Here is a 72,089-nt window from a genome sequence, read left to right on the forward strand (position 1 = left end):
CACTGGTGCAAGAACAAAAGTCAAATTGTACATGAAAGTGCCTCCAAAATCGAAAACTTCAAGAGGGGATCTGAGCGGCTGGTTAGGCGCTCTGATTTATTAAGATTTTGTGTTTACCTTGTGAAATCAACCAATCATAGTACACAAGACTGATCACGTGATCTATCCAACGAAATGTAATTGGTTCCTACCGCTTGCATGATGATGATATTCATGAAACGTGAAAACTGCATGCACAAACTTCTCGGCGAACAAAACAAAACGGAACACGTAAATAACTTTGATTTGACCCACCGTCGTGTTTCAAAATATGTAAAATGTGGTCTCTTTCTTTGGAAGATATGTTGAGGATCTTGCCGATGTGTCGAGCATATCGATCGTTTAAACTCATGTTAGATGTCACTGAAAAAACGATCAAAATTCCTCTATGATTACCCAGCTCATGACCCATGTTATGCAACAGTCTTAATGCAAGGCGGTCGTGGCCCGGCCGGGAGACCTAGACTTTCGCTACGATTTGGAACATGACATGAACATTTATTACTGCTGATTTCGTGTAATTTAATTTACCCTCAAACCAGGACAATGCATGAATTTATTACAGTATCGTATGTAAAGATGGGTGAAAGAAATAACAATGGATCTTACATTGTGCATGTATGCAAGACGAGTCCAAAAAGATTTCAGTGACAAGTCACGATGATTTGGATTTAGCGCACGGTCAACACAGTACAATTTACATGTACTGTGTGATTACATGTGATTTCCATGGTCGTGCAGAGCCGGTCGGCCGTGGGGAAAGCGCTCTGACCCGGTCTGTGTGCACGTGTGACACGGGTGCGGTGTGTTTATTCCCCGGTCGGAGGGGCAACTTTGGAGTCGATTAAAACATGGAAAAATGGCATTTATCGACAATGTTAAACCGTATTTAGTGACTTAATATTTCCATTTTTGATATGACGTGTGCGCGATCGGGGATTATTTGAAATTTCTGCATGATCTACGAACAAACATTTTTGGTAGGCTATAAAATTCCCCCCTGCATATTCCATCAAAAAGATGACGTCTTCCTCTGTAAGATGGTACCTGATTGGTTGATTTTGGACGGAGTTTTCCATGTCAAAATGGAATTTCGATGTCGCTTGTGCGAAAACCGATGGGGACAACATTCAGGCTGGCAACCCGTTGTGTGTTGCGGTACCATATTCAACCCGCCGTAACAAAGTTATTTGAAGTCCTTACGAAATGAAACTTACACACATGACAAAAGGTATATAAATGTTTTATTTGTACAAGTTTCAGCCATGTATGACACCAAATACGAAAATTACAGTACTTTGAAAACAGCCCATGACCCCGCAAATCAGTGTTGTCTAGGCCGTATGTGGGCTACGTTCGGCGGGCCTATTAATACTTTAGTTAAGAGATTATCCAGATTTATTAGAGTTTGACTGGCCCTAATCTTAGATTCGGTGTTGCTGTCTCCGAATTAAAATCGAGCGTTAGAATAATTGTTGATATAGTACTTCGAGAGTTTTAACTTGCAAAAATCATTACACTTCTGTTAGAATCGATCTATACTTGAAGCTCCTTCAAGTTTTGTATATTTTTGCCTGTTGGGGACTATTTGATTTAAACTCGTTCTGCTTTTTTACTATTTAGCATTTTTCTATTGTTGTCTGTTTCATTTTATCAACTATTGATCAAAGGTACCGACTCAAATGCTATATACTTGGCACACCGTATCACAATTCTCCTTTGTCTGTGCGTTGCGTGTTTGGCTCGGTGGTCGCCGTGCTGGCTTGGTCGGCTTATTTGTTTTGTCCACGGGGAGCACGCCACCATCCAATCAGCAATGCCGTAGTGTAGGTAGTGATTGGTTATACATGTTAGATGTGTCAGCTAATGAGGATGTAATTATTACAATTTTGAGGGAGTTTCGCTTGCTTAGAGTCACTTTGTTCCTTTTGTAAATTGCTAATGAAAAAATGCTAAATCGTTAATAGAAAAAAAAAATGTTTATTTACACGAAACAGGTCAGCCTCATTCTTTCCGTTTGTCATCTACTTTCCACTTAGATAAAGGGGATAGTTGAGCAAGCATTTTGCGGTCATTTTCGTAGTGATACGAGCAGACGGACGGCGGGCTCTATCGATGATTTCATCAGGCGGGACTAGACTGTCATTGTCGACTGATGGAGAGGAGATATAGGTGCCGTCTTTTATTTAGTGGATCTTCATCGTGTTTGCCAAAACAAAATTCAGTTGAATACAAATGTGACATCCGTCAAACCGTTACCTTTTGTTTTCGCTGTCACGTAATTCTCATATCTATTACTTGCACTTGTTGGTTTCTCTGTACATTTCTGTTTTTTTTATATAGAAATTGTGATACTTGAAGTGTGGGCCTTTGACAATACTGTTTACCGAAATGGTCCAATGGCTTTAAGTCCTAATAGAATAGACCTGCAGAATGGTAAAAAAGCTACCATACTTAAAGAGCTACATGCATATAGAAAACTTCCGGACATTTGCTCACGGAAGCCACTGCACGCGTGGTTTAACACGTGAAACACATGGCCAAAAACGGCCCTTCACGTGAACTTCCCCCTGCTAGCAAAAAGTGTTATGTATCAAACCAGATCGCTCAGTATTTGAAAGTATATAACATCTTCTTTCGGTACGATATATTTTCTTAATTCATGCAACTCGAGAACATAGGGCCTTTTTTGATTAAAAACTTGCTAAAAATGCTCAAAAGCGTCGATCCCTATGGAGGTCAACTCAGTTTTCACGGAGTTCGCTCACTAAATTGAACGGCAAAGCTGTTCCATTCATCTTACATAACTGGATCGCATGTCTTAATAAACTAGAGAAAATTCTCTTTCTGGTGATATAAGAATAACTTTGATTGGTCTAGAGGAATATAGGGCCTTTTTCGATCCAATTGTTGAGCTCCTTTCATATCTGAAGACGTGACCCCGCAATGAATATGCAGTAGTTCGTTTAGTCAGGCTCCATTGGTTTCCCGTACACAGGCAACGAACGCACTTGTTGTACTGGGAACTAGCCCAATAGAATCATGCTTCCGTCCACGTGAAAGACAAAGCGAGTGGCTCTGTTTTTTCGTCGGTGAAATCGCGAAATGTACTGCTTGAATCTCAGATTTGCTTACAAGTAAAGAGATTTTATCGAAGTATTTATGTTCCGGTTCCTCTTTTGATCACTGCCATAAGTTAAATCTGTCTAAATATCCAGTAATAAGTGTAAGAATTGACGTCTTTGCGTTGGATCACCTCATTATGTTTTAGAGGGGTAACAGTTTGTGATGGTGTATGATGCATTATCGACTGTATGAGCCCGATCCAGAGATGGATGGTTTAGACATGGTTTAGATAAGATGATCGAAGGAAGAACGGTGGTTTTCTTTGTTCCTTAATTGTGCCGTTTTAATAGATTTGAGTGACAAAATAAATGAAGATTAATCAGAAGCAACACTTACACAAGATTGACATGCACTTTTCATGGAGAACTGTCATGTGATGTTACATGCACGTATTAAACTATATTATTCGGTATCACAACAAGCATGACAATTACTAAAGTAACATTTATTTATTTTTCAGTTTGGGAATAATTATCAGGCTACTTGCTCTGTACATGCATGGCTGTATGCGAGAAAATTCTCCGCTCCCCCTTTGTCTGGAATGGTTTGATCGTGTGTAGTGCTGCTGCTGCGACCGCACTGCATATTCATGAATGTGTGTGGGTGCACACACGCGGTGTATGAGAGAGCAGGGGCTTATTTTCTGTCCGAAATGTGGTCAAAGTTTTTCATATGATACTTCTTTAACCGGTGTTTAAATTTAAAAAAAAAATTAACATCTACTGTACGTAAATGAAAATGTGCATTTTCCCACCCCTGTCATTTTGTAGACCCTACAACCCTACACCATAAGACACACTGTTAAAGAAACCCTACACACACTCCTACTCGCCGAGAAAACCCTACACGCATCTAATGTACGTGAATGAAAAAGGCTTTTTCCTACCCCCTGCTCATTTTGTAGACCCTACAACCCTACTCCATAAGACACAGTGTTAAAGAAACCCTACACACACTCCTACTCGCCGAGAAAACCCTACACGCATCTACTGTACGTAAATGAAAATGTGCATTTTCCCACCCCTGTCATCTTGTAGACCCTACAACCCTACTCCATAAGACAGAGTGTTAAAGAAACCCTACACACACTCCTACTCGCCGAGAAAACCCTACACGATTCCCACGTGTGCGTGTACAACAAAACGCAAAAAAAAATCACAAAAGTTAGATGACGATTTGCTAATTAAAACCAAATGTCCCAGACTTGCCTTTCACATATCCACTTGAAAAGGTCATTAGATGACAGACTTGCTTGAAGATAGCAACAACAAATGCTCAGGCTTTTTTTAAATGATACAAATCTCACATCGTTTTTCACATCGGAGCAAGCCACATTTCGCGTCGCCTGGCCGCACACATTGGACTTTTCGAAGTAGTCTCTACGTCAAGAAGTTCAGCGAACAAGCCCACTGAGATTGAAAAAAGACTGTAGCACACGAAACTCAGACAATCCCAAACAAAAATAAACGACTTGACAGTCATAGCCAATGAACGAACAGAATTTGCAGTACGTCACAACATCGACAACTGGCGAGTTTTAGCTTTCGTCCTTTAAATAAACAATGACGTCACGCGTTTTGACAAGCAAATCGCGCTAAGCAATAATAACCGCAAGAGGGCGCACTTTTTTTTGCGTGAAACAGCCGTGACGCGTAAGGAAGTGTGCGAAGATGCAATGAAACTAACAGGGATATAAATTAGCGTGCGATACAGTGCAACGCGCAAGGTTTACACAATGTATGCTGATTCAGTGGCCACTTTTTCGCTATTTTCCAAAGCCAGTCTTTATAACACCGTTAACACTCCCACACGTGACCGGGTTTTGACCAATCAGAGACTTGAAACTGTCCAAGGTATTTATTAATAATAATTATAGTGCCCTCTTTTATAGCGCACATATCCGTCACCCAGTGACGCTCAAGGCACTTTAACAGTCGGTATTTTCCTGAATTGTATAGATGTGGAGCTACTTTTTGAGACCTATTCCTTTACATAGCACCATGAAAACTATAGTACATTTTGTTAATATCTTAGTGTTGTGTTTTATATAAAAAAAAACCAGTATGGACATCTCTGTCTGGATGATAAGGTTTTGCAGCCAACTGTTTTTGTCAAACAATAATTTTGCTAACAGAGGAGTATTTAAATCAGAAGAAGGAATATCAGATTCAGATTCAGTAAAGTTTGTTTAGCTCTGATCAGCAATCTCAAATGATGTTCTTGTTGCTTGCTTGTAATACTCCTTTGCATGGTAATTTTTTAATTTTCATGTACAGGTTCTCAGCATTCCACAATTGAAGATGTAGCCAATCAATCAGATGACGAGAATCCAGATGATGAGAAACCAGATGAAGAGAATCTAAATGAATAGAATCCAGAAAGCTTCATCATTGAAGAGTCAGTAGGTAACGACAATGCCGAATTACTTGATCAGTTAGATAATCCTCCCGAACAGAAAGCACACAGGTCAAAAAATAGGATGGTCAAACTAAAGCGTAACAAAAGTCTATCATATTATTCTGAAAAGTCTCACAAATTCATCGAGGGTAGGAAAACAGTGCGCAATCAAATGTGTACAGGGAAAGGTGTAAATATAAGCTAAGTTGCACTAAATTTGAGTGATCAGGTAGTAAAGTCTTTAAGAAAAGACTTCTATGAAGCAGGAAACTTGGCTCTTTAGAGGGAGTACATAGCGCGACATATCAGTTACACTGTTGTCAGTAAAAGTCACAAAAACAGACTTAAATACACTCTTCCACATCCATTCGTCCCAGGGGGAAGTGTTACAAGTTTTCAGGACAACATTTTTGTGTTCACTTGCAATATCGGACCGCCAGGTTCGTACTGTTCTGCACAAGAAAAGTAGACTAACTGGGGTACTAGAGAGAGAAAAAAGGGATGGCAAACAAAACCAACAGCCTCACAAGAGGCGTAGGATTCTCCAACACCTCAATCGCTTTCCCCGTGTAGAATCTCACTACTGTAGAGCATCCACTAAGTGGAATTACCTCTTTGCAGAACTAACAAGGAAGAAGATGTAAAGGATGTTCAAAAAGGATCGTCCTGATTGTGGATCGTTTTCTCTTTATAAGAAAGTAATAAGAGAACAAAATCTGAAAATTCACCGGCCAAAAAAGGATAAATGTGGACGATGCAAAACATTTCGTCAATGTAGTGAAGTAGAACGTCCCAAAATACCAAACCGACTACGACAGACACAGGGAAGAGATTTCTGAAGTAAGAAAAGTCAAAGATCTTAGTAAAGAACGTGCCATTGAAGACGTCTCCCACAGTTCTGCTCTTTGATTTACAGCAGAACATATACCTCCCAAAATCGAACAGGGGCAAAATATTCTACAAACGCCGCCTTGCATGTTACAATTTCACTATTTATGACTTGGCTTCTTGCGAAGGGTTCAGCTACCTCTCCAATGAAACAATCACAAAGCGAGGGGCGTGTGAGGTATCCTCTCACGTCATGGACTACCTCCAAAAACTTGACATAGAGGGTAAAGAGTCAGTCGACTTCTTCTGCGATGGTTGTGCGGGTCAAAACAAGAATTCGATCCTCCCAGCAATGTTTACAGATTTCTTGTCTAAATCGTTAAACATAAAAGTAATAACCATATATTATACTTTGAAAGCAACCATGGCCAAAGTGATGGGGATAGCATGCACTCGGTGATTGAGCAAAACCTGGCCCGTACAGAAGTTTTCCATCCATGTCAACTATCTAACATAATGGGGAGTAATGGATCAGCGTTCTTGCCGCACCCCCCGTGAGTACCCAGGTTCGCCTGGGGAAACTGATGATCCAACCAGCTTGCCAAATCCTGCACCGGATCCTGGCCATGATCTCGAACACCAAGAAGCAGGCAATGTCTTTCTAGATATTGGCCCTGCTGTCCGAATCCTTCAGCTCAACATCGAAGGCATCTCCGCTGCAAAGCGTGAAATTCTAGCTACCACCTGCTCCACAGAAAAAGTTGACGTTATCTGTCTCCAAGAAGTACACGTTGGCGCTAATGACCCAAGAAGCAGACTCAAGATCGCAAACTACGACTTTGTGGCCTTCACAGGTCATAAGCAGTATGGAAGAGCTACATATGTCCGATCTGACATAGCCGACACTGAACTTCTTGAATCAGCTGAACTCTGCGATACCATCCGTGTGGGCAGCTACAAAATCATCAACGTCTACAAACCACCTTCCATCGACTTGACTGACACTGCTTTGCCTGCTCATCAACACCCAGCTAATATATGTGGGAGACTTCAACAGCCACCACGCAGTCTGGGGTTATGAAAACGCGAATAGCAATGGAGAATGGTTGATGGAGTGGTCATCTCAACTGAACTTGAGCCTGGTCATCAACCTGAAACAAAAACGCTCATTCCACTCTGCACGCTGGAATCGTGACTATTCACCTAACCTGTGCTGGGTCACCTCACAGAATGACCAACCACTACAAACAGCTGTACAGGTACTGGATGACTTTCCAAGGAGTCAACATATGCCCATTGTGACCCACGTTGGGATACGAATCCCACTAACCAGATCTCTACAAAAACCACGCTGGAACTTCCGTAAGGCAAACTGGACAAAATTCTCCGAGCAGCTTGAAAAGAGCATTGTCTGCATCCCCATCAAAGGGACCTCAGTGACTGAAGCATACACTAGATTCACCAAAGCAATCTTCAAAGCAGCCAAGGCTAACATCCCGCGAGGCTTCCGGCCTACCTACATTCCTTGCCTAGACTCTGAATGCCAACAACTTCTCAAAGAGTTCACTAGCTCAGGCGATCCAGACACTGCCAACCACCTCATTGAGTGCCTTGACAATGCCCGCCAAATAAGATGGGAGCAAACCACCAGCAACTTGAACTTCACACACTCAAGCCGGAAGAGCTGGAACCTCATCCGCCAACTCGGCTCTAACCAACAACCGTCCAACTCAAACAGACCATCAGTCAAACCAAATGCAGTAGCTAGCCACCTCATCAAAGTGGGGAAAGCTCCGATTGACAAACAGACTAAACATGAGACCACACTAGAATGGCGCTCCTTCAAAAAGTCAAGACCAGAAGCTGAAACCGCAACTGCAACTCCAATCACCTTAGAAGAAGTAAATACAGCTTTGAAAGACCTGAAGTGTGGTAAAGCCCCAGGGTATGACAACATCCACCCCGAATTCCTGAAACATCTGGGACCTGCAGCAAAAAAATGGCTAGCCGCCTTCCTTTCACGAGTCGTCTCGGTGAATAGTCTTCCTAAAACTTGGAGAACTGCTAAAACCATCGCCATCCCAAAACCTGGGAAAGACCCCAAACTGGCTTCCAGCTATCGCCCGATCTCCCTCCTCTCAATGTGCTACAAACTGTTAGAGTGGATCATCCTCCATCGCATCAAGCCAATCACAGAGGAAGTACTTCAAATCGAACAAGCAGGTTTCCGCTCTGGCAGAAGTACTCAAGATCAAGTTCTCGCACTCACCACCTACATCGAAAACGGATACCAGCAAGGCCTAAAGACTGGCGCCGTCTTCCTGGATCTGACTGCTGCATATGACACTGTGTGGCACAAAGGTCTGCTAGTCAAAATCTCCAAAGTACTACCATGCTGGGCCGTTGACATAGTTAACTGCTGTTGCAACAACGACGGTTTCGTGTCCATATGGGAGACACTTGTAGCTCATGGAGAATGCAGAAGAACGGCTTGCCACAAGGATCAGTACTGGCACCCACCCTGTTCAACCTGTACACAAGTGACCTCCCAGCCACTATGTGCCGAAAGTTCATCTATGCTGATGATATCTGCCTCGCCCACCAAGCAAGAACGTTTGAAGACCTCGGCACCACTATCAATGATGACATAGCAAAGATCAGTGAATACTGTAAACGCTGGCGACTTCAGCCCAGTGTGGCTAAAACAGTATCCAGTGTTTTTCACCTGCACAATGCAAAAAGCCAACAAGAGCTACACATCTTTCTCAACGGAAAACGTTTGAGCCACGCCCCCAAACCGACTTACCTTGGCGTCACCCTGGACCGTACACTCACCTTCAAACCTCACCTCCAGAAAGTAGCTGCCAAAATCCAGACCAGAAACAACTTGATCCACATGCTCGGGGGTACAACCTTGGGAGCTAAGACAAGGACACTCCGCTCATCTGCTCTAGCCCTCTGCTACTCGGTGGCTGAGTACTGTGCTCCAGTCTGGAGGAATTCTGTCCACACCGGCCTTGTCGACGTCCAACTCAACAACACCATGAGAACCATCACTGGCGCCGTTCGCAGTACAAAGACAGACTGGCTCCCAGTCCTGAGCAACATTGCCCCTCCAGACATCCGAAGAGAGGTAGCCACATCTAGGCTGGTCTGTAAGATCCGATCCAACTCTGAGCTCCCTCTCCTCAGAGACCTTGACTTCCACCCTAGGCCTAGACTTAAGTCGAGAAACCTAATCTGGTCCAATGTCCCGGACAGTGCAGCAACAGCAGAAGATCTATGGCGAACACGGTGGCGAGACCACACCAACGTCCCCCACAAGTTCCTGGTCGCTGACCCCACCATCCAACTTCCGGGAATGGACCTCCCGCGCGGCCATTGGTGCGTCTTAAACCGGTTTCGTACAGACGCAGGGCCGTGCCGCAGCAGCCTACACAAGTGGGGCTAACTTGCATCTCCGCTTTGTGATTGTGGAGAACCACAGACGATGCGCCACATGATAGATGACTGCCCACTCGCTCACCTTGATGGTGGCATCAAAGCCCTTCACCTGGCTGAGGACCCAGCCGTAAAGTGGATTATGGACTTCAAAACGAGATCTACATAGCATACGACATCATCATCTAACATAATAGAGGATGCTAGACACAACCCTTGCCCCTATGTAGTAAGACATGTACAAACCTCTGACATAATAGACTGTAAGTCATATGGACAAGCCATGGGCATTCTCAAATGCAGGGAAGTGGGTGATGGTAGTTCCATCGACTGGACAAAAGTAAAACAACTCAAAATTCACAAAGATCTAGCCAATGTGATTAGCTTCAAGACTTCACACACACAAAAAGAGTTTAAAACTCTTACACTGGGAAATTTGCGCAACCTCCGTTCTGCTAATAACCATACTCCCTGTCCTAAACCAGAACTGCCAAAATCCTTGTACTCCAATAGACCTAAATTGTCAGCAGGGAAGTACAGAGATTTAATAAGTCTTTGCACAGGGTCCTGCCCAGTAGTTGCCCAACAAGATCTTGTCGACTTCTACAAAAACTTACCCCATGAGGAATGATCAAAATGGTAGTCCAATGTATCTCTGACTGATGTGTCATTCAACCTATCTCTTGTGGTAACCCAAACGATTTTTCTCAGACAGGTCATCACGAAGACTAGCAGTCTGTTTCCATCACTTTTCCTGACTGTCCAAGTCTTTGATCCATAAGTGGCTTTTGATAGGATGAGTACCTTGTCTATTTCCAGTTTGGTTAATGTTTCTATTTGATGAGAGTTCCAAACCGTATTCACTTTTTGTGTCGCTCCCATAGCCAGTCCAACCGAATTTGGATGTCATTTTCATTGCTACCAGAAACTGATGAGATGACTCCCCTAGCAAATTGTTGACCTGAAAAAGTTGCTTTCCCTTTTAGGATACAGAAACTTTTGATTTACCTTGCACTTCACATCTTTTATTACGGCGTACCACATTCGTCTTATTTAGAGATATCATTTGTTTCTATAGTTCTCCACAGAGTTCATTTGCTTACCTCAATTGTCTTTTATATTTTGAACACGCTCTTTTGTGGGTTTTTTCTTAGTGCAAGGAGTTTTTGTTATCGTAAATAAACTTCGATTTTTATGGCGTGGTTCTCCGCTTCAAACTTTCGAAGCTGGCGGGAAACTTCTAAGAAGGAGTTTTGACACTGATGTAAAAGGTCATGTGTCCATATTTGGAAGTTTCAATCACAAATAAGGAGCGGAAGGCCTGTCCAAGACCATTTGCAAATGGGGGTATTTACGCTTCATTTCTGAGGGGCTCACCAGGCAAAAAAAGAGCCCGCGCGTCTGCAGTGCCTGAAACTGATGTCGTTTATAAGTAAGATTATTTGTCGCCATGCTTTATTTATTCTGTACTTTGAAAAGACACACAGATACAAGAAATTACACACTATTCGTGCTGATATGTCCGACTACGTCACCCGGAAAACTTAACACGGCGGAAGACTGAAACCGCCACACCGGGTATAACGATGATGATGCTAAAGGAAGGGGAGGAGTGGGGTGAGTACTAAGCATAAATAATGTAGCAACCTTGCTGGGCCCGAACTGAAACCGTCACTTTATTTTAATATTAGTTTAACAATCTGATTTGGTTGCATGGACGAACCTTGTCAACAAGTTAATGGGACAAAAATAAAGACCCATGTCTACCATAACTATACATTTCTTTTTGCCCTTCACCGATGTGTGATGTTAAGCACTGTAAACACAGTGAATGTTTTTTCTTCTGCAGGACCAAAAATGCAAAGAGATAGTGCTTATCACATAGCGGTGAAGGGAAACAACACAAATTATATTCATTTCCCCTGATGTGTAGTTTTACATCTTTTAATACCCTTCTATTGTATTGCTAATGGTATGAAAAATAAACCTGAACCTGAAACCTGAAGTCAATGTACGTTCTATTTTTCAGCTCCCTGTAGTCGTGAGCCAAGTATCATCAGTGACACAACTGGAATTATCAGCCCCATTGATGACGGTTCATCAAAAAGTAGCCCCCATATCAACCAAAGAGAGCGAGGTTAATATCACCAACTCGAATGGCACAAACTATGTTGGTGAAGAAGCTGAAGCGAAGGAGGTAAGGAGGTACACATTCAACCATGATTTAACAAAGAAAGTGTGGTTTGAAATTTAGCAGCTGGCTGTGTTGAGCTTCTGATGGGTAGACTACCTAGTGTTGATCTTCTGTCTGAAGTGTATGATGTTACATAAGATAGGTTAAACTTTGTGGAAGTAGGTACAAATCATCCGAAGTTTTGTTCTATCATGTTAATGAAGTGGTTACCCGCTCGATAGTCCGAAGGTTCGATGGTCCGAAGGTTCAATAGTTCGAAGGTCCGACAGTCCGAAGGTTCGATAGTCCGAAAATAGGATAAGGTTAAATATTCTGAAGGTTCGGTAGTCCGAATTGACAATAAGGTTCGATAGTCCGAATTGACAGTAAGGTCCGATAGTCCAAATTGACAATATGGTCCGATAGTCCGAATTGACAATAAGGTCCGATAGTCCGAATCGACAATAAGGTTCAATAGTTCGAATCAAAAACAATAAGGTTTGACAGTCCTCGTAGCAGGCACACCTTGGTGTTCTCCGAGAAACTGAGTATAGTGACTATCACACCCCAAAGGCCCATTTCCCGACAACTTTTTCCTAGGAATTGTAGACATTGTTGACCCCAACATTAAGTACTTAGGAAATACTATTGATAGGAAAAGCTGTTTTGTTTTCTTGTGTTTTCTTTTTGTACACTTTTAAACTAGTATATCGACTGTGTAACTGTCACACGAATTCTTATTACCTGTAAAAAGTACTATGATATTGACACTAATATAAACTTAATTTACAATTGTATTGATGTCGACTGTACAATGCTCAAAGACACCCTGGTGTCAGTTCAGCTACATAATTATAGAAATATTTCCTCAAAACTACATTTGACCAGGTTCTTATAGACGATGTGACCTCTGACGTCACTCACAAACCATAACATGATGCGCGCGCATACCGCCGGGCCAAAATATCTGTGTGTGTGTACTTTTTTGCCAGTTCACACTACAATGTACAGTGCTAGTTCAGTACATGTGAGTGTCATTCCGAATTCCATTTGTGATTTATTCCTGTTTAAGTTTGGCATAATGATACCTAAACCTAACATAGTTCTGTCTATAACTGACGAGAATCGGAAACTGTATCTGAACCGTTTGGTTCTAAATTCGGGAGAACAATTACCAGATCCGTACAGCGTTGATCAGCTTGGATGGTGTGACAGCACCGAACAAATGGCCACCGCTACAATTTGCAGACATCTACCATTATGTGATTCACACTCCAAGTGAGTTCACATATGAATCTCTGAAAGCATTTCGTTCACGAGAGGCTTACAACTACTTCGTGTCTGGTCATGTTCAGAAGTGTTTTTATCATAAGGTAGAAGGATCCAAGTACTGTTACATACGAAGTTTAGTCTTGCCAGGTCAACGCCAAAATCCACGCACTGACGGAGATCTGTATGATGCCTGGATATGTTTGCATGACTTAGGAACGATTAATAATGGATCGTGTACATGTATGGCAGGGTTAGTACAAATCAAATTGTTGTTATAAAAATTTGCAAAGACAAACCCTGTAACCATTGTGAAAAACATATACATCCTTGAAGTACACGCAATTTTAACAGGAGTACGCGTCTTCTTGCCCTGCGGAAGTTACAGTCACGTGACTTGGACAGTGTTTTATCAACAGAGGGCGCTTTGCATGTAAACACTGTTTTATCAACAGAGGGCGCTTTGCATGTAAACAGAGGTCACATCGTCTATATATAGAAGAATAACTTCAGAACATACCTCGGAAACAATTTTTGGGTATGTCTGGCCACTGGATTACAAATGTGGCGATTTCTTGTCAAGGTTGGGGGACGGGGAACTAATAACTGTGAAGCGCTATCACTGGGCTGCTGTGTTAATTTCAGCCGCATATTAGAAACCTAAACCCGATGACATAAAAGGTTATATACCGGGAGGGGGGGGGGGGGTCAGGCGAGAGATTATTATTATTGTTATAAACTGCGCCAATAAAGTATCTAAACACTTACAAATGGTCAGATATATCGGAACCTGAAATAGTATGCCAAAAAATAATTATTCATTTCGAGTCACCGTTAATTTCTGCACATTTTGACACATCTTGTGTTGCGCTACGATGTTGTTTGGTGGATTTACGGGCACTTGAGTGGCTTAGAGTCGAATTTCAAAAGTTGCAAAAGCCCCTATTCGAGCTAAATCGTTGTATTGTGACGAGTAAGATCAGCGTTTCTTTTGCCCGCCTTTTATAAATGATTTTTTTTGGTCGCGTGTTGGATAAATCGTTTGCGATGAACATCAGCAATAGTTGTCAGTAAACCAAGAAAAGGGGTCAAAGATGGGAGACATACAACAATGGTAAGCAAGGAAAGGTGTTTCAAGATAAGATGGCTCAAATGACCAAACAGGAAAGAGGACGGATCGTTGGTTTGATAGAAGCCGGTACGTCGATGCAAGCTGCAGCTCATCAGGTAACAACGTCACCAGAGACGGTCAGTAATAGACCGTGGGATGATCATCAAAAAGGGCTCTAGTTTTCGAGTTTTGTGGTCTACCCTCTGCAACTACCTGAATTTTTCCCCAGATGCTCTTATGGTAGTCCTGAATAACATGTGAAAGTCGTCAAGGACAAAACTTGCACAGTAATGAGTTATTTTAATTAGAAAATAATTATAGGAAAATAGCGCCCTTATAGGAAAATAGCGATACAATAAAGTATCTAAACACTTACAAATGGTCAGATATATCGGAACCTGAAATAGTATGCCAAAAAATAATTATTCATTTCGAGTCACCGTTAATTTCTGCACATTTTGACACATCTTGTGTTGCGCTACGATGTTGTTTGGTGGATTTACGGGCACTTGAGTGGCTTAGAGTCGAATTTCAAAAGTTGCAAAAGCCCCTATTCGAGCTAAATCGTTGTATTGTGACGAGTAAGATCAGCGTTTCTTTTGCCCGCCTTTTATAAATGATTTTTTTTGGTCGCGTGTTGGATAAATCGTTTGCGATGAACATCAGCAATAGTTGTCAGTAAACCAAGAAAAGGGGTCAAAGATGGGAGACATACAACAATGGTAAGCAAGGAAAGGTGTTTCAAGATAAGATGGCTCAAATGACCAAACAGGAAAGAGGACGGATCGTTGGTTTGATAGAAGCCGGTACGTCGATGCAAGCTGCAGCTCATCAGGTAACAACGTCACCAGAGACGGTCAGTAATAGACCGTGGGATGATCATCAAAAAGGGCTCTAGTTTTCGAGTTTTGTGGTCTACCCTCTGCAACTACCTGAATTTTTCCCCAGATGCTCTTATGGTAGTCCTGAATAACATGTGAAAGTCGTCAAGGACAAAACTTGCACAGTAATGAGTTATTTTAATTAGAAAATAATTATAGGAAAATAGCGCCCTCTATTGGTCAAAACTGGAGAACTATGCACAAACTCTATGGGCAAATCACCAAGTGCACAAACGAAATTGGAAAATATACTGGCCTATTTATTTTGCTTTCATTTACAGGTTTCAGCTCTTTTCTCCCAGATCTCAAATAATTAACTATTTAACATCCCTGGACATCAATCATTTCCCCAATTGAGTTGTTTCAATTGTTTCAAATTAATGTCACTAACAAACTTTCTGGGCCTCATTTTGGTCATTTACTAAGTCTTCAGAGCTTAGACAGGCCTTAATTAAATTTTAATCGAATGAATGAATGAATGAATGAACTTGACAAAAAAAGAATATTGTTGACAAGAGACACACATTTAGATTTTTTTATTTCTTCTCTTCATATCATAATGACACATTTCTGGTACAATACTCATTGTTATTATAAACATTGAAAGTTAATATTACCCTCATGATGAATTATGTTACTTTCTTGAAAAGGCCCTTTTTAAATTCCCCCAAACAATTCAATTTAAAACAATTCAAATTCAAATTTAACAGCTGAACACTCATCGTTTGTTCTCCCAATTGTGTCCACTAGTCATCATTGGTTTGGAACACAAAAAGCTAACCAAGAAATTATGCCCATTGGATCTTCTTTGCAATTTACAAATTGATGATCATGTATTTAGTCTCTCAAAACACAGAGAGTTTTTTTTATTTAAGGGCTTGCCACACCATGGCGTATCACCTGCTTTTATGTTAACGTTTGCGAACGTTTGTGAAATATCAACATTATGTTGGTGTACACTGGTATAGGTTAGGGGTAATATGTCGCTAATGTTATTAGAGCACGCTGTGATACGCTATTAAAATTTGGAGCATGTAGAGCCCGTAACAAAATATTGAGCATGTTCAAAATTTCTCGTTGCCCGTGGTACGTTAGACATACGTCAGCGGTACGTTACTTGTTGGCTGGTATAGGGCTCTGTGATGTACTTTGGCTGACGAAATAAATACGTTTATGTGCCGTATAACCTATGCCTGGCGTATCCCCAAAAAGTCTTGACGTATTCTGACGTATCCACCTGTAACATACATAACTTCATTTTAAGTTACTGATACGCTATCAATTCATTAGTCATACGCTTTGTATTTGTTCAGTACGCTATGGATGCGATTCTGGGAAGTTGGGCACTCTTGGACTTTTAAAATGCTCGAACTAGTTTCTGTAGGCCTATAGGCCGGCATACGTTAAGGCGATACGCCATGGTGTGACAGGGCCTTTAACAATTTCAAAGATATAAAGATTTTACAAAATTGAATGAAAATAATATAAATCTAGTTCCCAAACTGTCTTGCTGGTACCACAGTAACTGATGGGTTAATTCAATTCTCAAATAAATTGTTGCACATTTATTTTAAGGTTTATGTTTTGGTAAGCCAAAAGCTTACTTTTTACACATTGTACTTGTGCAGAATTCTCTTCTTGTTTTTCTACTTTTCTATTGAAAATGATAATTCAGACAACATTTTGTTTAAATATCATCAGAATAAACATCCCCGTCCGAGTCCTTTGAAGCCACTCCACAACTGGCACAAAAGCATAAGTCTGTGCAGGGGAAATTGATTTGTTGACAGGAACATCTTCTGTGTGATATTTTCCTTTACATACTTTCTTCTTCAATCTGCAAGATACACTATACGGGGAGCACGTTCAGCTGAGGCGTTTCAGAATCACCAGTGTCAGAGCGTAGCAACTTTTTGATCGTGGTTCACCTTCAGTTGTCTCGTTGCTAATGGCATCACTATTCTCGCGTTCTGCAAGCGAATTAGAAAAGCATACTCGATGACTGAACAGACAGTACACAAAATAAAAACAATTTGTAGGAAAAGCAAACATGTACAGTTTTGGTGAAGGTACAATATTACAATAACAACATAGAAAAGCAATCAGAACAACTCATTGTTCCTTAACTGCAGTACACATCCAATCCAAAATGTATTTAGGCAGTATGAACTTCTCATATCCAAGTGGCATGACCTCATACCCTAGTCAACTTGTGCCCAATTATTAAAGGTCAATCTATACAAAACGTATGATAAAGAGCACTGGAAAGCTTTTGATAAAAAGAGGACATTTTTTACCCAATACTTTGAACTTTTCATTATCTTGTAGCAAATTCTTGCAAAAATTTGCACAGATTTTTTATTTAATGGAAATACTGGTCCTGTTCACAAATACAAACTGAATCAGCCAAAGACGAAAATGCTGTGCTTCTGTGATTGGTTTCTTTAATATCTCTTCTTCTTCTCATTAGGCATTGTGATTAGCACAGATTAACTACAATGAAAATAGAAACGAAAATATATATCACAAGAAATACTCAGTGATTGTACCAATTAATTGGACCTAACCAGAATTACCCCAATAATTATGTAAATAAAGGACTGAATAAAGCAATGTTTACATTGACCCATGTGCCTGAAGTGAATCTATTATACAAACTTTGACCTATAAACCCTGGGCTATAATTACCACTTAACCACAATTAGCAACTGACTGAATCATAGAATATTATGCGTTAACCTGTGTTAAATCAACCAACGACAATATGCGTGTATGAATAACAATCCCCAATTACATGTGCGACCAAATTAAACGCAATTAAACATTTTAGGCTTAAAATCAGTACATTAATATAACACAATCAATCAATCAGCTTTATAATTTTAGTGGCAAGAAAAACAATGCACAAACCGTTTAATAAACCTCGGCGGAATTCCAAAAAACTTTGGGCGAAGAACAATGGGCTGTTTTCGTTGGGAAAATCGTGAAACTAAGACTCTGACTTTCAGCCCTCGTAGCAACTGCTCGATGTGAACAGCGCCCTCAATCGATAGAAAACAAGTACCCTGAGTTTGGGTGTTACACCAACAGTTTACCATATATTCATTTGATTTTTTTTTCTCTCGTTTTCCTTAAAACAAAAGAAAAGAAGGTTAGAAGGTTACGCACAGCATTTCTTCTGGTGGACGAGAGTAATGAACAAGTTATTTTTTTTTACTTTCAATTTTTGTTCTTCTCTAGCTTTCTCAGATTAGTTTCTGCCTTTCTTTGTTTCTCCTACTACCTGCACGCTTCATTGTCAGCGAAAAGTGTTGAAAGCACTAACCCAGAGCGGACATGTCTTATTGAAAAGAAAAGAAATACAAATAAATGAGGCCCTAGTTTACTCATCTTATTTGAAAACAAAGTTAGGCTTGTTCCCCTTAGTTTAAATACAAAATTTTAATTTTAATACCACATCTCAAAGAAAGCTGGTTGTTTGCCTCTAGAATTTTAAGAATAAAGATGGGGATGTTATTTATTATTATTCAAGCATACTTCATCACGTGATTAGTATGGGGGTCTTCGGGTATGTACCCTTGCCCTTCCTCCACTTCAGTGTTTTAGTTTAGTAAGTAAGGGACAATTTAATTTTTCCTGAATCGTGTAAAATTTTAAATAGTGCATTAAATTTTTAATGCTTATTGATTTTTCATACTGTAGTCTGTAAATGTATTACTAATTGTAACAGTGCATGTATGTTTTTTGTTTTTAAGTATTAAGTAAATAACTAAAACCGATGTGTGTCATCATCATGATTCATCAACAAAATGTGTATCCTCATCATGTGATCATGACTCTGATTTCGTTTCATTTAATTGAGAGACCGGAGCATTTCATTTTGTTTAACTTGACAAAATAAAAATAAAATAATGATTAACTGCTTTACTTCGAATTGAAGCACAACTTATTCTGGAAAGAAATGTTGCCTAAATCATACCTTCAACTTCCACTAGTACATCCACGATACTCCAACCAGCAGCTGCCGCTGTGCTTTCTGGTGAAATTGGATCGGAAGGTCTTGTCTTTTGTAGGTAGCTGTCATGTCATCATCCATGGCGTCCAAGCATGATTGATATTGATAGTAATGATACACATTTCACAATCACATGTCATGATGATGTCGTCCGTCAGTGTCCGTCAGCACATCACCGATGATGATAGTTTTTCCTAACCAGTGCTGGGCCAACGAACTCCTGCCAGCGATAACTATTTTCCCTAACTAGCTTGGATTTAATTTATGTTGTGTTCATGTAACATAAAACGAGCCGATCTTCGCAACTTTCTTCCCTTCACACAGGATGAAGTTTCCTGAGAAGCGTAGACGACATCTTTCTGAAACCCTTTTCGAAACCACGGCTTCAGCTCCGGATGCTAGCTTGGCCCCCCGGTTGTTTTGGCAATTGTGCGTGTTTTGCGTACGCGCTCAGTCAGGGCTTCAGACGAGATAAGGGAGCCTGAAGCTGAATGCAACGCAGTCGCCGTCGTTTCGAAAAGGGCCACAAAACCACAGGACTTCGAAACAAGTTCTTTCATTGGTCCACACATCCACATGCATGTCATATGCGCTATGATTGGTCGAGCCTATAAGTTATCTATTTTTTTCTTGCACGTTCAGCCATTTATTCTCGCTGTATTATTGTGCTTCATTTCGCGAATAAATCCATACTGCGTAAGTTTTGTGCTTGACGACTTTTTTGGGGTGGTAAGTTGAATTTTCTTTAAATTTTGAGACCAAATGTAAGTAGTTGCGTAGGGTAGACCACTGAAAAGCAGAATTTGGAGCATCATCCCACGGTCTATAAATGGTGTAGTCGCTACCAAGCTCAGGGAAATGTGGACGACCTGCCAGGGAGTGGCCGTCCGAGGATGACTTCTGCAGCAGAAGAAAGTGAACAAGTCCATCAAGCCTGACACCACTCTTGAGGGATTGCGACGCATCCTGATCGGTAAATGGCAGGGGATTGACCAGGGACAGATCAGAGGTCTCATTGAGAGTATGAGAAGACGACTCCTTGGCGTTCAGGACAGTGTGATGGAGGACACACCAAGAATGGGGGACAGAATATCAGCAGTTTTAAAGTTAAATATACGGCAATTAATTTCATGGTCATATAAACAAAACGAGTTTAAGTCTTTTGTCTTGATTTTGTCCGAGTGTGATGCTTATGTGAGTTCCCTTCTGGAATTGGGGTGAATAGGGGCTTTTGCAACTTTTGAAATTCGACCTTAAGCCACTCAAGTGTCCATAAATCCACCAAACAACATCGTAGCGCAATACAAGATGTGTCAAAATGTGCAGAAATTAACGGTGAATAGAAACGAACAATTAATTTTTTGTATACTATTTCAGGTTCCGATAAATCTGACCATTTGTAAGTGTTTAGATACTTTATTGGCGCAGTTTATTATAATCCCTAACTACCTATGGCCGGTTATCTCCCTAATAACCCATTGCCGGTTATAATAATAACAATAATTATTATTCGTTTTATTTGAGTGGGGGGGGGGGACACACTCCCATTGCCGTCCCATCACGCGATATGAGGGGGGCGTCAAGTGTCATTATGTCATTCTGCTCCACCTTCCAATACGCTGGAGTCAGACTATTCAATTCGGACTATCAAACCTTATTATCGATTCAGACTATCGAACCTTATTGTAAATTCGGACTATCGAACCTTATCGTCGATTCGGAATAATGAACCTCGGACTGTTGAACCTCGTTATTGTTTTGAACTATCGAACTTTCGGACCAACTAACCTCATTCTAAATTCGGACTACCGAACCTTCGGACCAGTAAACCTTCGGATCGATGAACCTTCTGACTATCGCATCAAATGTTCGGATTAACGAACCCTATTACATTTTCGGACTAATAAAATTTGCCCGTTCAGACTATCGAACCGGACTATTGAACCTTCGGACTAACGGACCTTCGGACTATCGGGCGGACCCCCAATGAAGTACCCTTATTTGGCAGAGGTTCATGAGCTCATCTTTTTAATTAACATGGCAGAAAGTATAGAGGAAAGCTCATCTGTCAAATCAAAATTAAAATGTAGACTTTTTCTGTCATTCTGAAATGTCAAACCAAAATTTTGATCATATGTTACTTTTAACATGATGTTATTGGGCATATCCTATACCCTGCAGTTAAAAAAACAAAATAAATTATTTATTTTACTTTAGGGGCTTCCAAGTATTTTATCTCATGTATTTAAACCTTTTTTCATCTGAAAAGAAAAAGACAGAAAGATGACAAATGAAACCTTTTGCTGTCATACTGAAGAGCAATTAGCATAAGAGCATATTTGTCGGTAAATCTATGGTTTTGGTTTGGTTGGAATAAAGTACATTCCATGATTTGATGAGCAGATTGGTGTATGTACATTGTTCCTGTTATGATTTGATGTTAATTCGTGTTTTTCTCATAATGTAATCAGTTAGGGGAAATCAGTTGTGCTATTGTTGTGATCCTTGAAATCAAAGTGCAGTTTTATGAAATTTATTGTATGTAGCTTCTTGCCAATTTATAAAATGTTTGGGGTTGATGTTTGAGATTGTCAAGACAATTTGCAATGATTTTTGTATGTAATTGTGTGTGACTCATTTGCACTCAAACGACAATAAGATGTTAGCTATAGATAAACACAATCAAGTTTTCATTATTGGGCATATCCTGCAGCTAAAAGACAATGTTTTGTTATTTTATGAAACCTTTTTTGAATAGAAACAAGACAGAGAAAGGAAGAAACAGTAATATTTTGCTGGTTGTTTATGATTATTCAGTATTGTCGTGATTATTCATGAGGCTAAAGTAATGTCAATGATTATTCATTAAATATAAAACTACTTAACAGCTTGGTAATCTCATGTTGTGTGACTACTAAAGATTGTTTTCATACTGTATAGCTTTCAGAAGTACATTATAGCTTTCACAGCTGTTTTATACAATTTGTTCTTGTTATGGTGTTTTAGGGTGTTATGCTAGTTTGTGTTTTTCATACTATAATCAGTATTGCTAATTTTCTTGATCCCTGAAATCAAGGGCAATTTTATTCTTGCCTTGTATTGATGGTTTAGACAATTTCTCAAACTTTCCGAGTATTACTTTTTGATTGATTAGTATCATTTGTATGATTATAGTTTAAAAAAAGAATGATTTATTCCAGATTCATTTTTTTGAAGCAATAATATCAAAAGTTCATGAACAAATTCTTGTCATTACTTGTGTTGTTTTTATTTACACCACTTTGAAATAAATTGACACCATATTTTTGTTTTTTACAGTTAAAACCAGTTTTATTATTGAATGTGTTTAATTCCATGAACTGGTGTTGAGTAACACCAAGCGTCTTATTTACTCCCTGTCTTGGTGTGGATTTATACACCCTAATTAGTGTTAAAAAATTTAAGTCCAGAATTGATGTTGTTTAACACCAGCATTCTTGCCCAATATAAACACCACTTTGGAATTAACTTAACCCCCCTTCGGTGTTACATTTTCACACCGACATTAATCTAATTCCAAAATGGGAGTTGTTTAACACCGAAATTCTTGCCCAATATGAATGACAGAAAAGGAATAAATTTAACACCGATGGTGTACACTTTAACACCACAGTTTTTGCAGTGTACATCTATTGTATAATCAAGATCCATGCACCAGCCGTCATCTTCTAGTCGGCCTCCAAGAACCCAAGCTAGTACGAGTACTACGTGTAGTACATCTTCGCTGACAAGTCGGCCTCCAACCCAACCTAGTACGAGTACTAGTAGCACCGAAAAGTTTATAATGGTACATTTATAACTTGCATGATTCGCACGTAGAAACGTTTTGCTTTGTTTGTCCATTTGTTTGGGTTTTGTTTCTCCATCTTTTCTTTTCCTTTTAGTTTAAGGGGGGGCGGGTCGGGTCTGAATGCTGCCTTTCAAAGTTTAACTGTTTCAAAGTTTAACTGTTTATTTGTTTATAGGTAATTGTTGTATGTAGGATTGATAAAGCTGATTGTGGTTGTCTTTCTTTGTGTGATTCAACATATTTCATGAATACAGGAAAGGAAAAAACCCTGAAAATTTGGAATATTATATGAAACGGGAGAAAACAAGTTTAAAAGTCTATGCTCATTTTTTACTGAGCATGTAGACAAATTTTCTTATTTTGACTGGCCCAATCGAAAGTAGGGGTTTTCAAATGCAATTTCCTTGACGTTGTGATAGTATATCTCAAAAAGTCATTTCTGCAGAGGATTCAAAATGCCATGAATTTCATCATCAGGGAGTTTTGATTTCCATTTTCATTCATTCATATTCATTCATTCATTTTTATTAAAAAACCAACTGGCAACACGAAGCTGAATAATGTGGCATTACAAGATAACAATATTGATAAAAAGAGCATAGATAAAAAAACAAAAATTGCACCACCGCAGGGTACAAAGGAACATTATATAAGAAGACGACAATAAGTAAACACAAATATTATATAAACCACAAAAAGATACTTTAAAAAAAGCACAGGGTGTTGGGGGAACCCTCTTATACATAAAAACCCCACTATGGAATAAACCAGCTAAAAAAGAGAAACCCTAGCAGTTAAAAACTGAACATATGACAAAAAAAATGATAGCAACAAAGGGAAAACAAATTAGATAAAACAGAAAAGATTAACAAACAGTTACAGGATGTGGGAGACCCTCATTTATGAGGGCATACTAAAGCATTGAAAATAAAATTTACAGCCCACACGCACACCAATAAAACAAAAGCAAATATGGAAGCTCCAGTCTAAGAGGATTGGTTTAAAAGTTTAGTGAGGAATGGAATTGCACTGTTGCCATAACGCTTAGTCCTATGTTTAGGCACCATATATTTAGTAGCATTGCGAAGACCCATACTGTGAGTGTTGTTGTTATGAGGGAACCAACCGTCATATCTATCAGAGGTACTACATTTAACAGCAAAGTTAGTACATAATTGATCACGTCTATCTTCAAGCGTCTGGAGACCCATGAGGTCAAGAGCATCTGTGTATGTAGTATAGTTGTTCCCAAGGATCACGTGACACGCTCTTTTTTTAATTCTTTCAATTTGATGAGTTTGCTGTTTACTGATGCAACCATGCCACACAGGAGACGCATACTCAACTGAAGGACGCACATAGCCAACATACACAGATACCAAGTCCTCAACGGGTACACCAAAACGCTTGAGACGACCAAGCATGTAAAGTCTGCGACTGCTCTTACACACCATATCATTGACCTGAGAGTCCCATCTAAGATCTGATTGAACAGTGAGACCGAGAAGCTTGGTCTCAGTAACCAGCTCAAGCCCCTTGTCAGCAATCTTCATATCAGGAGGACATGGAGGGTTTCTTTTGAAGCACACTTGCATAACCTTGCATTTAGAGGGATTGAGCTTGAGGTGGTTACTGTCAGCCCAATCTTCAAGGTCTTGAAGGTCCAAGTCAATCTGAGTAGGCACATTGGCAGGACGGACCTCAGCAAGGCTTAGATCATCAACATACTTAAAACTAGAAGAATTGGTACTTTCAGTAGCATCATTTTATAACGCCAATGAATGCAATGGGTCCCAATTTCGTACCCTGTGGAACTCCACAAGAGATGGTTTCCCATTCTGATAGGGCAGAGTGGTATCGAACTCTCTGGCGGCGTGCCTTCAGGAAGTTTACGATCCATGGCATTATTTCGCTACGGACACCTAGGTCATGTAATCTCTGAATTGCCAAAGTATGATCTACGCAGTCAAAAGCCTTGGAAAAGTCCGTCACTACCAGCATGCCAACTGTATCGGCTTTGTCAGTTCCCTTGTAGAGCACATCACGGAGTTCGATTAAGCAGTGAGTGGTTGATGACCCCTGTATACTACCATACTGGTTACGGCCAATAGATGTTCGGATATCTTCAAGCACCCATTTTGAGACAAACCCTTCGCATACTTATGCTAGGAGAGCAGTTAGTGAAATAGGTCTCAGCTTTGTGATGGTGGCTGGTGTTTCTTTAGGAATTGGCACGACAATTGCATCCTTCCAAATCTGTGGTACGCAACCCTCAACAAGAGACGAATTGAATATATCAGAAACAGGTATGCTGAGCTCACATGCGAATTCTTTGATTAGTTTTCCTGGGAGCCCATCAGGGCCTGCTGATTTCTTGGCACACATTTTTTTGAGAGCATTGTACATATCCCATACTTTGATTTGAGGCGTAGGTTCTGCAGGTAGGTAAGCAGGCAGTTCCTTCAGATTGATAGGGGGCCTGCTTTGACAGACAGAAGCAAAGTCCAGGTTAATTCCCTCGGCGATAGCTTTGTCATCATTCTGGGGTATGCCTGTGACGGAAATCACAGTGGGCTTCTGAGTCTGATTGGTGATCATTTGGATTCCTTTATGCCAGCCTGATGGATCACTGGATTTTAGGCCTTGGAGACGAATTTGGTAGAACGACTTTTTGGCTCGACTGATGGCGTGGCTAACTTTGTTATGAAGAAGACGCCAAAGGAATGTTTTCTTCTCTGCAAATGCAACCTGGCGTTTTTTGATGAGGACCTTGATTTCAGCAGTGATCCATGGTTTGTCATTAGTGTGAAGTTTGACTAATTTGGTAGGAAAGTGAAGATCCAGTGCAGCATTGATCGTGGAATAAAAAGCATCAGATTTTTCACCAGTGCTAGTAGCATTCAAAACCTCTTCCCATTGATGAGCTGTTATCCATCTGCCAAATTCATGCATGCTCGGTTTTGGGAGTGGTCTGACAGATCTTACATGGACACCATTCACAATCTTGTTTCCACTGGGAGACCAATATATAGTGTTATGATCACTCCGGCCAACCAGGGTACTTACAACTGGACTGCTGTACAGGTTCTTAATGTTAGTGATGATAACGTCCAAGATCGCATCGTTTCTTGTAGGTTTGTCAACTACCTGCTTCAGGGCATGAGCTCTGCATATAGGATTGGTGTCAGTTCTGTTGAGATCCCCTAAAATCACTAGGCCCACGTCTGGATGTTTTGATTTCAGTAGATCGAGGGTTCTTACAATGTGATTAACCAGAGTTTGCTGATGTTCCGATTTAGGTGGAATGTAGACTGCACATACAACCACACTCGATACTTGACGTGGGAGCCTATAGGGTCGGACCTGTAGCCACAGGCATTCAAGCTCTTCGGGCACTGTAATGTTGGTTAGAACCATAGCAGGGATGTTGTCTCTAACATAAATCGCTACTCCACCCCCACTTCTTTCAGTTCTAATCTTGGTAAATATCTGGAAACCGTCCACTGCTAGGTAGTCATCAGTGATCATGTTTGACTGCCAGGTTTCTGTAAGAACAGCAATGTCATTGTGGGAGGAATATGGCTGCTTGAGGATAGCTTCAAGTTCATCAACTTTATTCATGGCTGAACGAATGTTTGTAAGGAAAAAACCTGGGAGGGAGCTCAGCTTTGGGCAATTCGTGCTAGTAGTTCCAGCAGGTTTTTGTTTGTGGCACTGCGGCACTGAGAGCACTGAGGGTAGACGTGGGTACGAGGTTGGTTTGGCAGATCGAGGTCTCACAATTACCTCAATTCTCCTTTGTAGAAGTTTCCCAGCACGACAACCACGTTTAGTTCTTTTGCAACATTTTTGGATCTCTAGACATTTGCTCAGTATGTCTTGGTTGGAAGAAACCCCAATTTTATTGTTAATGTTGAGGCTTTTGAGGTAGCTAGAGCTATACGTTAATCTCTCCATTAGGCAGTTACTGTAGTGCTGGGGACCAGACTAGATAAAGTCATGTTTCTTAACTGTAGGATGTCTGGTATCCAGTGGTCACGTAGCATTGGTTCAAAACGATTGATGTGCAACAAAGAAAGTAGCTGCAATATCACTTTCCGGTCTCAATCCATATGCACAGAACGGGTACAGTATGACAAAGGTACTTACAAAACGCCACAGTTCACACTTGGAGTGGACAAACATGTTACAGACGGAGAAATGTTATAAAAACAGCGGAGATTAACAGAGCTAAAAAGATACCAGTGCAGCCATTGACAAGGGCGCCCTCTTTATCCTTCTGAACCAATTTTCTAATATAAATCATTAACAACTGAATTTTGGCAGTTAAATATTAATAATCATTAATAAGTGGAACCAATTTAAAAAGGTACAAAGAGGTCAAGGACCATAATAGACAAACTTGTTTTGGTTTGTATGGGGAAAAGGCATCCACAGAGCCAGTTTTTAACATCGACTCCATAACAGGAGGAAGTAGGAAGTCGAATAAAAAGACTAACAGTTGTGACAAGACCAAAAGTCAGAAACCACCTCAGAAGATATCTTCTGAACTGAAAGACAACTTGAGATCATGGAATCGATGTGAATCGATGTTAATCAATGCAAATAGCCGGTCAGAAGAAGCCGAAAAGTTTAGTGAAGCTTAACTAGCCAGGAGGGTCATGTTCCTCAAATTTTTTGAGAAGTGTGCAAAAAGGAATGATAACACAGAAGAGTGACCCCATTCATGTATTTAGCCATTTCACAGGCAATACCATTACACCATTTTTGTTGAGTTAATTTTCAAAGATTGTTATTAAAGCCATTATACACTTTTGGAACAGAAAAAAATATATAAGTTCACAGATTTACAAATAACGTAATAATAATAATAAGGTAATGGTGAAAGACTTCTCTGGAAATATTATTCCATGAAATTTGCCTTACTTTTCAAGAAAACATTAAAACACTTATCAATTCTCGCTAACGAGAATTACGGATTTATTTTGAACACATGTCGTGACACGGCGAAACGTGCGGAAACAAGTTTGGTTTTTCCCGTTATTTTCTCCTGACTCCGATGACGAATTGAGCCTAATTTTTCACAGGTTATTGTATATAAAAGTTGTGATACACGAAGTGTGGGCCTTTAGACAATACTGTTTACCGAAAGTTCCTAATGACTTTAACATCCCTTTTCACCTTCGAACAGCACCATCGACTGTATTCCGCGACTCACGTACGTGCACTACCGCGGAATACAGTCGATGGTGCTGGTGGTCCTTTTCTATAAGCAATGAAGACTTATTCTAGCATAGTTTGGAAGACAACTCGACCTACGCTGGTTACAAAATAAGCTCCATTGCTCATAGAAAAGGACCACACACGAATTTAATATAATTGGATTTAGCGGTGGGTAAAAGCACGCGTCTCAGTGAGGTCGCGTGTCTCGGTGAGCTCGCGTGCTGACTAAAAGCGCGCGCGAAAATAACAGCGTAAATATACAGAATAAAGAAATAACAAAATTAATCTAAACAATACACAATGCAGGGGTATAAAAACTAACTCGAAGAAAACACAGCACACTTCGACATGAACGACAGGAACGAAGACACGCATAATACAACAGAGCAAATAAAGAGCATTGCTATTGAAACAGCGATAAAACACCTACTAAGCATACCAGCTTCACAAGCCGTAACAGCAGGAACTACATTTGTAGCAATTGTAGTGCTACTGATAATCGGACGCACATATCTGCATAAGGCACTTCAGACAATCTCGGATCAGATGGACGGTACGTACAAAAACAGAATATAGCTAAAAAAATAACAAAAGAATAGCATAAAAAAAAATATATATATATATATATAGAACATATATTTCCACTTCAACAGCCCCAATCATAGTGTCATTGATGTTGAACTTCTGGTGATTGAAGCTTGCAATGGTGATGACACACACCGCAAGAATAGAGAATCACACTGGATTCACCAACTCAAGACAGTCAAACCCTTTGGACTTAACATAAACACTGGTGTTAAATAACTTCTCATTACCCTCCACTTCACTTCTGCCTAAGAACTTATATGTTGTATATATTCTGTACATAAAGTATAAATTAACCTAGTTTAAAGTTGTTTTTATAAATTCATCACTGTAACTATCTGATGTAAGTAACCCCCCCCCCCCCCTTTTTTTCCACAGGTCCCTCATACCTATTTTTAAAATCATCATACCTTGGATCTTGCTATTCTTATTAATTGACCATTGTTAGTTGCATCATGATGCAACTTGCTCTCTAATCCTACCCTTTCATGTCTCCCTGCATTGTTGTCGAACAATACTTTTACCACTTTTATGGTCCAGTAACCCTTCCTTTCATTCTAAACATCCTTTGTCCTCGCCACTCCACTCCTATTGGTTCATAGCCACCAATATTGTTTCTGAAATAGGAACTTTGATTGGCTGTTATTTTCCCGCTTCTTTCTGGATCCTTTCCTTAATCCCTTTCCCCCTCTCTTTTTCTATAAATGGATATGTATTTGTTTGTACTTGTTTTATGCCTCTGAAGAAGGTCCGGATTGGATCGAAAGCTAAGGCCATCTACCCTATTCATTATATATATATAGAACATATATACTTATGATGCTTTATTTTTATTCCACAGGACAGACGCCAACAGAGGCAAAAGAAGAAGTACTCAGCACAAAAGAGCTAGAGTGTTCACAAGAGACGGCTGTCTGAAGAAAGAAGAAGAAACATACAGGTAGACATGGCAACTGGAATAAAGAATAGCAGAGTAGACATGTTAAATACATTGAAGAAATATGTGTTGGCCGCTAGCACAGCAGGCAAATATTATCGTAATGATTGTATATCTGTATGTGGAACATCCATTAACCGTAGAGTATTAGAAGGCGTAGTACCTAAGATTAGTAGAGGAGATATTAGAGGTATTGAAAAGATAAACAAAGATTCAGCATTCACGGTGACAAGTCAGTCGTGTGTAGCTGATTGGCCCGTAAATGACGATATGCAATTCTCGCCACACATGGCTGCGTACTTGTTAGAGTATCAAACCAGAAGCCTAAAAATGGCAGAGATGTATACAGCCAAACAATTCGGCCAAGAATACCAATGTAAGGAGATATGTGCACAGCATAGATTAACTGGACTAGTAGTAACAAGAAAAACTCCAAGCGTTACCTTAGGTGACTTAGTAACAACTGTAAGAGAATACATAGCGGGAGTAGATAGTACAGTAGGCTATGTGTGTACAATGCACGACCCCCAACAAGATTGTGAGTTAGTGTTAGACATATTTGGTGACCCACAATTCGATAGTGCCAGAATTGATACAATATTTGGAACAAGACCGAAATTGGTCACAGCACAAACAGCTCAGAGGAAGAAAGATAGTTCAGGACATAACAAGATTTGTATTATGGGTCATTCCACCAGGTTGGGACAGAACCTTTAATGCCTTAATTTAAACTTTAAACTTTAAAAAACATTTTCTTTAAATACGTAAGTTTTTAGTCAATTGTTAAGCAATATTATTCATAATTTTTTTTCAAACAAAATTATTCCTGTGTGTGAGATTTATTTACATTTCTTGTGGTGTCCACCCCTTTTTAAAGACATTTTGTGTAACATAAAAAACGATACCACTTTCCTGCTAATTTTCCCTTCGTTAAGAAACACTTCTGTAATTGTCATGCACATTTCAATTGAATAACATTCTCAACCTTTCAAAAAGTTGTAATTTGCATTTTTTTTATTTTTATTTATTTTTTTTACGATACAACAAAATCACGCATACCGACGTGATGCGTGGTGTCCCCTTAACGGAATCTATGAAACGTCGGTATTTCGACTTTGATCATATATAAACATAAATTAAATGAACAATTTCAGTGTCCCACACTTATAAGTAGTGATTCAAGCTCACACAGAAATAATAATATAAAACAAGCGCCGCTTAGTTTTCGGTGCATACATCTTTAAAACGGCAGACCCGCTCATGGTGTCCGTGTACAAAATAGTCACGGTGGTACACCTTTCGATGTCTATAAATAAAACAATCCAAACATTGCGAACGAGCCTGTCATGTCAGGGCACCTAGGCCTAGCAGCAACACACGGGTACAAAGGTCAATGTATTTTCGGACCGGTTCTGTGCGCTAAAGACGTCTGTACAGACGGAGTCACCACGTAGGTCGGTATATCTTCACAAGAATCTGGTAAGTACATGTAGTGGGTTATTTTTGAGTGTGCAAGGTTTTCTGAGTTAATTAATGAAGCTTATTTGATGAACAAAGCTGTTTTAAGTCAAATTCCCTGGATATGAATAGGAACGTAAACAGACTTTCATTGACGGACGATAGGTACCATGACTACGTTGGTGGTTTGGCGCGCGGCTAGTACTAGTTTTAGATGTCTAAATTGGCGCGCGCTTTGGTAAATTAACCTACAGAATTTGGAATCGTTGTACATCATGACTACGTTGGTGGTTTTGCGCGCGGCCATTATTAGTTTTGGATGTCTTAATGTCCGCGCTTTTTGATTTGGGATCGTTGTACATAGATTTTGGAGGTAGAAATAGATTATAAGCTGAAAATTTTTGTGAAATCTAAATTATTAGAAGAAAAAAAAAAAGGCAAGAAAAGGAGGAACTTCTGGAATATCGAAGACTGAAGCTAGAAAGATAAAAGCAGAAAAAAGAAAATGAAAAGAATGACAAAAAAGACAAGATCAAGAGGCAGAAGAAATATTGAATGTTTGCCTTCTCCTGAACCCGTTTTGATTGGTTCAAGATTGTTTTCAAAATTTGATTCTATGTTGAATGAAGAATAAGTATGCAGTTAATCTCCATATAGTTTGATCTAAATTACAATGGTTAACCAGTTTGTGGGAGTTGATGTTAAGAAGAAATTGAAATTGTTCTTAAGTGTTGAAGTTTAAAATTGTGACTCAATTTGTATTCAAATGTACTTCAAATGAATTTCATATCTGCCAACGCAGGAGTGAAACAGAGATACGGTGTCCCTATAACATAGGTACATTCTCTGAAAGATTATTTCTCCATTAAACAATTGAAGATAACAAAATGTAGATTATTGGATAGTTATTATACTGCATAATGGGCTGCATCTTAACTAGGTTTAATATTGTGATTCAATTTGTACTTCAAATGAATTTTACTATCTGCCAAAACAGGAGTGTCACAGAGATACGGTGTCCCTGTAACGTAGGTACATTCTCTGAAAGATTGTTTCTCTATTAAACAATTGAATATATCAAAATGTAGAATATTGGATAGTAATTATACTGCATAATGGGCTGCATCTTAACTAGGTTTAATATTGTGATTCAATTTGTACTTCAAATGAATTGTACTATCTGCCAACACAGGAGTGTCACAGAGATACGGTGTCCCTGTAACGTAGGTACATTCTCTGAAAGATTGTTTCTCTATTAAACAATTGAAGATAACAAAATGTAGAATATTGGATAGTAATTATACTGGATAATGGGCTGCATCTTAACTAGGTTTAATATTGTGATTAAATTTGTATTTCAAATGAATTTTACTATCTGCCAACACAGGAGTGACACATGGATACGGTGTCCCTGTAACGTAGGTACATTCTCTTACGTGTTATTTCTACACTAAACTGTGGAGGATAATAAAATGTACACTCCTTGATAACAGTCTTACTTGATGATGAACTTCAGCTGACATAATAAGACAGCACATGTTTTTTCTTGTTTTTTCTTGCATTTAATGATTGCACTGCATGGCACATGGACACGGTGTCCTTAAAAACGTAGGTACCAAATTTCATCATGCCTACGAAACAGAAATATATGTGAACAAGTCTGTATTGTTTAATTAATATTTCATATCATTATGCTATGATAAATTTTACATAAACATAAGCTCTGCCAACTCAACTACTCTTTCAGAAGTCAAGAAAAACATCCTAGATAAAGTACCAACTGCCCATCATGTAGCTGGTGAATGTCCTAGCTTCAGGAGAACAGTATTCTATGTTCCCAAAGAGAATATAGATAGAAGGAGGGCTGTCACAATCAAACCCGTTAAGGGAACTCGCAAAATTCAAAGTATGAAGTTTGTAGAGAAGGATGTTGTTGCAAAGCGACTCTTATCCTGCTTCTGTTTACCATGTCAGCAGGGTGTCTACAGCGAATGTAAAAAAAGTAACTATGTTGACAGCTGGCAGAATGTACCACTTGATAGTACACCAACAAAAATCAAGCAATCTTGAAATGGACTAGAAATGGACTGAATGCATCCATAAGATGGTGGACTTTTCATCATCCAGGTTTTTTGTGAACCACTTCTCTGATGTTTTGTTTTATTGATGTGCTAAAGCACACTTTCTGGATTGTTATTAAATGTTATATTGGTCAGATTTAAATATTGTCTCAAAGAAAAGTGATGTTATCTTTCATTATGGTGTCCCTTGTCACATAGGTATTTTGAAATGAGTGCTAGTGCATCTCGCTCCATCTTTGTCCATGATGTCATACAAAAAAAACAATTGAATTGTAAAAATACAATATTTTTTATAGGCCCTCTATAAAATACAATTTCTTTGGAAAAAGTCATATTTGAAAAATAAATTTTCATGTAACACTCTTTGCCCCAACCTGGTGGAATGACCAAAATGGGTGTAGATCTATGCAGTAAGCGAGAAGATACCACAGGGATACATTTACATTTATTGCTGTGGGTACGCCGTAATGGGCCAGAGATAGTAAACAAGGTATAGGTATAAAACTCTGTGCAAGAATGTGAGGCTGTGTCCGAAACGGGAGCTATTGTCTACGGTCTGCGGCTGAAGATACGTCTACACGGGCGAAAAAAGCAAATAAATTTGGACGCGCTACGGCTTAGCTTTGCGCCCTCAAGTGTTGATTGAAATGTTATGTGTTGCAATCGTCTGCTCGTCGTTACGCAATGTTTTTATTTTCACCAGACTGCGAGATGCTCGATTTATATGATACGATTATTGCTCTGGTGGCTGTAATAAAATTAATAATTATTCTCAATAATCAGCAATGAGTCAAAGTACAGCAACGAAGGGCTTTTATTCTGCAAGTTTGGAGTATTCACAGCAGACAGGAAAACGTAAGTATGGGAGCCGCAAATACAAAATAATCATGATAAAAATGGATGTTTTTGTTTTCAAGACTATAATATTATGCGTGTAGTTGGTTGCTACAGTTTGGATTCTTAGTGCTTAGTTGTATTGAAATTGTTAGGGAAAAGTGGGAGGGCACTATTATTTAATTAAAGGAACATTAAAGATTAAAAATATTCATTGTCATGATTAAAAACGTTGAATTGTTCTTCCCTGTGTAAAGGGGAGTAAGAGGCATAGAAACGAAAGACAACAAGAATAAAAATTACAATTATTTAATTGTTTTTTTTCCTAACAAAAACTAACTGCCAGATATTTAATCCACCATAAACTCGACAAACCTGTAGAAGTCTGTAGAGATCTATTGGCCATCTGGGTCAACACAATGTCATTAATGCAAACAAATCAAAATGAAAATAGGCCTTATATAATTAATGCTCTAAACAGTAAATTAGTTTTATCTATTTCTCATCAATTATTTCAGACAGAAATATTTCAAGTGGAATTTTTCTACTATCATCATCATTAGACTATTTATGCAAGTTTTATGTAAATCTGTGATATTAACAATTTTTTCACTTTAAATACAAATTATGTCATGTTCCTTTAAATTGTTTCAAACAATTCGTTAGTGCATTATTATTTTGGTATAGCATTGGAGGGGGAGGAAGGGTTCTTGTTGTAGAAACTGGGGGGGGGGGGCTTTCTGCCCCGTCTATGCCAGCGGCCACTATGTGCTTATTTAATTTGTTACAACCATCCAAACAAAGGCGTAATTTACCATTTTTAATACTTCACAAAAGGCCAATGTATGTATTATTATGCATAATCTATTTACGCTTTCCACATTTCAGAATCTTCCAAGAGAGCCCTACTGCAAACTGAAAGTCCATGTGTTGTTGGATTCGCTCAGAGACCCACAGCAATTGAAAAAACACTGTCGAGTGAAACAGGCCACCTTCATCAAGCTGCTGACAGTGATCTCAACAGAAAGTCACCATGGCTGGGATGACCAAATCCAACTATTGTGCTTCTTGTTTTGGCTTGCGTGTGGATCGGCTTACAGGGTAGTCTCTGCAGCAACAGGTATTCCAAGGTCAAGCACATGTGATATAGTTCACAATGTGTTGAAGAGAGTGTTGAATGGCATCAGAACCATCATTTAACTGCCGCAGCAGGAGGACATCCCTGTAATTTCCCACGGGTTTTGTCGATTGGCAAACACAGATTGTATCAACATGGCTGTGGGTAGCATAGATGGAACCCACATCAAGATTATGCCTCCCAACGCAAGACGCGAGGACTATATAAATCATAAACTGTTTTACTCTATAAATATGCAAGCAGTTTGTGACCATAGAGGAGTCTTCATGGATATATTTGCTGGGTATCCCGGCTCTGTTCATGACGCGCGTGTTCTCAAATGCAGCCCTCTATACCGCCAGAGGGGCTATCCACCAGAAGGGTATTATATTGTAGGAGATTCAGCATACCCATGTCAGTCAAGACCATTAGCTATTTTGACTCCATACAAGGCAGCCATTACACCAGTACAAGCCAGATATAACTATCATCTCAGCAGGGCTAGAACCATCGTTGAAAGGGCCTTCGGTCAGATGAAGACGAGATGGAGGAGTATCTTTACGAAGACACTGGAAGTAAGAAAACATACTTTTAAAACATATACATGGTTTAAGTAGGATGTGAAACTTTGCAAGTGGAAATACGATATAGAAAGGTTTCTAATGAGTTGGGGTGATTCTGAAAAGAACCACTGGTTACATCCAACTCGCAGTTTCGATCAATATACTCTGATCGTCTTCTGGAGAAAGCTTTCTGGAGGGTGCTAAATCTACTTTTACACACTTATTTTTACATGATCTTCCCATGATCTTTCTAAGGTCTCTACATGACCAATGGATGCACACTGAAAAAAGTGCAAAATGTGAGATAGATTAAGTAAAATCAGAGACAGATCTTATGATAAGGACTCACAGAAAACCAATTCAAGCAAAAAATTAATGTACAGGTTTCCATAGGAGTGGGTCGAGAAGGGTGTGTGGCTACGCGTACGCACCTGAATAAAAACAAAAAACAATAACAAATCATAACAGGACTGTCATGAAAGAACGAAATTCTATTCTCTAACATCTCAATACAAAGTCTCCTAAATAAATCCCACTATTCATTGGTTTAATTAATCAGTTTTCCCAGGAATTTTATTTTTAAATTTCAAAAATGTAGGTAGTAATACATAATTGTTTTTATTCATTTAGATTTCTCCTGTTCTGGCACCGAAAGTAGCTGGTGCATGTGCGATTATGCATAAAGTGTGTATACTATCTGGTGATGAGTGGGGAGAGGAGGCAGAAGATGATGAAGATTATCCTCCGAATGAACAACCTGACATTTAGCCAATTAATCAAGAGAAAGAGATCATGTATCTGCAGAACCACTCAGACAGCAAATTGCTGCTCAAATATCTGCACCAGTGGATATGTTTCAGCAGCTGCATGAGCACGACTATATTTGAGCGTTGGAAAAGGTAGTACTCACCATTAACATGTAAAAAAAGGTTGGTACCATGTTTAAGAAGTTGCTGCTAGAGTTTAAAATCCATCTGCCAAATGCTTTCCCCACTTTTTGTCAAGTTCATACATCTCAGAGTTTCTTTTAAACCTTTGCTCAAAGAAGTCAAGAGCTGTGGCCATCAGGATTCACCACAGGGTGCATTATCATAATCACTGTGAGCATGTAGTGACAGACTTTCAATTTCAAATTTGGGAACACTAAATAGGATGTTTTTATTGCCACTTCTATCAAATTTCCCATCAGTATGTAATATTCTTTTAATGTTAAATGGTTTTCATTTGGGGTCCATTTTAAAGGCGGGTATACAATCGCTAATATATTGTTAACGATCAAACTTGGTGTATCCTAACATGTGGATTTACATGTATAAGATAACAAACCTGTTAAAATTTTGGGTGAAATCAGGGTGAAAATTACCTTTCTCTAAAACTACATTATGACGCAAGAGATCATGACAACATCAACAAGTTCAAGCAATGTCATTTCTTAGAGACAGAACATATATTTATTTATTTATTTATTTAACGTCTATCATAAATAACATGTAAACCAAATATTTAGCAACTTGTTTGAAATATCATTTTACAAACTGGAAATACCTTTCTTTTATACTATTATAAGTTATCACACAAGCGCAAGTGGAATACATATGATTGGTGGATTTAATAGCGCGTACTGGAAGATAATATATTACTATAACTACTACTATTACTAATATTATTTTCTTCAAGTAGGCTTAAATCCCTGATTCTGATTGGTCGATCCATAGCAACAAGAGTGTGATATAAACCAGATGCGCTATATTTTTTCACAAGCGCGCATGTGATAGCATATTTATCTTCAAGCAGACTTGGCGCACAGTTGGAACATATGGGCCGTGCAATATGGGTTTACAGCACACTCATGTTGCTATGGATCGACCAATCAGAATCAAGGATTCAAGCCTACTTGAACAGAATTATGATTATGATTGTTTTTAATATAAAATGAGTAGGGTAGATTGCCTTAGGTTTCAAACCAAACTGGAGCTTCCTCAGATTTTAATTTATTATTTAATTATTTATAACTATTTATAATTGTTATTTATAACTTATTTAATTATTACTAATTATATACATATATTTTCAGGTGTCATTCTGCTATTTAAATATTAGTTATGCCCCGTTTGTGCTTGTTTTGCCTGTAATTTGTAATTTTTAACATCAGAAACGAGCCTTGTATTTACTTTTCATTACTTTTTGGCTCGACTGTCGCGACCAGTCGCCCCATGAGACCAATGAGAGCCTGGGGCTGTATTCACGAAACTACTTAAGTCACAAAATAATAAGCACCCCACTTAAATTCCCAACTTAGACGAATCTCACCGACTAAGTGGTATTCACAAAGCGTTTGCGCTAAGTGCCCCGCTTACTTTCGCGTCTTAAATCTAAGTGTGGTCCGAGCTGACTTAAGCGGGGCACTAGGGTGTCATGGCCGCTTTTTTGCATGTCGCACACCGCCATAATTTTGAGGCCAGAATTCTTCGTAGAGAGCGAGTATTTCGAGAAAGGAGTAATCCTTTAGCAGATTTTACCGACGGTGAACTTTACTCGCGGTATAGATTCGACAGAAACGGTATTTTATTTATTTCTGAGCTGTTAAGAGAGGAAATTCAGTCGCCAACGGAACGATCTTGCGATATTCCCGCAGAAATCAAGGTCATAATTGCATTGCAGTTTTATGCTTGTGGAACATTTCAAAGAACTATTGGAGACACAATCAAAATTTCTCAGTCATCCGTATCCAGAATAGTCAGCATTGTGTCATCAAGTCTAGCTAGAAAACTTGCTGAATTTGTAAGGTGGCCAGCAGCTGCAGATGAACAAAATATCAAAAGGGGATTTTTCACCATCGCTGGATTTCCGGGCGTAGTTGGACTCATCAACGGAACTCATGTCCGAATCTTGGCACCCTCAACACACGAAGAGCAGTTTGTTAACAGGAAAAATTACCACTCCATAAATGTTCAAGTTGTTGTGGACGCAAATAAATGCCCAGTGGCCGGGAAGTACCCACGACTCAAGAGTGCTTCGAGAGAGCCGATTAGCGAACGTGTTTGGGCGCCACCGGCCGGCGGGGAGAGGGGAAAACAATGAGTAAGGTTACTTGTTAGGCGACACTGGCTACCCGTCAAAACCAAGGCTCCTCACACCGTTTCTCCAGGCAGGAAATCGTGCAGAGGCAAGATACAACGGTGCACACAAGTAAGTTGTTTCATTTCGCAATACTTTGTTAAGTTTTGTTTTAATTTTAAATTCATGTTTCACAAAATTTCATATTCACACGTTGACACAAGCTGCGTCTTTTTGTGTTTTTGGTAACGTCCGTCGATGTCGGTTTTTTCCCATAACCGATATATCGAAAATTTAATATCGAGTATACTCGATATATCGAGTATTTCCCGCGCGCAAGATGAAGCCTAAAAACAGCACATGATATACTCATGGAGGTAGAAATATATATACCATAGACCGACAGTTTCATAGGGTTACATTTAAACCTGTTTTTGTCTGATCCCTCGAACTTGTTTGTAGTTCAAACAATATCAAATTGAGTAGTCCCGCCCCAATTATTTCTGGTTTTACAACAAAGTAGGATCGCCGCCACCGCTGGCTTGGCCAATGGTGAACGCTCACCGCAATTCTCGATTCGTGATTGGCTCTGATTGCACAGAGCCTTTGTGAGTTGCGTGACTCGCCGACAATAAGGCGTCAGTTGCCGATGCATTGACGTAGAAGTGTCAATCAAGTTGTAGACGGGCGCCGTTGAGTTGAGATCTGTGGTATGGTGTGGAAATAAATCTAATTTGGTGCGGTCAGTACTACATTAGGTAGACGGGCCCGCTGTTATATGTGGAGAGCGAAGTGTGTTAGGAGCGTGGCGCTTCAAACCTATGTTCAAACTTTGTCAACACTAAAACGTAGTTACTAAACTTTTACAGAGTCAAGAGTTAGAAAAAACACATTTAAGAGCCAAATTTATTTAAAAAAATTATTTGGATATTAATTGAATGTGGTTAGAGACACAATCACACACATTATTTCCAAAATCAGTTGTTTAATTTTAATCGAAGTGTTAACCAAAATACAAAACAATTATACGGCAATAAATAAAAGAAAGTCGCACTAATAAAACAGCCTTAAAGACCTAAGTACGTTTTTTGTTAAAATAACGACAAAGACGTGGTTGCAACTGCCAACTTTAAATGTCTTCAACTAAACAAACATTCGGAACTCCCGAAGTGCCAAAGATATCCTTCAAATCAATTAAAGAAAAACATGTTGTGATTGCTGACTTATCCGTCTATATAATCTACGACTACATTTGAAGATATCTTCCCTTTACCGTCGCTGAAGTGTTGATATATATTAATTGTATATATTAACGCTTCAGCGAACGGTAATGAGTGCGCGAATTCGACAACATCAGAACGTCAGAGTCATAGCTATATGTCCAGTTTACAGGTTTTCAGACAAAAACACCAGCATGCTAGCCTTGTCTGGATTCAGGTTAGCTCTGTTGGGGGTTATGACAGAGCCTGCCTTACTGAATAGGCGTTCTGAAGGTGACGAAGTGGCCTGAATACAAAGGTATTTCCGAGCGAAGGAGGCCATCACTGGATACGTGGTCGCATGTGAGTACCACCATCGCAGGGGGTCACTATTGCAGTCAATGACTGGTGTTGACGCGTACAACACGACTTCCTCTTTTAGCAGAACTTTCTTAGACTTTCGTTGTCCAGTGGTTTTAGCTGTGTCCTCGCCAGTGCCCAGCCAATTACCAAGTGTCCTTTTCTTCTTCGCTGGTGGTGGCTGCGTCGAAACCTCGGGCGCGGCGTCTGCTTCTATGTCTTGATCAGCATTGTCGCTCTCTGTGTCTTCTGGACATTCTTCGGAAAGAACTTGTTTGACCACGTCTAGCTCATTTTCGCCCTCGTCCTGATTCAGATACGTCGCCTATGATAGAGAGTAGAACATATAATTCACGTTATTTTATTTATTTGTTTAGTTTATTTATTTATTTTATAAATACATTTTTTCAAAGACTCTTACGTATGTTTTATTGTGAAAACATAAACAATGATGTATGTAACACGTAACTAACTAATAAATTGTAGCATACCTTGAAGCGAGGATCTAGAAAGGTGGTTATGTTCAGTAGTAGTTGCCTTCTGATTGGCTTGTACCTCGGCAGCAAGTCTTGCAACACGTTGGCTCTGAGTTTGTTGTGTAGGAGTCCTTCTGGGTGTGGCTCGTCTGGCGGACGTCTCATCACCAGTACTTGCTTTTCGAGACGGGATAGCATGGGCTTCAGACTTGACACTGTAACGAATTTGCTCCCAGACATAATGTCGGTCAGCTCAGCAAGAGGCTCCATGGCTTCATTAACAGACTCCAAAACTTTCATGTCTTGCCAAGAGGGTAGGAGATGCGCTGTTTTGCGGTCATTTACGAGAACGTGCTTGACTTCTTCCTCGTTTTCTAAAAGACGTTTTATCATGGCCTGTGTCGATCCCCATCTAGTTGGGCAGTCCTGTGGATGAGAACATTTTTCAAAGGTTGTTTTCTGCGATTTATTTCAGATGTATTTCTAAAATTTTCGGCTTAAATTATGCCAAAAATCGTCCGCTCACGACTGATGTCGTTAAGTGCATTCAATAGATTTGCAAAACAAATTTGACAAACTTGTGCACCATCAGTAGTGTTGCGCTTTTGAAGTTTGTCACCTGACTCAGCTCTGAAAAGTTGCGCAGCAATCTGCACTTTGTGCAATTCTGAAGAATTTACTCAAACACGCACCTTCGTGTGTATCACACGTCCGCGCGCTCTGTGCGTATTCTTTTACAATTGCATTGCATTGTGGGTATTAAATGTCGCAAATCTACTAGATCTAGTGTTAAAACGACTGCTGCGGTTGCGCATGAAGTCAATCATGAACCAAAAATAAGTGTAAGTAAATTTGTGTATGTTGTTCTGGTCGTGGTCTACTCTTTTTTATGTCATTTTTTGTTTACAAAAATGTGAAGTTGGTAAAGTGTAACATTTTCGTTCATGTCGGCGGCGGCGTTACAACTATGTTCTCATGTCATTAATGCATAAAATAAATACAAAACCCATTAGCCCTAAAATCTGATGTGCACACAAAAATATGAAAAAATTTAAACTTAGTACTTACAGAAATCCGATTCTTCGGGTCCTTGCCGTTTTTAACTTGCTGCGCGCGAAGGTCCCTCTTTTTTTTCCAACTGCTGTTGAACTTAGCCACGATGCCGTGGGCCACCCCTATAGCCCTGCTGATTCTTCGGTGGATGTCGGGGTGCCGGGTTTGCACGTATGAGTTAGTAATGCCGAGATTTAGGTTATGTCCAAAACAAGGCAGATGTTCCCAATTCAAGTCGCCAACTGCCTTGATGACATTGGAGCCATTGTCAGTGGTGATGCAAACTTGCTTGGATGGGTTTAGATGCCACTGGTCGAGCATGTCAGACATTGCGTCACTGAGCGTATCCCCCGTGTGATCATCAGAGACGAACCGGGTCCCCAGATTGATGTGATGCAAGTTCCACGATTTGTCAATAAAGTGTACTGTGTACCCCATATATGGCGTCATCCCGTGTGAAGTACACATGTCGGAAGTAGCGGCAAAATAGTCAATTTTCTCAAGCTCCTGCAAAACAGTATCTCTTGTTGCGTTATAGAGTTTCGGGATGTATGTTCTGGACATTGCCGTTGCGCTTGGAGGCGTATAGCGTCTGTCGAAGGTGTTGAGTAGGTGAAGAAATCCCGTATTTCCCACAGTTGACATGGGCATGGCATCTTTCCCAATGCAGTAAGTGACGGCGTCTGTCAAATGTTTCCAAGTTTTGTCATTTTTCTGGTACATCTGGTTTTTGGTGAAGGCATCTATGATGGTGTTACATCTTGGCTTGCTTTCGACGGATGAAGTTGAAGCCCCTCCATCATCGTCGCTGGTGTCCATGTTTCCCCTAGCCCGTGATGGTACCGAAGTCGTCATCCCGGTATGTTCACGTGGGTGATGTTGCTTCAAGTGAGATCGTAAGTTGGTGGTGCTACTGTCTTTCGCTCTGACTGTTTTCCGGCATAATTTGCACTTGAAGTTGTGTGGGTTACCTTGAACACTTCCGAAGTATTCCCAAACGGGGCTGTGTTTCCCCATGAGTTTAGACGACTTTAAAACAACTATTTGTTACGTCAAGAAAATTCTAGTAGGCCTATCGAGAAGAGAACGAAAAACAGGTACTGAGACGAACGCGCACTTTTGCAAAATGAAATATTCCCCCATCGGCAACAAGAAACAAAAAACACGGGAAGATACCAGGGATAGAACTTCCAACGAAAAGATACCAGAATGAACAACGTTTATTTTTAACCAATAATATCTATAGAAGTTGCATCTTAAACAGCCGATAGGCTGGGGCAGCGGCGGCGGCTTCTTTTGAGGTTTTACTGTGCGTCACCGCGGGGTCGTGAACTTTTGCGGCGGCGGCTTATGGCGAAACACAGAGAACAATAAAAAGCAGACACACTTGGTTGTAAAACGTATTTTATTTAATAGGGCAACTCAAAATGATGAAACTACATAATGACACGGCTTTTTATAATACTCAAACACAGATTTCTTTTAAATAATCGGACACTCTCTTGGTATTTTCGATATCATTTAGGAACATCGAATTTTTCAAAACATCGAAATTTTTTCGATGTATCGAAAATTTCGATATTTCGATATGATTAAAAAAGTGACATCGGCGATTTCGATGTCAAAACAATATCGAGTTTTTGAGTATTTTCGATATATCGACGGACGTTAGTTTTTGGTAGAACAACTCGAAGTCTTGGGCAGTGGAAACGTCGTTTTCACTGCCTTCATGGTGAAATAAGGCTGTCCCCAGAAAGAACGTGCAGAGTGATTGCTGCATGTGCTGTGCTGCACAACATTGCAAAGAAACGAGGCCTTCCAGACATTGAAGAGGATCACATGAACAACCCTCCACATCCACAGCCAGAACAACCAGTGCACCACGATGATGGCAACCTAGTCAGGAACCACGTAGTCCACACCTATTTCCAGTGAGTTTAAGTTATAATCCACCATTCTGAATTTTACGTTTCCACTCTCAAAAAAGAGAGAGCACCACCCGGGTCTGCATTACACCGCGACCTAAGCATAACTGACGTGTCACCACTGTTGTTTTTTGCACACAAAAATCAATGACTGACTGAATAACCAAGTCGGCAAAGTTCATGAAATAGTTTGCGTTATTTTAATACAATTACATTTTGATACATTTTATTTTTGATACATATTGTCTAATAAAATAGGGCGATAGAAACTTATTGTGCTTGCGAGCTGGGTAGGAGGAGGATGTAATGTAAACAATATAATTGTTGTCAACGACACAACTTTTTTTTCTTTTGGGGGATGGCTAGTAGACCACAACCACAGGGTGTGCAGTGAAAATGTGCTTAGAAATGAAGTTTCGTGGCGCACCTCTTGCATGAGCGTGGAAACAGTTTTAATTAATAGATAATTACTTGCTGATTACCAATACATAAATCCACAGTCGTCAAACTGGCCAGTTTGGAAGTTATTTGCATTTTAATTAAGCATTATGAAAATAGCGCCCTCTATTGACCATTTTTGGAAAACCGTGTACATTTCAAAGGAGAATTTTTTGGTAAGAAATGTTAACCCTTAATAAGCTATTTTTTATTTGTTTCCCTACTTCGAGCTGCAGAATTGGCCGATTGGACGGTGGATCTTCATCTTTTTAAAGATTATATTCATAAACTGATAGTTTCCTGCTCAATGCTTCCAAACTGATAGTTTCCTGCTCAATGCTTCCAACTCTTAAACACAATTTTCAGAGACCATCTACATACGTCAAAATTGCTCTGGTCACGACACTTTTGAGACTTGTCTGCTTGTTCCCCCAATGTTGCACATTATTTAAGTATCTTAATTTACTCTTTGTCATGACAGTGACAATGTTGACATGTTAAGATGGCCCCATTATTTTCATTATATATAATAAGTAGTTTAAATAAAGAAATTGTTAAACAAAATATTATTTCTGTGTGACATTTTTTTGTTTTATTCTTTCATTGTCACCCCTCAACGGGCTCACGGTTTCCCATTCTTTTTGATATATAATAACAAGTACTCCCTGTCTTTCTTGATAATGATAAAGCCAACTAATTCACTCATCAAACCATAACAGTTCTTTCCCTTTATGGTTTGTAGCTATATCACACACATGAACAATATCTGTCCTATAAAAATGTATCAATTTATCCCTTGGTGAAAAGATGGTTGGCCCAAGGGTGTAATTTTCATGACCTTACTTTGAATTAACACAATGATGACTGAAGCCCGATTCATATTTCTGCCAATGCAAATGCGATTCATTTTGACATCACAAATTTGCAACAAATAATTCAAATCAGTAGATTTACGCTCAACTCTTGCAAAACATTCGTTTGCTGCAAAGACAACCCTGTGAGGTCAAAAGTTGTAGCGCATTGGGATTTGCAGGAAGTACTATGAACCTGGCTTTAGTCGTCAGAATTACACCTGATGCACTGAACCATTAGGCAATGATACTTGGTTTTGGCTACTGTTGTTGTCCCTCAAACACTAAAAACCGACAAAAACCTAATGGTACCTAGAACCCAAAAAGACAATATTTTACTGAAAGAAAAAGAATCCAATCTTTTACTGAAAGAAAAAGAATCCATGATCTGTCATTTGTGACCATTGTGTCATTTTTGATTTAAAACAAATTAGAAAAAACAAATGTTTGAAGGCAGTGGACTCTATTACCAACAGTGTCCAGTGTCTTTTGGAATAAAACACATGCCATGGCATCATTTGCCCCTTGTCTAGACCTTTGTGGAATTCAAAAGTTTCACATTGACTTCCCAATGGAAGTGCCCTTTGCCAACTGAAAAAGGCATTGCCCTTTCAGCATGTTCAAATGTGAAACTCCAGGCCTGTTGTGGAATCACTTATCCCAAGAAGGAGGGTAAAAAGGAGCGGTTGTGAAAACCCAGACAAGTTTTTGAAAATAGATGATAAATTAACGTGTAACTTGCAAGCTAGACAAATCTACATAAACTAGCACATCTATTTGCGCGTATTCTCAAATCAATTCCCAAAAATGCAGCTGTAAGTCTCCATGAATTAATGCTGAATGTTTTTATTCATATTACTTATTTTATGTTTTAGGTTCCTAAAAGCACTGGACACTTTTAGTACTAACTCAAAACAGTAGTTTAGTAATTTACTCGATAACATAAATGGAGAGGTGTCAATGGTTTTTGTGTTCATTATTCTCTTGCAAATTTGATGACCAATTTCTGTCCAAATATTTGTTTTTTTGTTTTATGCATGTTGGGATACACCAAGTGAGAATAATAGTCTATGACATTTTCCAAGGGTGTCCAGTGCCTTTAATCTGTGTATCTGTTTCCAATACATACTCTATACACACAGAAGATGCTATATGTCCACTTGAATTCTAATTTGCCTATTATTCTTCATCTTCACTATCGGACTCATCACTGTCATTAGTCGTAGTTTTTTTGACACTTTCACAGTTAGTGCACTTGCATAAATCTGTGCAAGGAAGCCCTTTGTCCTAACAACTACCCTTGCCTTGACTACATTTGCTTTTTTTGCATGAACAATGTACAAACTCTAAAATACTGTCAGGGGCTGGGGGTAGGTCCATACAATGGACACTGATGTCACCATCCTCAACTTTCCAACCTCTGTCGTGGGGAGATGGTACTTCCGGGAAATGTTCACAGGCACGCTTGTAGATTGCAGCTTGATAGTTTGCACGCTGAATATGCTATGAAAGTGCGTCTTCGTTAGGTGGCATCGCCGTCTCATCTAATGTTCCCATTCTGAAGAGGTTATATCTGTAAATTAAAAAGAAGAAAAAAACAACAATGTAAAACACTAGTTGTTTTAAAATTTGTTCAAACTGTTATTTTGCCGAAGTTGTGACAGTTGATTGTTTAATCGATTCTGAGTTAGTTTTTCAACTTTTCAATAGTATTTCAGCTACTTGATAATCGTGCTGTCAAGACTACTAGCCACGACTACCTGCTTGGTGAACCAAATTTTTTGTAAAACTCACAACTTTTCACGACAATATAATTTACTTACAAATCACAATCAGTGACACAATTCTTAAATTCTTTCAGAAATCGAGGTAAAAAAACAAAACTACACATGCAAGAAAAGGAAATTTATGTGAGCACTGTGTACTCAGTACTTGACTCTGTGAAAAGAAATTACAGGCATTTCTATTCCCAATGCAAATTTAAAATAAGCAACTTAACATACTGCACATTTAAATCTGGATTGAATTATTCAATGTACATGTATGCCTACCTTAATGCTTCCGTTTCTTTTCATTCCTTTTCTCAGCCCTTGAAATCTGGGTAATGTCACAAAAACGCTTGTAGCACTCTGAGTGGTAACCATACATCTGTAAATCAAATAAAACAATAGCAAATGAAAAAACTAAAGCTTTGTTTATGAGTAACGGCTAAGTATCCGAGTTGTCTTGCATACATGCAGTCAAGAACTTTTATAAAATCAGCATTCACTTAGTTATATTGGGCATTTTTAGTTATGCCACACTTTTGGTCGATCATGATATTGGATTACTATCACAAAAAAATGTTGTATCAAACCACATTAAGCCAGGTGACAGCGGCTCTGGCTGCATCTTTCATGAACGGAGACTGAACCCTCAGAAATTTCATGTCTGAAGCGTTTATCAGATGAAATAATTTTACAGGATGCCTTCTATTCTATTTCACTAATTATAATTCCGTAGGCTTCAAATAAAATAAAAAACATAGGGGGCCTAACCAAAAATCCTGAGTTAAAATGAAGATGGGGGTGAACTCAGGATAAGTTATACACAAACAAGAAAAGTAACAAATAGAACTAAAACGTTCAACCTACGTAAAAGTATTTACAACATGTTTATTTTTTTCAGATGAAAATGACATGCCAGTACCAATTGAAAACAACATTTTTCACAATTTTGAAAAGAATAAATTAAAATATTGAAAGATATTTTATAGATGGCTACCATACCACAGGTAACATTAGAGTAGTCGCTGATGACATGACCAAGATAAAACTGACAAATGTTGTTAACAGTCACCACGAAATAATTGTTTTGATTCATAGGCCTAAATAAATTTAAAAAACTTCCTGTGAAAATTCTCATCTGAAAAATATCACAGGGATATATTTTTGTATGCCTGGCAAGAAGTAGTCAGTGCCATCTGTTTTTATTTTATGACTCATTTTTACAATGTATACACACCAAATTTCCTCTGGGAAAAAAATTAAAAATATAAAGATTGGAAAGCTTGTAATAAATGTAAACAAATCGCCACATACATGACTTATGATTTATTTAGGAATCCAAGTAAAATATTCAAGACTATAATGACTTTGTAGGTTCCTATGTTTTAAAAGTTAAGTTAAAAAAGGGTATTGTTGGACATTACCTGACGAGAGAGATCCCGTGAAAGTGTTTCATCTTCGTCTCTAGTGTCGACGTCGCTATCGCTGAGCTCGAGCTCAAGACGTGTGGCTGCTTTGATGACCAAGTCACGCTCGTCTGTGTCACTAATGTCTCTCCATCTTCTGGCACATACACGGAACTTTCTCCAACTCTTTTCCGAGAAAAGTAACACTTTTGTATCGACGCTGGATAAATGTATAATACATTGTTTTTGCGACATTTTTTCCGCAGCCGGGCCCAGAAGGGCAGCCATGATGTATTTTGTTGTGTGTCGTTATGTGCAGAGGTCATGACCTCGTGATGAACGTAACAGCTATAACTATTGGTTTACCTACCGCAACTGCTGCCGCGCGGTCTTGTAAAGCTAACGTTGATTGGTCATTGATGAGGTCACACTTTTCTCAGTCTCGCACTTTGCTTCGAAAAAATGGCAGTTCAATGCCCATTACAAGCAAACTGGCTAAAAGATCGATTGTGGATTTATGATACGTTGATTTCTATATTTTTCTTCCCAATTCAAGATAATTAAAATGCTCATCTTTGATATGCGTCGCGAAACTGCACGATAATGGGCTACGCCCGCTGGTCTATAGGGATTATAAATAATAATAAATAAAATATTGAAATTGTACCATCTGTTTTTAAGTTTGAGCCCACTCATCATCCAAATATTCTTTACACCCGTAATAATTATAGCTCTATAATTTAATCAGAAGAAACCCACAAATTATTGCCACAGGTGAGGAGTAGATCAATGCTTGACTACCACCTAGTACTATTTTAAGGGAAGCCTTCTACCATCATTATTTTCAAACCGCGTGAATCTGTGGACATTTTGTTTTGTGTCCTTCAGAAGGTACCCATCCAGACCTTTTAATTGAAAAACGTTATATTTCAGAAAACGTTATGTTATAACACCACCTTCAAAATAACTATGACAACAAAAATGACAGTTATTTCATATTCAATCGATTCATAGAACAAATTCATTTTATTATCACACAAAAACAGTCAAATCATAACTCTACATAGTTATACGGAGCTCCACGACTGCAAACAAAATTCTTTGTCACACAGGGCAATTCAGAGACAATAAACTTTGTTAACTTTTGTTCATATTTTTTTTATACTCAAAGATATGGTTGCCCGAAAATCACAGGCAAAACCTATACAAATGTACAAAAAAGCGTCAGCAAATAAATAATAGATAAGACAACCAATAATTATAACTTATTGGTTAAATAACCCCTGTTGCAATACTGCCATGTTGAGGATAATCATCTCTTTATTCTCTATGAGAAGTTTCTCAATTTCTATCTCTGCTCTTCTTGTCTCAACTTCGCATTTCTGCTGTTCCAGCTTGAGCAGCTTCCCGTACTCCTCTTCATTTTCTTCTGATCATGTTCTTTTTGTAGGCACCATCGATAATCTACACGCTGACGATGATGGTCCAAATGTGACTGGCAACTCAGTATAAGTGCTGAAGGAAAAAAAAAGAAAATTTGAGTAATACGAAATAAGCTTCATTCAACTAGTAATAACTATCCGCCATACCAGTTATCATTAATTTCAAACGCTTTGTTTAAAAGCAACACGTCACTGAATTTTCGTTTACAAATTTGCTTGACTACCAGTTATTTACACCGCCTTTTGTATAAGTTTTTATAAGCAATAATAGTAACTATATTTACCTGTCATCCGGTGTATCAGCAATGGAACCATGAGCAGCTGATGTGGCGACTGCGGGCTCAAAGTTATCATCAGGAGGGAGGCTGTCAATGCCACCAACGATCCCTACGATAGTTGGAGAGTTCTCTCCTATCAGGGTCATCAATCTTTGGTCCATTGGGCTCAGATCAGGTGGGGCAGGTCCTCCTCCTTGAAAGAAACGGTTTTAAAATTGTTGAGAGTTTCCCAAAATTGCAAGTTCTAAAAAGTCAATACATGTATCAAACATTATGTGTGCTTTTTCCAAGTTAAGTGTGCATAATAACTAAGTGAACTTAAAGACAATGGGCACTATTGGTAATTGTCAAAGACCAGTCCTCTCACTTGGTGTATCTCAACATATGCATTAAACATCAAACCTGTGAAAATTTGAGCTCAACTGGTCGTCGAAGTTGCGAGATAACTATGAAAGAAAAAACACGATTGTCACACGTAGTTGTGTGCTTTCAGATGCTTGATTTCGAGACCTCAAATTCTAAACTTGAGGTCTCGAAATCAACTTCCTGGAAAATTACTTCTTTCTCAAAAACTACGTCACTTCAGAGGGAGCCGTTTGTCATAATGTTTTATACAATCAACCTCTCACTATTAGATTACTCGTTACCAAGTAAGGTTTTATGCTAATGATTATTTTGAGGAGGTGTTCTTTATGGAGGTATTATTCGTTGAGTATGTTGTTTATGATAAATAAGTTACAAGTTCCCAAATGTTTTTTGACCCATTAATTGATTGATTGGTGAACGGATTTGATTGGTTGATTGGTTGATTGGTGTATTATATAATTGTTTTATTTATTTGTTTGTTTGTTTATTTATTTATTTATTTGTTTATCTGTTTATTTATTTATTTGTTTTATTTATTTATATTATTATTTTATATTTTGTGTTATTTTTTGTAATTTTTTTCTTTATTTATTTATTAATATTGCTATTTATTTGAAATATTGTTTTAATCATATTATTATTATTTTTCTTCGTTTATTAATTTCTTTTTATTTAAGTGTAGTTAGGCCTATTGGTTAGTAATTTTAAAATGTATTTATTCAATTTCGACTATCTGTACTTATTTTGTTGTATTTTGTATAGTTCACTCATTTAAAACCATTTAAAACAATAAAACAAATAGAGTACTACATACCGGTTTTGACTGATTCCTTTCGGTATTTGGAGGCTTCCTCCTTCATCTTTCTGTTCATGTTCTGCCATTTCTTCTGAAGTTCCGGCACATCTCGACGGACTGACGGGAAACTTGAGTTAAGGGCCTCTGCCATTTGTCGCCATGCTTCGTGCTTAATTTGGGACGTGACCTTTGACGAAAATTTCGGTCGGAGCACATCGGCCCGGTTCTCCCACTCACTAAGAAGGAGCAACTTCTCCTTCTCGGAAAAACTTGGTTTCCGGACATTTTTCTCCTTCAAGGTTGCGGCCATTGTTGTAATACAATTCGTTACAACTGTTTAAACTATGTAGTGCTAAAACGCGCGCGTGGAACCTTTTTTTTAAGTGTTAAAACATACTATTTTTCTAGCATTAATACATGCCTAAATTCATATTGTGCGTGGACGCGCGCGTTCTAACATGAGGCCAACGCACAAAATAACAAAGAAAACACAATTAATTTGTTTCAAACTATCAACTCCCTCCGTAATTTGTGGCAGCGCTGTCGTGAAAAAAAAATGTATTATAACATTCTCGTCTCGGGGTAGGCCTAATGATAATTGATTGATTGCTCCTGAGTCATCATGGTAACCATTGATGACGTATGCTTCGTGCGCATGTGCACTTACTTGATCTAAACAACTTAACTTGTTTTGATTTAAGTGGGGTACTAAGATAAGTGGGGTAGACTTATCTTAGTGAATAGCTAATAGTTTTGTGAATAGCTACTTAAGCGCCCCACTTAAGTTAGCGGGGTGCTTTAGACTTAAGTGAAAACTTAAGTACTCCACTAAGTTCAGGTTCGTGAATACCGCCCCTTAACGTACTACTTTGCTCCTTGATGAGATGAGCAATTGCATCGTTTGCATTTTGTTTCTATGCGAGTGCACAGGGTCAATATACAGACCGTTGCAATCACACATTCAAATATAATGCTGATAAAAACTATAAAAACATCCCCTATTTGCTTCAAGCGAAAAACTAAAAGACATGCTCTTTGCATGATACAAGTGCAATGTGCGGTATAAACAAATATAGTGTAAGCTGGTAATTTGGTTTTTACCCCAGGCACTTCCCCCAATCTCACAAGCACCCATCCTAAATAAATTTATGCCCCACCCAGACACCAGTAGACTGGTTGTCTGGACCATGTCTGGGACTTGACAAATTTACGACCTTTATGACCAAGTCTGTCCCCACAACTTAAGTATAAAATGCCCCTATGTTCCATCTTTAGTTTATTCTTCTCTGTTCTGTGCTTATAGACAGACCCTCCTGGTTAGCCCAGTGCAAAATCTCGCACTGTGGCCCGATCCAGTGTTTTCTGCCTTTCCTGCTACTTCTCGACTGTAGGCCTACTCATCTTTGTAAAGCAATACAGTGATAATAAACCACTCTGTATCTACAACCCAAAGAGGAGAATCTACACTTGAGTTTTATTTATTTATTTGTTCTACTGGCCAGTATACCGTAATACAAGTGACACCCATTTTAAGTGTTACAATAGTAACGATACAACAGAAATGAAAATGGGAAATTTACCTTATACTTCTGGGATAAGTTGGTCCATTTTTTGCGTGCTTGCTCCGCAGTCACCTTACCAAGAAGGTCCATCTCCTTTAGTATTATTCTGCGCAACATAATCAATGCAAATACAAAATTAAATGTCTGTAAACATTGACTTAATGTTAGCCTTCGAGAAAGACTCTGCTAAGGTCGAAACGTCAGGCCATTAACTATTTTTTGCATTTATACCCTCGGTCCATTTGGTTGGTAGGTTGTTTGCAATAGCTTATTTTATTTTCTCAATAATTATAAAGATGTAAAACAGTTTATAGGACTAATGTAGAAGTAAAAGTAATTCAGATGTACATTTGAAACATATCTAAAGCCAGTATTAAACAAATTGGTCCGGGTTTAAACATGTTCACGGTAATTGGAAACTGTTACGGGTGTCTGGGAACACTTTTTAAAACATCTTTCAAAGATTCAGAACAAAACCTTAAAAACCTACATGAAAGCATCGCGGGAAGACCCTCGTTTGCCAGTTTTAAACTTGGCGTTGTGCTTCTCCCGAAGCCGAGTGAATTGGAGGTTCTCATCTTCAGTCCCTTTAATTGAAAAAGTAATAAAAAATAACTCAAAACACAAAAAACAACATGTTAAGAATTGTTTTATATATAACCCTACAAATGTATCTCTAAAATAATGCCATCGTTGAATGATAATTCATTATTCAACAGCAAATACATGCACATGTCGATTGCAGTCGCAGCCCTGAGGGTTTGGGATTTTGAAGAAGTAAAAATCAGGACATGCACAGGGATGTACAAAAACTTGCTGTACCATGGAGGTAGACATTTCTAATGTCTATTTCTACCTCCATGGTTGTACAGTGTTGTCCATGCCTAACATACCCGTATTGGGCCGGCCAGGAATATGATGAAAAGCCCAATATGTTGGGCCGGGAGATGATTTTCTTTGGAAGGCCCAACAAAAATAGTTCACCCCCTTCTCCTCGTCCTTCCTAGAATTATGAGGTTCATTTCGCTATAGGATGTATAGCTACCTACTATGAGTGACCACCCACCCCTACGTAACGTTGACTGAGTAATCTCAACCATGATTAATGAACCAATAAATTATATGTTCCATGTCTCAACAGACAACCAATACATACACCATTTACTGGTAACTAACGACCAGATGACACATTTGTTTTTTTACGTTCACTACTGTACTACTTATACTGTACCTGTAGCCCTCTCGGAAAAAATATATGTATCCGGCCACCACTTTTTTCTTTCATGATGAAATATTTTTATTAAAAAAAGGACTTGTCCCGGACAGAATTCGAACTGTGTTGTAGCACTGTTTATTACCGACGGACAATTGACGGACTCAACCCCCAACTCGAACATTTTTGTTTGTCGAACTGCGTGAAAAAAGTGGTGAGGGGATAGGCCTACGGAAACTTGTTCAAAACACGCTCTTTAATTTCAAAAGATTTGTTGACAAAACACCTATATTTATGAGTTTCTTCTTGAGTTCCTGCAGCTGTCACTGTATTTTCGGTCGCCATTTTGTTTGAATTTCGCGGTGGTGTTGAGCCGAAAGAGGGCGAGCGAGCTAGACAACAACTTTCACGGCTAGGTTTTGATGACGTTGAAGCCATAGCCGTAGCGCTAGTCGCATTTCGGACAGCTCTTCAAAATGGCCGATGCTGACAATAGACGTAGCCATAGCTCTATACGCCCGTTTCGAACACAGCCTAAATGTGAATATTGAGTCGAAAACCATGTGAAGTGGCTCTCGAGCATTACAGTACATTCTATGTCCACCGCGGTGAATAGTCAAGAACATAGACGACGTATACCAGAAGAATACAAATAGAGACAAAGGTAGACAGATAAGAATGCTAGTGAAAGATCAGGACCAGGTATTGGAAAAGTGGCTTGAAGCCACATCAGTAATATCATTCATGGAACTGATGGTAAATAAACAAGAACGGGAACAAGGGCCATCTAAAGAAAAGGGGTAAGCCCAGAAGGTGTCAACTATGAAACAGGAAAAATAAAGACTGTATCAGAACAGAGGTTTGACCTTTTTTTTTACAGAGTAATGAATAAGTATGGAGAGACCCATTTAGATAATGTGCCGTAGCTAAAATCTCACATGCAAAAGAACAGTGACGAAGATGTTACAGCATTGCATAAAGCCACGATAAATCCACAAGTAATAATAGGTGTTTGGGATAACGCTTGCCGACAGCATAGAGTACCAACTCACATTAAATGACTACATCAAAACCTATGAAAACAGATACGGGGTAGAAGCTCGATACGACGAAGCTAGCAGCACTTACATATTGAGTAAGAAATAATCAATAGTCGTATTAGATAAGTTTCTCAGAAGCAAGGAGAGAAGACTAAAGAATGGAAAGAATTGTTACATAACATATTTAACAAAGCAACTACTAACAAGAAATAAAATAGTATGTGTGTATATGGAGCCAGCAATGCTGGAAAATCCTGGGCAATAAGACCGATACAGAGGGCATGCTGTAACCATGCAGTGAGTTTTTGTACTAATTTTTCGAAACTGGCGCCCGATTTCAGTGTCTGCGTTATGTTCACGATACGATAAAGCATTTATTTAATTTTATTGGCTTTAGCATTAAAGATTACTGATTCCTTTCTTTTAATAATTAAAACACATTCTGTTAGCTTGACATGCTTGATGTATGTCATAATTGTTTAAGTGTTTTTTTAAAGTTTTTTTTTAGGTTAGTTGCTAACGTACATCACTTGGATACCAAAGTCAGGAAAAACTGCCGCAAGTCAGAAAAAACTGCCGCAAACAATCGCCGTGTCTGCGTTCAATTAAATTTTTGAATTATTGGCTTTAGCATGAAAGATTACTTATTCTTGTCTTTTAATTATTAAAACACATTCTGTTAACTTGACATGCTTGCAGTTGTTATTTGTTATTAACCTTGGCAATAAGAGTGAGCATTGCTTCCATTTGTTGTTGTAAACGGAAATTGTTTTGCTGTTGGTCTCTCTGAAGAAGCAACTCTTGCTCCTGACGGACTCTCTGTAGGTCTTACCTTTCTGTTTCTATTTTGACTTTTGCAGCATCCAGTTCTAGTTGTTTAGCTTGTAAATCCAACTCCTTTTGTTTAAGTAGAGCCTCAGACTCTTTGGCTGTTTTTAGGTAGCTCCATACTGCGTCTTTTTTGCATGGACGCTTGGCTGGACAAAAATATCAAAACAAAACCTTTTAACAAAAGTAAAAAACAGAACTGATCAATTTCAATGATGTCACTCTTTGCTTCAAGTACGCACTAAGCCACCAATCTCAAACTGGAGGGGGATACAAACATGTATACTACTTCCTGTTTTTATTGCACAGTGCGTATTGTCAGTGTCAATGTGTCACGCTCGGTATACGGACAGTGACAAAATTGCATTCTAAACTTTTTGCATGCTGTTCGTCGCAAAATAATGTTCTGTAATTTTAAACTTTGCACGTTCCACGTGAGACTGGAAGATAAACTAGTTATAACAAGCACGTTCGTGGAATATGAAAAAATATAGCGCATCTGCGTCTCATATCCAACTCGGCCTTCGGCGTCATTGGATATAGGACGCAGAAGCGCTATATTTTTCGTATTCCACTCGCACTTGTGGGATAACTTTGGCTGCGTCTTATAGGTTCTATGTGATGCACCAAGTTTGCTTGAAGATAAATATGCCTCTCTAATATTTATGCATGACATCATAATTCTTACCCAAAATGAGGCTATGGGTGCACGTCCCCCATCACTTGCAGTGACTGCGCCCATCACCTCGTTTTGGGTTAACATTGTGACGTACCTCATGCATAAATATTAAGAAAGGTGGAATGAATAAATGGAAGCATCACATACCACGGACAGGTCTTTCAGCCGCCTCCTCAATCTCATCATCTGATTCAACCTCGCTACATCCTGTATAAGTAAAGCATCAGAGTACTGTCAATTCAATATCATTCTGTCTGCTGCGGAACCTCATCCAACACTTATAACTTTGACCCCTACTTTGCCAACTTGTTTTGATAATTGAGCAATCTGTCATCATACATTATCTTCTGAAAATCATTACCTAGCTCATAATATCTGACTCCTTAAACTACTTAATAATAAGCACCCCACTTAAATTCCGAACTGCGAATCTCACCGACTAAGTGGTATTCACAAAGCGTTTGCGCTAAGAACTCATATCCGAATCTTAGCACCCTCAGAACACGAAGAGCAGTTTTTTAACAGGAAAAATTACCACTCCATAAATGTACAAGTTGTTGTTGACAATAGGTGTGTTCACGCAAATAAATGCCCAGTGGCCGGGAAGTACCCACGACTCAAAGAGTACTTCGAGAGAGCCGATTAGCGGACGTGTTTGGGCGCCACCGGCCTGCGGGGAGAGGGGAAAACAACGAAGGTTACCTGTTAGGCGACACTGGCTACCCGTCAAAACCCTGGCTCCTCACACCGTTTCTCCAGGCAGGAAATCGTGCAGAGGCAAGATACAACGGTGCACACAAGTAAGTTGTTTCATTTCGCAATACTTTTTAAAGTTTTGTTTTAATTATAAATTCATGGTGAAATATGGCTGTCCCCAGAAAGAACGTGCAGAGTGATTGCTGCATGTGCTGTGCTGCACAGCATTGCAAAGCAACGAGGCCTTCCAGACATTGAAGAGGATCACATGCACAACCCTCTATATCCACAGCCAGAACAACCAGTGATGATGTACGACTTGCTTAATTTTACAGAAAACAATAATATACCCGGTAAATATTGAATAATTAATGTTTTATTTTAGCCGGCATCTTCTAATGAGCTAGTGTGGTAGCCAAGTTACATGGTATGGGACCAAAGGGCTCTTCCACCGTCCGGTCGTGTTAATACAATCGTCAAGGAATTTCACCTCTATTGCCACTTTTAACATGCATTGGATTTTTGTCCTTAATTTTGAAATATAATTGTCATTGATTTGATGTGCTGAAAATTGGTCAAATGACGGTAATGCATCTAAATATCCTATTTCTACTATTGGATTGCTTCTCCATCTTAATCCTAATGATCCCCATGGTTGACTTGATGGTCCTCTAGGTGCTATTCTTCCATTTAACATTGGACAGTGTCTTTGTGTATTATGTACTTGTGAAGCATTTATCCATCTTTCTAAATGTGCCATATTTGTGTTTGGAATATCTGCTGTACATACTCTTGATCTGTTATACGGCGCTAAACTAATACTTGATTTGTTTTTTCCACATAACGCTGTTAGTCTTTGTTTAAATGCTGCGTCATGTGCTGATAAGAATCTGTTTTTTCTTAGCATGTTGTTCATTATGAATCTCATTCTTAGTATGTTTTTTCTGTTTTGTCCGTTTCTATTGCAGCTGCTGTGACCCCTGCTGCTTGTTCTTTATATGGGAATGCAATTCCTGCTAATGCCATTACATCCATCATTTGTAATGATGTGTCTGCTGCCATTGCACCTGTTACTCTTTGTGCTATTTGAGCAGGTCTTCTTACAAAATTATCTAACAACATTGTATATTCTATAATGAAATCTGTACTGATATTATATTGTTCTGGGTGTCTTGGTTTATGTTGTGTTCTTATTAAATTCAACATATGAAGAACTAGTGTGCATCTGCTCATTTCACGGCGACCCGTTCAACACGGGAAATTCCCTTCAAATTCACACACTCGGGAGACATTTTCATCAGTTTAAGAAAAGTGATTTTGTTAAACTTACAAAGTCGCTCGGCATCGTATAGTATATATATTCCTCTTTCGAAACAGTACCCTTTTTATATAAATAAGAGCCAGTAAAGAGGGGCACTTTTTGATTGAAAAAGATGCATTTTGACTAAAATAATCAGTTTCCTATGGAGGGCACACCACATTTTGTCATTTTTTGCGGGGGTTGTCCAACTAAATTCAACGGCAAACTCGCTAGCAATCTCGCACCACCAGAAGTCGCATGGTTTATGAAACTAGATGAAATAAGCTTTCCATCCATGTAACATGTTTTGTGATTGGTGGACTGCAAAAAGGGGCACTTTTTGTGTCAAATCATGAAGTCCGTTAGAGAGATTGCACCCCCATAGTCTGGACTACGAGCCGTATGGATAGTGCGTTATGTGGCGGAAAGCTAGACCTCTTCATACCGCGCGAAGCACAAACATCGTTTAATCGGAAGCAGAATACGTCGTTTGGCAAAGCTTTTTGCTGTTTTTATCCATCGTTCTTTATGCCTCAACAATAAATTTATATCTAAGAAGCATTTTGGTTCAACAATGTAGCGTTTTTAATGTCCAAAGGTATATTTGAATCTATTACCGGTGTTCCGTGGTTTGTTATTGTGTTGTCTACTCCAATTGTTGCATTTGTGTACTGATGTTTTGCATTGTCTAAATCTCTGCATTGATCTCCTCCGAATATAATCTTTTGTCCTAATTGAATTGTATGTTCCCATGTTTCTCCACTTGCTTTTCTTTCAAATGATCCATAGTCCCTCCAGTTTAATTCATCATCTGTTCCTAGGAATTGATTGGTATCTGCTTGTTCATGTCAATCTTCATCTATTGCATTTCTCATCAATTCTTCCATATTTGCTGATACTGGGAAGTATACTGGTGATAATTTGGTTATGTTTTCCATGCTTCTTGTAATGGATAATGACAGGTGTATCCTCATATTGTCATTGGTTTAATTTTAAATGCCCTACTTTTATCTACAAATAATTCTACTCTTACATCTGTACTTGTTGCTATTTCTAATGTATTTGAATCTCTACCTGGTTTATGGATATAATAATAATAATAATAACTTTCGATTTATATAGCGCCTAATAATTAACACTTAATTCTCTAAGCGCTTTACAAAGAAGTACACTATATAAACTACAACAACATAAATATAAGGGGACAATAATAACACCACTACAAGCATAACGACACAACAATACAAAAATGGTAAACTAATGAAAGAAAAGGTGTGTCTTTAAGGCACTCTTGAAATCCACAAGGGAAGATGTATTCCTGATCGTCAAGGGCAGAGAATTCCACAGAGTTGGAGCCGAAGCCACAAAGGAACGGTCTCCATAGGTATGCATATTAACAGGTTGTACTGCAAAGAGGTGTTGAGACGGTGATCGAAGTGTACGTACTGGATTGTGCTTATGAATGAGATCTGACATATAAGATGGAGTAAGATTATTCTGGGCTTTAAAACACATGATAAGAATCTTAAATACAACACGTTTTTCTACGGGCAACCAATGAAGTTTCTTTAGAAGGGGAGTGATGGAATCTCTTGAACGAGCACCCACTATTAACCTAGCTGCTGTGTTTTGAATTCTCTGTACCCGGTCTAATTCCTTCTTCGGAAGGCCATACAACAATGAATTACAATTATCAACGTGTGACATTATCAAAGCATGAGCAAGTATATTAATAGATCTACTATTTAGATATTGCCGGATCTGTCCAATTTTCCGAATGGCTATGAATGCCAACCGACAGGTTTTAGTGATGTGATCAGACATTGTGAGGTGCTTATCCATGATTACACCCAAGTTGCGTGCCTTACTAACTGCAGGAATGTCAACTCCATCAACAGTGATAACAAGAGCATCCAAAGGAGGTGGAGCAAACTTAGATATAAAATGTACAATTTCAGTCTTGGATGCCTTGACAAGTAACTTGTTTCTGGTCGACCAAGAAGTAATGTCGTCGATGCACCTGTTAATACGACGTATGGCAATCTCTCTGTCATCTGGTGAGAATGTTAAGTACACCTGAATGTCATCTGCATATATCATGGAATGAAGTCCATGAGCTTTGATGATATCATATATAGCTGCAGTATACAATGTGTAGAGGAGAGGTCCCATTATAGAGCCTTGCGGGATTCCACAGTTGTCTTCAACAGAATAGGAATGTTGGTTCCCAATTTTCACAACATGAGAACGCTCCGAGAGATATGAAGAAAACCACTTGTGAACCAGGCCTTGAAATCCATACCGCTTTGTGAGTCGGATGAGCAAGATGGCATGGTCAATGGTATCAAAGGCTGCACTATAGTCCAGTAATACCAAGAGAGCTTCCTGCCGTTGGTCAAGAGAGACAAGAAAGTCATTCTGGACTCGCAATAGTGCAGTCTCTACACTGTGGTGTCTCTTGTACGCCGACTGCGTGGGAGTATGCAAATTTTCCTCAGTTAGATACTCCAAAACTTGAGCACTTACAGCTTTCTCAATCACTTTGCCAAAGTAATTCAAGTTCGAGATGGGGCGATAATTTGCGAGATCATCCTGTGGAGCACCAACCTTCTTCAAAAGAGGGGTAACAATGGCTTTCCTAAACACATGAGGCATGACTCCCGAGATGAGACTTGCATTGACCAATGCTGTTAGAAGAGGAAGCAGCTCACCAGTACATCTCTTTGTGAGTGCTGTTGGTATGGAATCAAGTTCACACGATGCAGATGAGGACGACTTCACTATACCCATCACATCATCCTCGGTGACCTCCTGAAATTCATGAAGCTTTGATTGGCATTGTTCATGTATGTCAACAGATAGGTCCTGAAGGCTTGCTAGCTCCAGTTTGTCCATTAACCTTGTAATCTTTTGCTTGAAGAACTCGGCAAAACAATTAGCTAGCTGTACCGGACGTTCAAAGCTGGGAAGGACTGACCCTCTAGTTGGTGATGAAAGCTTACTCACCAGCCTAAACAGGCTTTGCTGGTCACTGGATATAATTTTTTTCGCGGTAGAAACCAATCTTAGCCTTCAACAGGAGCTCGTTATACCTTCGGCACTGCGCTCGGTAAATGTCTTTGGAGACTTGAAGGCTGTATTTGCCCAGCTTTCTCTCACAGCGTCTCCTTTCACGCTTAGCCTCACGAAGAGAGTCCGAGTACCAAGGACTCTGAGGGCGAAGAATGACGTCTCTTTCAACCAGTGGGGCATGTTTGTGCAAGATTCCTCTGAGGCCCTCACACACCTGCTTAGCCATGTTTTCGACGTTTTCCTGATCTTTGAGCACAGATGAACATACACACGATACATGTATATCATGACTAAATGTGTCCATGTTGATTTTCTTCATATTTCTTGTGATTACATGCTTTGTGATCTTCTTAGGATGTTCAAAAAGCACGTTACAAACAACCGCTGAATGATCAGATGGCAGGTGATCATGCGTAGACACATCAGACACAAAACTGGTATCAGATCTACTGATGATTAGATCAAGCGTGTGACCTGATGAATGTGTTGGACAAACGTGGTGAAACTGAAGGCCATTGGATTGGAGTGTCTCGATGAAAGATTCAGCATAGCAATTGCCCGGAACATCCACATGTAGATTAAAATCACCAGCAATAAGTAATTTCTGTTGAGATATATAGAGAGATTCAAGAAGTGTAGAAAAGTTCTGAATAAAATCTCCTGGCGATGTTCTGTTCTTTCTGCTTGATGGCGGCCTGTAGATAATAATAACCCGCATCACACTAAGTGATATTCCAGATAATGTAAGGTCCATATACTCAAAGGAATTGAATGAAAACGTCTTGCGAAGCTAAAGCCCTTATGAAGCAGCAAGCCCAACCCACCTCCAGTTCCTCCGATGCGTGGCACATGGTGAAAGTCAAAATTAGGAAGGATAGACCGGATGTTGGCAAGTGCATGGTCATCTTTTCTTGAGTGAGTTAACCATGTTTCTGTGATTGCAACAATGACCACTTTCTCAGAAATAATAAAGTCGCATAAGGAAGTAACTTTACCTCTCGCCTTTAGAGATCGGGCATTCTAGAGAGCTGTCTGATTCTGAAGAGAAGATGCTGTTCTTGATACGGGCAAGACATGATGCTGCCTTTGAGATACAGGCAACTGCCTACGTGCACCTGTAGGTGATACACGACAAGTAATTCTCACTTCAATCCTTCGTGAAGAGTTAGAGGCTAGACAGCTACGCCTTCCATGACCCTTAGATCCACGATGCGTTTTCCTTTTACGTGCAATGCCCAATTCATGAATTCTGTTCCAAACTTCATGATGCAGCCTCAGGCCATCATGCACGTACGTGTATGTTCTGTTCCTACCAAAAACTTGATCATAAGCACAGTGACATAAGTCAAAACTGTCTGTGTGATGATATATGATGATGATCACCAGCAACAACAGGAGTAGGTCCTGGGTTAGGGTTTACGTCCCCACATACAACCAGAGAGAGTTGAAAAGTAGCCGATGAGTTGTCGTAGTATCCTATACGAGTCCCCATGTACTTGCGTGTAGAACAAGTCCACTTGCATGAAGAAACCTTCCAATTGCAAACTGGACACTGGTTCCATTCACAGTCCACCATACACAATACAAGGGCGAAGAGAACAAAAGACCCACTTAAAGGCCATTGTTGGATCCAGGATTAAGCTGCCTTCAGTAGAACATGAATGGAGCAGTCCCTTTTCATCCCTGGAGTCAAAAACCACTACTAGCATGTATGTAAGTCAATGGCTGAAGTACATGCATAGCCATCACAAGCATGCCAGAATATTCGATGTGCCGGGTTCTCCAAAACCACGACGAGTGAAAGCAAGAAAACGGTCCAGCAGTATCCTGAGTATATTCCAAAACACTTGACACTAATATTACAACCTAATAGTAGCAATAAATATCAAATAGCACTATCAATTGGGAGAGCACATGAGGGGCAACCTGCAGAGGTGCACACATTCTAAATTACACAGTCTTAAATTGTTAAACTGTCTTAAATTTTTTAATTTGATTTTTAACCCTTTGATTTCACAACAGTCATAGTGTTGCCATTTCTTGCCATACACATGGTTCCATATATTGTTGAAATTGATCTACGCCAATTATATGTCACCCCCCATCATAGGTAAATTGTGGCATGTCTGAAGGTTTACCAGTTATTGATGTTGGTGCTAAATTAATCTGTCTTAACCCAGGGTTTTTGTTTTGATCAATTGAATGACTAAATTCTTTTTTAAATACTTGTGGTCCACAATTAACTTTTAGTTGCTGTGGTCTATTTTTGAAACTTTCTTGGTAACTGTCTGTAAAATTGAAATTTCCTAATGCACCACCTCCACCCCCGCCTGCGCCCCCATCGGCACTTCTTGTTTCTCTACTTGCGTCTGTTTCATCTACCCCGTCTACTTCCATTGCTACTTCTTCGTCGTGTTCCCCACTATTATTATTATGTTCTAATGCGTCTTCAAATGTTTCTTCGTCACTTTCGTCTTTACTTTTTTTTTCTGGAGGTTCAAAACTTTCCTCGTCACTACTTAAATCGTCGTCACTGTCGGTATCAGAAAAGGATTCATTGGGGGAATACGATATGGAGTCATTATAACTGAGTCAGAATCATTTTGTTCAGGTGCTGGTATTTCTTTATCTTTCTCTTCAGCATTTTCATTTTTTTCTTCTTCTTGTATCTCTTTACCAATACTTTCTAAATTATTTACACTAAAATGTTCAATTGGAATATTATTTACTGGTACACTTTGTAAAGCTTCAATATTCCTGACAGTTTTACCTTCTCTTTGAGCTTGTAAAGCTTTATCTCTATTTATATTAGTTTTATGTATATAATCATTAACTCTTCGCATCACCAGATGACTGGATGACTCCACCGAGATTCGCAGTTGCATCGCCATAGCGAAAAGCGCCCTGAACACCTGCGTTTACCTCAAGAAACCCCGCATCCGCACTGAAACCAAACTCCATCTCGCGAGAGCTCTCATTCTCTCCAAGATGTTGTATGGCGCGTCGACTTGGACAGTGTCTGTCACCAGTGGGAAAGCCATAGATGCGTTTGGCAGAACTATGTGGAGGAAACTGCTTGGTATCATATGGAGCGACTTTGTCTCGAACCAGGAACTCGAGCAAAGAATTGGCGACCGTTGGCAACTCACACAGGCCACCCTGATGAATCAACAATGGGCGTGGCTTGGTCACTTCCAACGCCACACGAACCACACAACTCTGGTCAACGGACAGCCAACCGGGTCACGATGCACCCCAGGGAGGCCTCGGTTTCGCTGGGTAGATGGCCTACGCCGTTGGACGGGCTCCACAGCAGACACTCTGGTTGACGAGGCGGCGGCCCGCTCGTCCATCCCTCCAAAGAAACAGCCGGCAAAATCTTCAATGGTGTTGCGCAGTCATAGTCGTCAAGGCGCCAGTGGCGTACGACGTTGATTGATTGATTGATCACCAGATATCCTGCTCGACTTTTTTCGTTATTTTCATGTGATGTTTTACCCAAATAATTTTTATATCCCGTTTTTTGACCGCTGTGTGTAAATTCCCTTTTACTTTTTGTTGCTATTCCAAATTGTTTTCCTAATTGTACTGCTGCTATTCCAAGTATTCCCAACGTTCCCGACCATGGATTATCCCCTTTTGCAAATTGTTCCCCTATAAATTCTTGATCTGCTTCTGTTCTATCACCCCTTTTGCGTAATGCCTATCATGATCTAAGACGATGCGATCTGTTTCATCTACGGGGTCATTATTATCTAAATTATTTACACTTGTTCTTGGACCTACGAATTTACTAGTTGGTACATGTAATTTGTCATTTAAAAATTCTCCAAAGCTTATTTCATCATCTATTTTAGTATATTTGGTGTTGATGTTAGAATTTGGTGTTGCATCTGCTGGTCTTTTTCCCCCTTTTGGCATTTTAGTCCCTGTATATACAATAGACATATATTATGTATTATTATTTTTTATTTGTACCTGGTTTGCTTCTATAATTTTACTTTGATCGATGTGCATTGCCTTTAATTGTAACACCACACTTACCAAATCTTTAAAATGTTCATTATTTATAAAATCACATAACCAATCATTCTTTCTACTATTATATGCATTTAAACCATATTTAAAAAAAATTTCCCAAAAATCTTTCTCTGTCTTGTTAGGTTCTACTCTCGATTCATATGATACATTTAATGAATATAAATCATGTGTCATCATTTTGCCGGTTTCCCCATTTAGGATCTTCTGTTGACTTCTAGTTTTCATATTTATGCCTCACTGGGATTGTCTACCTTTACGTGCCGAGTGTCGGCTAATATTGCTTCTTGGATATCTGTATCTAGGGACGATAGTAACCGTTCGAACTCTGGATCTGGATTGTCCTGGAATATATCGGCAGAATCAATAAACTCTTTAAATCCCTTATCTATTTCTAGTTCTATCTCTTTTGGCTTATATCTGACATCTTCATCAAGGATATCATCTACTACATATTCACCTAAGTTAGGAATGCCAGGTAAGTGTTGATCATTTTCTTGTCGCCTTAACTCGAAAAACGGGATGTTGTCCCCGTCGTTGATCAATGGTTCTATCCCACTTATATGACTAGTATCACTGTCGTACTCAATTTGTGGTTTGTCATGTGTGTATCTCATTCTTTTTGGAGATGGTGGTTCTATTTCTTCCACATCTGATTCTTCTTCTTGTGCTGGTATTACTGTATTTTCACATTCTTCAAATGTTTCTTCTTCTTGTGTTTGTCTCATGCGTTTACATGTTTCATTTTCACATGTGCTCTTATCGTGCGCTTCAGCTTCTAGGATGTGATCCCAGTGGGCTGAGGCCTCTTTCACTGTGAATGTTTGGTTTCCCATGCTTGTCTTATCCATTATATCTTTGATTAATGCTCCCATTAGAATCTTACCTCGTCCTGTGTAATCAAAATCCTTAATCCCTACAGTTCGGACAATGAGGTCAACCATGTTGTTTATGTGGTTATGAATAGCATGTTCTTGATGTTTATCTTGAATCTTAGCTACTCCCTTCAGTACCTTGGAATAACACCCTGGGTGTAAGTCTGCTGACTTATCTGCCCAGGGTAGACTTTGCCATACCATTTTGGTCCATCTGTGTACAATACATCTATTTGCCAATGCTTCTCTATTCATACTGTTCATAACATGTTTGAATGGGTGATGGTTAGTTGTGAGGATACAGGGTACTCGACCAATTCTACTAGCTCCAGCAAACTTTACTGCAATTTCCGCATTTTCACCCCCCAACAACTCCTTAATTTTTTCGCACACTTGGTCTGTGATAATTAGTTCATTGAACAATGTCCAGCGCTTTCCTTTCATTGACATGAACTGGAATACTGACGCATCTGTCTGACCGCCGCCTCCAATGATCGCATGGTTTTGGCATGCACGTTGGATTGGGCGTATTATCCATGACTTTCCAGCGTTGCTGGGGCCATGGATGCAGAATGAGTTTTTCTTTTTGTTTGTGGTGGCCTTGTTAAATACATTGTGAATTTCATCTAACCATTCATCTTTTTTTTCGCATTGTCGCCAGAGGAAATGATCCATTGCAGTGATCGAATCCTCCTTACTCAAAATCTGCGTGCTTGTGGTCTCATCATAGCGCGCATGAGTACCGTAACGGTTCTCGTATGTCTCAATGTATTCATTCAATGTTTTAGCATACTCTATCCCCTTGTAATGTTTCGCAGCATTCTCCCAGACACTTTTTGCTATCTGGGGGTTGATAGTTGCACGGTGTAGTAGTATTTGGTCGGGGTCCTCTAACCTGGCCATATGACATTTAAGTTCAGGGACATTATCTAGGGAAGTTTCCCCGTACTTACACATAACTCTATAGAATAGATTGAATCTGTGTTCTGAAACAGTCTCCTTTCTACCAGTATCATATTTAACGCCATCTTGGGTCAAATTTACACTCATTCTACTTCCCTTATCTCGTTCTTCCTGCTTATTCACCATAATTTCCATAAAGGATACTACTGAACTAGCTCTAATCCAGGCCTCTAGTATACCATCTAGGTCGCTTACCATATACTTAATGTCACCCTTTATCTGTGTGGTATCTCTTTTATATACATCATCGAGACTGACAACTACCCATCGTGGGGGGCACAACACATATTGGAGTGCCTGACTCCCACTTACCATGGATTTTGCCTCTACGTTAACATTCATGTTCTTTCTAAAGTTTCTGTACCGATAAGTGTTAACAATATCCGACATACTTCTTCTAACCCATAGTATTACAAGGAGGTGGATTTCTTCTTTGTTGTCTCTCTTTGTACATTGTGAGGGGCCCATGTTGCAGATCTTTGAGTACCCAGACTCATCTTTAGCTCTCTTACTGGTTGCCTGACTTACAGTTATGGGGCCCTTACCTAGTACATTATCTATTCTACCTGAATCAAATTCCGGATCACCAAAGGAATCTATTACCAGTTCCGAATCTATTGTGGGATCATGAATTGTATTCTCGTGTATTCTTAATTACATCACCTATTGTCGTGTCTCCCGTTGCCTTACTTACTACTAACCCCGTGAAGTTATGTTGTGCACATATGTCTTTTTTTGTTTGGTATTCTTAGCCAAACTTCTCGCCACTGTATATTTCGTGCATTTTCAGACTCCTTCGTTCGTACTCATGTAAGTACGCAGTCATCCGTGCACTAAATTCACAGTTGCCATCATAAGTAGGCCAATCGCTTACAGTCGATGACTTACAGTAAATGACGTATCTCTATGTACATTTTCTATTCCTCTGAAGGCCCCTCTACTTATGTTCGGCGTAAGGCCTTCTACTACCCTTCTAGATATTGGTACATCTGACAAATTTGTGGCGCTACCTTTGAACCACTTGCCAGCGATATTCGCTGCAAGTATATATTTCTTCCAAGTACACAGGTTATCTACACTACTGTTGCGAAATCCTGTTGCCATTCTGATTTATTCTGTCTACCTTTTCTTGTGTTCTTCAAACTCCCGTCTCTTGCAAACACTCTTGTTTGTTCTGACGTTCTGTGGTTTCTTCTGAATCTTCGTTTGAGATCTGTCCTGTGTTAATAAAAATAAAGTTTCATAAGTTATATGTTCTTTAAATTACAACAAGTCTATGTTTTTCGTTTACACTTAATATATATATTCTTTCAAATTATGGTGTACATACCGTCAATTTGATCTTTGAGATTACCGACGATTGCGTTCACGTGTCTTCTCCCCAATACTATGATTAGTATGAATACTAGTATTGACACTCCTCCTGAAATTGTCTGTGAAAGTGCAGTGCCAGAGAGCGGTTCAATAGTTTTGAGCATCATCACTTATAATTGTTGATTTTGTTGATTTATACGAAGAAGAAAATAGCTTACACTTAAACGAGAATTAACAAATGGTCACTTCTTGGCGAGAATTAACAAAATGGGCATTTATTGAGCATTTTCAATCCCAAATCCACAATAAGACACCCCCACGAAAGTGAACACCTCCACATTTAGGCGGGGAAAATCGGGCCCACACACAGAGCTGAGTAGTCTAGGTTCCTAGTAAGGAGGCAGCGTTGTGCCGTCCTTGAGGCAGCGAGAGGCAGACGGTGAGTTAGGAGGGCGCCACCATGCGGCGGAGTTTGGTTATGCCATTCTAATGCCTCCGTCGCTGGTCGGTTGCTTTTCCGACTTCCAATTACAGGTAAACTTCTTCTTTTTGCAAGTGTGATTTAAATATATAAACTTTAGGGCAATAAACCGGGTATAACAAACATCATTTAGATTTATCCATCAGCCCATTCAAGCTCTGGATTGTATTTTATTTTTCAGTAATTAAAGTTCAGTCAAAGTTGTAAAGTAGATAAAACTGTCATGGCGCCGTCCATAGCAACAGCGCTCTGCTGGTACATGTGCGTTTATTTAACACGAGCCTGAGGTTTATTGTATGTGGTGAAATAATTCTTGTAGTTAATGCATCTGTGAAATGGGTAATTTACAGTACAGTTATACGTATTAAGTCTAAGTTGATTGAGCAATGTGGGCATATTTTGACGAATTAATGGTGATCCATAGTCTAGTTATGCTACAACAGCGCCCTCTACGTCATTGGTAGACTTGTGAAATTAGTACATGTATTGACATAGTGTGTTAATTAGCTTGCCATGGTGTATTATTTGGAGAAGGTTGTCTATTATTATTAAGCTGATGACTTTAGAATAAATCTATATATTGTTCTGATAATTCTTAAGGGTTTCAGGACAAGATCTGGATAATCCCAGGAAGAAACTAACTGTACTGCTGGATATAATTGTTTAGTACAGGACTTACAGATACAAGTGTATATTTCAAAACAGAAGGGTTGCAAATTAATTAATTGAGAGTTGCATTATTTCACACTCAGTATTTTACCTAATTGGATAGATTTTGGTGCACACACACTGCATGTATTTATCATACTAATGATTTCTTTTATTTTCTCTTTTCTCTTTTACTTGTTAATTGTTTACTGTTAACTTTGTTATGCCATTCTAATGCCTCCGTCGCTGGTCGGTTGCTTTTCCGACTTCCAATTACAGTTACCAAAGTAAAGAGTCAATCCGAACCCACTGATGTTTCGAGGTTTCAAATTATTTTAGGCCTCGTTCGTCACCCCCTCCACACTAGACCATTGGTGTTGCGTGGTCACACACAACCAACGTTCCAATTATGCACGGCAAAAACTGTACACGCTTGTAAAGAACGAACGCTAGCGGGCGCTCTGTTTCTCTGATTTCTTGTGCTCACCAAGGTCTAGGACATTTGCAACGACGGGTCTTAACTTTTTTATTGTTTTTCGGCAAATCTCCCCCGCCTTTCCGGTGGAGCCAATCAGAGGCTGCGTTGCGGTTGGCTCATGAATAATTCATCAGTGTTGTGCATGCAGTGTAAATGCATGCAGTAATGCGTTGCATGACTTTTGCTATACTACTCTGCATGTGTGGGTATATGTTTTTATCGGAGTATAATAATGTCCAGATCAGTAGGATTTGAAACTTTGCCACATGGTGGAAATACGATAAAGAAAGGTTTGCGGTACCACCACAAACCTTTCTATGTATAATATCCAGATCCAGACTACTGCATTGCCATGATGCAGCTTGAAATGCGATCGTGGCAGGGCCCACACTGATGAAGCCTGTATTGGCTAAACAATTTGCTTATAGTTAGCACAAAATAGTATTGCTTAGCAGAACTGGTTACCAGCCAATTTTTAATTAAATTTGAAATGTTGTAGACTTATGCGTAGTGCCCACCTAAATTTATGGATAGTAAAGAAATTTTGTACAGTATTTTCTGCCAAACAGATATTAACTGGTGGGCCCTGTAGTGTTATTTACAGTGAAAGTTTTTTAATCTTGGGGGAAGGAAATCTTGAGGGATTTAAAAGCGTCTTTGTGAGAATGTATTTTGAAACGTAACCGTAGCTGCAGATCTTGGAATGTAAGCGTAGCTTGACTCGGGATTGAAAGCGTACTTTTTGATATTGTAGCGTAACCTAAACGTATCTTGGAGTGTATAAGCGTAGCTGAGTAGCTGCGTAGCTTAAAACGTAACAGTATCTTTTGGAGCGTAAGCATATCTTGGAACGTAATTCGTAGCTGCGTATCTTGGAACGTAAGCGTAACTTGACATGGGATTGAAAGCGTACCTTTTGATATTATAGCGTAACTTGAAGGAACATAAGCAGATCTGTAAGCGCAGCTGAGTAGCTGTGTAGCTTGGAACGTTGACATCTTTTGGAACGTAAGCATATCTTGGACTGAAGCGTAGCATCTTGGAACATAAACAAAGCTGCGTATCTTTGAACGTAAGCATAGCTTGACTCGGGCTTGAAAACGTACCTTTTGATATTATAGTGTAACTTGAAGGAACGTAGACCTAAGCGTATCTTGGAACGTAAACGTAGCTGCGTATCTTTGAACGTAAGCATAGCTTGACTTGGGCTTGAAAGCGTACTTTTTGATATTATAATAATAATAATAATAATAACCGTATTTATAACGCGCCTTTTGCCAAAGGATACAAAGCGCCAGGTATTATTACTGCAAGGAGTGGGGGCGATTTTTGAGATAATATAAGACCTAATCCTTAAGCACAATGTAATGGTTTACAAGGTGCTGTGGCGCAATATGCTGCCAATTCAGCCAGGAACACCGGGGCGAACCCCTTCTCTTTTCGACAAGTGCACTGGGTTCTTTTACATGCGTTTAAGCAACACATGGGACCAACGGCTTTACGTCCCATCCGAAGGACGAAGCAATGGTAATGTGTCTTGCTTAAGGACACAGGTGTCACGGCTGGGGATTCGAACCCACAC

The 72,089-nt window shown here is 39.3% G+C and overlaps 3 protein-coding genes across 3 annotated transcripts; 2 read left to right on the forward strand and 1 right to left on the reverse strand.

Annotated features, from left to right (window-relative positions):
- Nucleotides 1-25,269: 25,269 nt before the first annotated feature.
- On the reverse strand, nucleotides 25,270-26,730 carry LOC117299218. The gene has a single exon (XM_033782677.1). It carries the CDS (start codon nucleotides 26,728-26,730, stop codon nucleotides 25,270-25,272), a length of 1,461 nt encoding a protein of 486 aa, XP_033638568.1.
- Nucleotides 26,731-35,188: 8,458 nt separating this feature from the next.
- On the forward strand, nucleotides 35,189-37,011 carry LOC117299478 (putative nuclease HARBI1). Its single transcript, XM_033783020.1, has 2 exons — nucleotides 35,189-35,919; nucleotides 36,538-37,011. The coding sequence occupies exons 1-2, from the start codon at nucleotides 35,500-35,502 to the stop codon at nucleotides 36,673-36,675; spliced, it is 558 nt and encodes a 185-aa protein (XP_033638911.1). The 5' UTR covers nucleotides 35,189-35,499; the 3' UTR covers nucleotides 36,676-37,011.
- A 1,990-nt stretch (nucleotides 37,012-39,001) lies between these two features.
- On the forward strand, nucleotides 39,002-43,987 carry LOC117299219 (putative nuclease HARBI1; the record flags this gene model as incomplete). Its single annotated transcript, XM_033782678.1, has 3 exons — nucleotides 39,002-39,073; nucleotides 42,792-42,911; nucleotides 43,757-43,987. Coding segments are annotated over 3 exons (423 nt in total), but the record flags the coding sequence as incomplete, so codon positions are not given.
- Nucleotides 43,988-72,089: the final 28,102 nt, after the last annotated feature.

The sequence above is a fragment of the Asterias rubens genome, chromosome 14, assembly GCF_902459465.1.
Source record: "Asterias rubens chromosome 14, eAstRub1.3, whole genome shotgun sequence".
Lineage (NCBI taxonomy): Eukaryota > Metazoa > Echinodermata > Asteroidea > Forcipulatida > Asteriidae > Asterias > Asterias rubens.

Excerpts from the sequence above, each read along its gene's own strand:
- LOC117299478 (XM_033783020.1), top strand. The coding sequence starts at position 35,500 with ATGGCTGTGGGTAGCATAGATGGAACCCACATCAAGATTATGCCTCCC. Across the intron at positions 35,920-36,537 it reads TCTTTACGAAGACACTGGAA|ATTTCTCCTGTTCTGGCACC; the intron begins GTAAGAAAACAT and ends TTATTCATTTAG.
- LOC117299218 (XM_033782677.1), bottom strand. The coding sequence starts at position 26,730 with ATGAATAAAGTTGATGAACTTGAAGCTATCCTCAAGCAGCCATATTCC.